General features: G+C 37.5%; 2 non-coding genes across 2 annotated transcripts; both read right to left on the bottom strand.

The window, feature by feature from the left end:
- Positions 1–50740: 50740 nt before the first annotated feature.
- Positions 50741–50847, bottom strand: LOC116145598. Its single transcript, XR_004130392.1, has one exon. It is a non-coding gene; the product is annotated as a small nucleolar RNA R71 (small nucleolar RNA).
- Positions 50848–64713: 13866 nt separating this feature from the next.
- On the bottom strand, positions 64714–64820 carry LOC116145603. Its single transcript, XR_004130397.1, has one exon. It is a non-coding gene; the product is annotated as a small nucleolar RNA R71 (small nucleolar RNA).
- Positions 64821–72089: the final 7269 nt, after the last annotated feature.

The raw sequence follows: 72089 nt of genomic DNA, 5'->3' as shown, positions 1-72089 counted from the left end.
GTAGCAGATCCTACTTGGTATATTGATTCAAGAGCAACTCACCATATCACCCCAAATTTACAAAATCTTTCCTTCAAAAATCAATACAATGGCTCAAAATCTCTTCAAGTGGGCAACGGTCAATGTCTTGGCATTTCTCACACAGGTTTGATCTTTTTCCTTCTTCTTGTATAAACAAGTCTTTACAACTTAAAAATATTCTCTATGTAGCTCAAGTAACAAAAAATCTTCTAAGTATTTCAAAGATTACACGTGACAACAATGTGGTTATTGAATTTTCTGTGGATGAATGTGTTATTAAGGACAAGACATCACAAGTGATTCTACTTAAAGGCTATGTGCATAATGGACTTTATCAGATTGACATTCCAGCTGGCTTCCACAATCAAAAGGCCGAGTCCTCTACAACAATATCTCCATAACTGCAGGTCTCTCAAGTGTTCCTTAATTCGGCAAACTCCTCCATCAAGTCAAATTGCAAATTTGAATAACTCATCTCATCATGGTACTTCATGTCTAGTTACTACTACAACAAATAATAAATCTTTGCATTCAGCTATTGATAAAGTGGGAGAGTTATGGCATAGAAGACTTGGTCATCCTCATTCTTCTGTACTTAAAACTCTTGTTACAAATTTGAATGTAAAAGATCATAGCTTAAATAGAATTGGTTTTTGTGAAGCATGTCAGTATGGGAAGCTTCATCAAGGTCATTTTTCTTCTTCCAACTCTCAAACAAATACACCCTTTGAGCTTGTTTTTGCAGATGTTTGGGGACCTGCCCTTGTTAGTTCAGCTACTGGTTATAGATATTATTTGTTCTTGGTTGATGACTACACTAGGTACTCCTGGATCTATCCAATGAAGCTCAAATCTGAAGTTAACAATATAATACAACAGTTCGTACAACTAGTTACTCAACAATTTGACAAAAAGATAAAGACTTTTCAATCGGATTAGGGTGGAGAGTTTCGTTCTTTAGCCATATATTTTGCTCAACAAGAGATTCATTTTAGGCACCCATGCCCTCACACACACCAACAAAATGGTAAAATAGAACGCAAGCATAGGCATGTGACTAAAACTAGATTAACATTGTTGGCCCAAGCTTCCATGCCACTTGAATATTGGTGGTTTGCATTTCACATGGCTGTGTATCTAATTAACAGGCTACTTACGGTTGTTCTACATAATCAAACTCCTTTTCAAAGGCTGCTACACAAGTGCCCGGACTACCAGGCTATTTAGATCTTTAGGTGCCAATGTTTTCCTTTCATCAGACCCTACCAAAAACATAAGTTTGCCTTCCATTCTGAGCAATGTGTTCTCTTGGGGTATAGCCCACATCATAAGGGATATTTGTGTCTTAATACTCATGGCAGGGTATGCACTATTCGGAGTGTAAAGTTTAATGAGGAAGTCTTCTTTTTCGCTCATGATTTTGCTCTTACACCTGTTCCCACCCAAACTATAAAATGTCCGCAGTTTTCTCAGTCTTGGAAAATTCCAGTTGACATTTCTTCTCTAAAACAGTCTATGCCAGATTCCTCTCGATTATCATCATCCTCCACTACACCTCTAGCTCTAAGTCCTGTTACCTCCACAACACCTATCGTCAATACCTCCTCACAACCTCCCTCATTTTAGCTAGAGGTTGATCTTCGGGGTTATCATCCTACAGCACCTTTATCCTCTTTTCCACCATCTCACTCTTCTACTCAAAATATCCATCCTATGATAACCAGGCAGAAAGAAAAAGCCTTCATCAGTTATGTTCATCTAGAAATTCATAAAGAACCTTCCTTTGTTACTGATGCGATTCAGCACCTTTTTTAGATCAAAGCCATGATAGTCGAGTTTGATGCACTACAAGCCAATCATACATGGACTTTAGTTTCATATATAGAAGATATGACCTTGGTTGGGAATAAATGGGTCTTTAAGGTCAAGTTAAATGTTGATGGAAGTCTTCAACGGTATAAAACGTAGCTTGTCGCAAAAGGTTTTCATCAGGTTCCTGGCATTGATTATTTTGAGACGTTTTCTCTTATTATTAAAGCTTCCACCATTAGAGTTATACTCTCTCTTGTTGTCTACAATGGATGGGAAGTGCAGCAAGTCGACGTTAACAACTCCTTCCTTAATGGTGACCTCACTGACTCTATGTATATGTCTCAACCAATGGGGTTTGTTGATTCTTCCAAACCATTCTACGTCTGCAAACTTCACAAAGCTTGTATGTGCTGAAGCAAGCACCTCGGGCGTGGTTTGACAAACTTAAGTCAGCATTGATTAGTCACGGTTTCACAAATTCTACATCAAACTCCAGCATGTTCTATTATCATCAGGATACCATAGTTGTCTACATACTTATTTATGTAGATGCCATCCTGTTAATTGGCAATAATTCCTCCCTTATTCAACATATTGTCACCTGTTTAGATGATACTTTTGGCCTCAAGATTCTTGGTCATGTACACTACTTCCTTGGCATTTCTGTCATTCATACCTCTTATGGTCTTCAGCTCAATCAAAAAAAAATATGCTAAAGAAGTTCTCCAGCGTTTTGGTATGCAACACTGCAACCCGTGTACTACCCCCATGGTGCTTGGTTCCAAGCTGCAATTTGATGATGGACCTTTCTTTGATGAGCCCTCTCTGTATCGTAGCCTTCTTGGGGCTCTCCAGTATCTTACAATGACCGGACCTGACATCTCTTTTGTCGTTAATAAGCTGAGCCAATTCCTTAAAGCCCCCATAACTAATCATTGGCAAGCCTGTAAGCATGTTCTTTGTTATCTTCAGGGCACTTTGAGTCATGGCCTCACCTTTCAAAAGAGTTTTACCTTGCACCTTGAAGGCTATGCGAATGCCGACTGGGCAAGTAATCTGTAACGCCCCGCTTGAGGTACGTTGTTATTGTTTCCTCTTTTGCCCTTAATCGAGTTGGTTTTGTTATTAATTGTTTGATTGAGTGTTGTGTTGATGTTTGCCTTGAAAATTGGTTGAAAACAGAAGAAGTTCAGTCTGCCGTGCTTCGCCGGGGCGAAGAAGAAGCTTCGCCGCGGCGAAGATGTGTTGAAACCAAGGGGAACTCCCTGGACAGTTTCGCCGCGGCGACAGAGGTTTCTTCGCCGCGGCGATGGGCCGAATAAAAGGTTGATTGAGTTTTAGATATTTTCTTCCTTAGGGACAATTTGACCTTTCTACCCCTAATTAGCAGGAAAAGTGGGGAGTTAATTGTAAGGATTTTTCATGGAGAATAGGTTGAGATGGGGGTGAGTTTGTAATGAATCAAAGGATATGGATGGAATTCCCAAAGTAGAACAAGGGCAAAATGGGAATGAGTGTGTTAATATTTCATTAAAAGGAATTAGAATCAAAGAAACCCCTCATTTTCTTCTTCTCAACGTGACTCTCCATTCTTCTCCTCTCAACTTCTCTTTTCTTTTGATCAAAGATTTCCAAGGGATTTTTGAAGGATTTTGGGGTAGAAAAGCAACCTAAGGCTTCCTAAGGTAAGGATTTCTTCTTAAGTTGTGTGATTTGGGAGTTTTAACCCATATTGAAGTTTGAGGGTTTTCATTCTTTTGGTTAAGATTTGAGGAGATATCAAGCTAAACAAGTGAAAGGAAGAATTTGTGAAGTCTCTCCTTAACAAGTAAGTAAAACCCAACCCAAGTTGAGATTTATGAATTTTCTTGATTAGGGTTTTGATAGAAATGATGTATGTATGTGATGTGCATGTAATATAGCATGTATGAAGGATTAAATAGAGATTTCTATGCTTTGTGATTGTTTATACCTTGCAAATTTGAGAAATGGGTTGTTGGTTTGGCAAGGTAGTTGAGATGGAATTTAAGGGGTATTATGTATTCCCTTTTTGGAAGTGTTTTCTATGGCAGGTTTTGTGGCTTTGTGAAGGGGTTTTTCCCCATTTTGGATGGTTAAGAAAAGTTTTAGAATCATGGCTATGATAGAGTTTTGTAGTGCACATGAGTTGTTTGATGAAATGCCTAATAGAGGTTTGAGTGTGAGAAATGAACCTTAATTCTTGCAACATTGCATGTTGGCATCTCATAAGTGCATTGGTGAAGATGAACCATCCATAGGCACTAGTTGTACATGGAAAAGTGATCTAAGAAAGTGTAAGGAAATGGTTTATGCAATTACCCTATGAGTAGAGAGCTTAGTGGGTAAAATTACTCTAAGAGTAGAGAGCATTGAAAAATGCTACAATAGAATGAATTAGAAGAGTAGTATAGTTGGGATGATGCTTTGTGATCATCACCCGACCGTTATGGGAATCGGATTGATGCTTGGTGATCATCATCCGAATAGCCCTTAGAGTGATGGGTCGATGCTTTGTGATCGTCACCCGATGAGTAGTAGAAATGGGTAGATGCTTTGTGACCGCTACCCGGTTAGTGATAGATAAGTAGGTTGATGCTTTGTGATCATCATCCAACACTTAGTAGAAACGGGTTGATGCTTTGTGACCATCACCCGATAGTGACTAGAGACGGGTAAATGCTTGGTGATCGTTACCCAAAATTCATGAGGAACGGGTAGGCGCTAGGTGATCTCCACCCGATAGTTAGAAATAACCGAGTTGGTGCTTTGTGATCCTCACTCGGTAGTCACTAAGAACGGGTTGGTACTGTGTGAATTCCACCCGATAGCCATAGAGAGTGAGATGGTGCTGTGTGAACGCCATCCGGCCGTACCTCCGGTAAGATGAGGCCATGATGTTATTAGAAACAGAAATAGAATCAGAGATAGCATAAGGAAAGAATTAAGAGTTATTCATACGGGGACAGACAGATAGAGAGTTTTACTTACTGAGCATTATTTTGTGCTCACCCCGTTATTTTCCTTTGTGGATGCAGGTTCTAGATGATGTAGCGGTCGGAGGGGCGTCGGCAAGCAATGAGGAATAGCTACACTGTTTTCCCTGTTTTGTCTTTTAAAATACATTTTTTGTAAACAGTACTCTTTATGTATAAAAGACACATGAGTTGTAATGAAAAGAAAACTTTGGGCCCAACTTTTCTATTGTTATTATGCATGCATTGTACAGTTTTCAGTAGATGTTACATAATCAGTCTGATAAAAAATCTACCAACGACTATTGTCTCTTTCTTGGGTCAAATTTAATCTAATGTAGCTCCAAAAAGCAACAGGTGGTAGCCCTCTCTTCCACTGAAGCTGAGTACTGTACCTTGGCTCAAGCTTCCATTGATGTGGCTTGGCTCCAAAATCTTTTTCATGAGCTTCATATTACCATCCCCGATGTTCCTGTTCTCTGGTGTGATAACACCAGTGCAGGTGCTCTTGCCGCCAATTAATCCTTTGTTCCATGCACGCACCAAAAATATTGAAATTGACATTCATTTTGTTCGGGAAATGGTTCAGTCAAAACATTTGATGGTTCAATATGTCGCCTCTAAGTTTCAGGTTGCTGATATCTTGACCAAGCCATTGTCTGGTTCTCGTTTTACCACTCTTCATGATGATTTGGACATTGTTGCTGCTTCCTCCCCATTTGAGCTTGATGGACGATCCTTAGCATGTCAAGTCTCAAATTCTAAGGATTCAACAGCAGAACTAAACAATTCTCAATAGTAGCAAGAGAATTAGTCTAGTCTATTTGAATCAACCCAATCTATCTCTGGAGTATCATTTTCTTTCACTTAAGTTCAGCTTGAGGGATGATGTTAACCAAAAAGGTCAAGCTTCACTTAAGCAAAAAGATCCAAACCGCAGAAACTAAATGCAGTGCAAGCTCAAAGCCAAATTGGAGCCAACTTTGTTCACGCCTTCATCATTTTCTAACGGCATGCAAGTGGGAAAACAACTTGCACTACAAGTTGCAAAAACAGACACAAGTTGGCATGCAAGTGGAAACGCAAGTTGCAAATCAAACGAACCAAAATTCTATATACATACTCAGTTAGTTAGTGATCAAACGGTGGAGAAGAATAGTCTACAGTATAAATTCTATAATTTTTCTGTTTACAATATGAGAAAAATGAAAATATAATAGTGCTCTGTTTTTCTTCTTCCTCTTCTCACATTTTTCTCGCCTTTTTCTCACTCTACTGTGTTGAAAATTTGACAGGTTGTATGTCTTGGCATGACAAAGGACTAATCTGTTTACTGTTGAAAGTCTCCGATATATGGTATGACATCTTCCTCTTCTTAGTTATCTTTTCATTCTTTTGAGAATAAATTCTACTAACTCATTTATGATAATGTCAGTCTCTTGCTCACGTCTTTTTACTTCTTTCAATCCAACTAGGTACTTCTTTTTTAATCCCCCATCTTTTTAAAAAGATATAAAACTCTTGGACTTCTTTTTTAATTCCATATCTTTTGAAAATGTTATATAACTCTTGGACTTCTTTCTATTCCCACGTATTTTTTAAATGTTATAGAACGCTTGGACTCTAGGTATTTGTTTATCATCTTTCACTGTTCATTTTCTTGTTAAATTTTGTCTTAAAATATTAATGCCAGTATGTTAGCAACAATTAAAAAAACAGATATAGTAACATATGCTCTCAATAAAATTTAACTTCTTATGCATTTAGATTTCCTTTTCTCCATTTCACAGTAAAAAAAAAAGGTTAATTTTGAAAATAAATGCAAAAGTTTTAGATGAATGACTGTAATAACATCAAAAACTTTTATCTCATAGTTGACTGTACAATCTTTAGTACTATATATTGTTACTCCTTTAGATTTTGGAGATTAATACATATTGTACTAGAATATAACTACGTTAGAGGTGGAAAAATGGTTCACGGGCTAGGCCGGGCCCGTTAGCAAGTGTAGGCCGGGTTAGGCTTGCCTCTTTTTCAAAAGGGCCAGCCTGGCGGTTTATTTTTTAATGTTTTTGTCTTTTGTGTTTTTTATTTAACTTTTCAAATGTCAATTCAATTAAATTAATTTTTTTTAGTTAACATTTCAAATATTAATTCAATTTTAATACAATTAAATTGTAATATAAGAAAAATTAGATTTATTCATTTATAAAACAAAATAAAATAAGAAATAAGAAATTACAACAATTATTTTCTCGTTAAAAACCTTACCAAGAAAAACCCAATTGGGACAAAAACTTGGTAAGAAAAAAAGAGTACAATAATTTACAGTTAATTTACAAATTACAAAGTTACAATTTACAAAACAACTAATTTAAGGATTGTCTAGGACTTCTCTCATATGTATCATCTAAATTACAAAATTGAAATGATTATATTAAAGTATCTTCGGCAACCTCGTATTGATCTTGATGGCGCGACCGTTCTCAATCTCGAAGACATGTGAAGACTTCAATCAATTTTGGTGAAAGTTTAGTCCTCAATTCATTTAAAATTCTTCCACTTTCACTAAATGTTTGTTCGGATGAGACGAAAGAGACAAGAATAGAGAAAACATCCAGGGCAAGTCTTGATAGTACCGGAAAAATATATTTTTGGGTTTTCCAATAATTTAAGACATCAAAGTTGGCTATTTCTTGTGGATCTATTGGTAGCAAATCAGGGGTTCCCAAATATTGGTGAAACTCATTACTCTGCAGCTACAAGGAGGAGATTATATTTATTGTTGATGCTTCTGGAGAGGAGGCTATGCTTCGGGTTCGGGTCTTCTTCCACCTAGCAATTGCACTCCAAAAGTCGAAGTCTGCACTTGTGTCTTCTACTGGTGCTTCCTCAGGTATTGCGCCTCTTCGCTGGTTCCCATACCTGCTTCCATATTGCAAATATACCTCTCTAAGACACTCTCTTATCTGTCCTAGTTGATTAGCATAGTCTTCTTCTCATAAATTTTCACTTAAAATGACTATAACTTGTTCTAAACCCGCTAATTTAAGTCTAGGATCAAATATGGTAGCTAAACAATAAAGAAAAGGAATATGTTTCCAATATTTTTCAAATTTAGATTCCATTGCTTCTATTGGTCCTACTAAAATTTCAATGTTTCTGTTTCGAGCAAATAAATTTGAAATTTCTACAATTGTATTTATTATCAATAGACTAGTAGAATAATACACACAGAAAGTTTTAAAGTGGCAACATAAAAGGTTTTAAGAAAAGAATGACATTTTTTAGCTATATGTCAATCACTCTCTACAAAAAAATGAGAATCCCTCTTATTTGCTACAAAATAACTAATTAAATTTGCATAAGGTAGACATGAATCAAGTATTAAATAAGTACTATTCCACTTAACTGGCATATCTAATGCAAAAGTTCTAGGAGACAAATTTGAAGTTCTACAAGCATCTTTAAATTCAGATTTTCTTCTATTACTACTAGTAATCCAAGCTAAACAATCCCTAATTCTATCAATATTATTTCTAATTCTTTTCATACCACTTTTTGCAATTAAATTAATAATGTGACATGCATAACGTTGGTGAAAAAACTTCAAATTGTCATAAAAGAAAAAAAAATTTAGTTTAAAAAAATCTACAGCTCTACTATTAGCACTTGCATTATCTAAAGTTATTACTTTGTTAACCAAATCATATTCTTCTAAAACTTCAACAATTTTAAATAAATTTGTTGACCACTATGATCTACATCCATTAATTTAAATCCTAATAAAGATTTATTTAATTTATATTCGTTATCAAAATAATAACTAGTCACACAAATATAATCTTGTTTAGCTCTACTACTCCAAATATCAGCTGTTAGAGCCACACTAACATGACAACTATGTATTTTATTTCTTAATTCTAATTTCATTTTGTTAAATAACTTTATTAAATCATTCCTAGTTGTAGTTTTAGAATAAGTTTTAAATTCTAGTAAAAATGAATTTTTAATAAATCTTTCAAAATATTTATCTTTAGCCATACTATTAGGTTGATCAGTTGCAGTAATATATAAAACTAATTGTTCCCTATATACATCAGAATTATAACGTCAAGTATTACCCGTACTAGTCATTTGAGTTTGATTAGTTTGTCTATATCCATGATGATTTATATGTTTATCTACATAACTTTTTAAAGTACTAGTACCATTACCTGTATCAACTTTAAAAATATATGTTCACAATACTTACATCTTGCTTTCTTCACTTGAACTCCATTTTCTATCTCGTAAAACTTTACGAAATGCATCGAAATGTCTGATGTGTGCTTGTCGTCGATTCCGGTAACTTCATTTGATGAACCCACTTCTACTACAAATGGAGTTGGATAAGGACAATGATTACGAGAACGACTTATATGAATTCATGCAACCTCCATTCATATATCACCCTACTTCAACCAATTCTAACTCAACCTAAACTAGGACTCAGTTGTAACACCCTAAAACAAATCCGGCCAACACTCCACAAGTACACACAACCCTCATGACAACTTAGAGCAACACTTTTTATCTATTCTCTATCAACAAAAACACAATCTACTTGCAAACACAACACAAAGGGGATCACAAACAAGGCAAGTCAAACCCGAAATTGAGATGAATGGTAACCAAAGGGAAAAATAACTTACAAGAAAGATGACCAAGGATCATTCAAGCCTAAAGGAACTCCACCAGCTTGAAAGATCAATCCTCCACCAAGTTTGGCCGAACTTGGGTAAAGGAACTCAAAGAGAAAACAATTCTCCAAGGCAAACATTATTCATGCAATATTCAATGTCTAACTTCATATGATGAAAGAGTGGCCTTTAAATAGGCTTTACAAAACATGGGAATTACCCTTCCAAATATTACAATAAAATCTTACACAAAAACATTAAGGGATAATTCTACACCATGCAATTTCAAAAGTGAAAACCATACTCATTTAATGTTATGGACAACCCTTCCTTAAATTAAGGATCTATGTCCATAATTACAATTTTCTTGATTTTCCTTCACTAATTGAACCAAATAGCATCCACAAATTGGGCTTGGACCAATTAAGCTTCTTCCCACTTGACCTCCATGACTTAGGCTACAAAAAAGGGCTTGTGCCATGTCTTGGACCCTTAACACCTCTTGGACAAGTTTGTGAGCTTCCTTGAGTGCTTGGGCCAAATGTTGTCTTCCTTGTAAGGCTTGGGGTTCTTGAATCTTCAATGAACACTCTTGTATGTTTAAAGAACACAATGGGCTTGGATTCTCATCATCCTCCTTGGGTTGAGAAGGATTTGTCCTCAAATCCGAATGTTCCCCATCTTCCAAGTATGGAGACAAGTCCCCAATGTTAAAAGTAGCCGAGACATTACCAAATTCAGAGGGTAAATCAACTTTATATGCATTATTCCTAACTCTTCTAAAGACTTCAAAGGGACCATCAGCTCTAGGTGCTAATTTGCTTTTCCTCTTGGAAGGAAACCTCTCCTTTCTCAAATGAACCCATAGAAGGTCACCTGGTTGGAAAATGGTAGGTTTTCTATGTTTGTTGGCTCTCTTCCTATAGGCCTCATTAGACCTAGCTATTTGGGCCCTAATTGATTAATTTAGCTTTTTCATGGACTTGGCCTTCTCCTTAGCATCAAGATTCAGTTGGATATCAAGGGGTAGGCACTAAGTTCTATGGGAGTGATTGGATTAAGGCTATAAAGAACTTCAAATGGAGAATGGTTAGTGGTAGCACTAGAGGACCGATTATAAGCAAATTCAGCATAGGCTAATTTGTTGTCCCAATCCCTCAAACTCTTACTCACCAAGGTCTTAAGAATGGTTCCTAGGTTTCTATTGGTGACTTCGGTTTGACCATCTATTTGGGGGTGATGGAAAGTGCTAAACAAAAGTTTGGTACCTAATCTACTCCATAAAGATCTCCAAAAATGGCTAAGAAATCTAGTATCCCTATCCTACACTATACTCTTTGGCACACCATGCAACCTCACAATTTCTTTGAAGAATAATTCAACCACATGTGATGCATCATTGGTTTTGTTACATGCAATAAAATGTGCCATCTTAGAGAATCTATCAACAATGACCATTATGGAATCTTTACCTGTTTGGGTTCTCGGCAATGCCACAATGAAGTCCATGCTCAAGTCTTCCCATGGTTGGTTAGGAATGGGCAATGTAGTGTACATCCCCGGCTTGAAATGACTTTTAGCTCTATGACTAACTCCACATCTTGCCATTATGGATTGGACATCCCTAATCATCTTCGGCCAAAAGAAATGATCCTTAAGAATCTCCAAGGTCTTGATAACCCCAAAATGACCTGCAAGTCCTCCTTCATGCACCTCTCTCATAAGCAATTCTCTAAAACTTCCTTGAGGCACACATAACATGTTGCCCTTGAACAAAAATCCCTCTTGAACCACATAATCTTCAAAACTACCCTTTGAACACTTAGCCATGATTTCGGCCATTTATTCATCTTGTTTGTAATGCTCCTTCATCATGCTAAAACCAAGTACTCTTGCATCCAAATTGGAAAGGATGGAGTACCTTTTTGACAATGCATCCACCAATACATTAGTGCTCCCTTTTTGTACTTGGACACAAATGAAAAGGATTGAAGGAATTCAACCCATTCGGCATGCCTTAAATTCAACTTATGTTGCCCATTAATAAACTTGAAAGCTTGGTGATCCGAATGTAGCACAAATTGTTTAGGCCTCAAATAATGACTCCAATGATCTAAGGCTCTAATAATTGCATAAAACTCCTTATATATCATAAGTGTTATATCTCCTCCTAGAATCATTGAGCTTTTCACTAAAATATGCTAATGGTCTTTTATCTTGAGTAAGGACTGCCCCAATTCCAACTCCACTAGCATCACACTCCACTTCAAACACTTTAGGGAAATTGGGTAGGGCTAGAATGGGTGCTTCACAAAGCTTCTTTTTAATCACCTCAAAAGCATCTTTTGCCTCCCTTGTCCACTCAAAGTTCCCCTTCTTTAAACATTCGGTGATGGGTAACATAAGGGTACTAAATTTGGTACAAATCTTCTATAAAATAAGGCTAAACCATGAAAACTCCTTACTTCACTAATGGTTTTAGGTTCGGGCCAACTTCTAATTACATCTACCTTTGATTGATCAACCATGATACCCTCCCCTGAAACTACATAGCCTAGGAAGATTACCCTCTCCATGAAAAACTCACACTTCCCCATCTTAGCATACAACTTTTGTTTTCTCAACACTTCAAACACTTGCCTAAGATGGTTTCTATGTTCATCCTCACTATGGCTATACACCAATATATCATCAAAATAAACAATAACAAATCTACCCAAAAAAGGTTTAAGTACCTCATTCATCAATCTCATAAAGGTACTTGGTGCATTGGAAAGGCCGAAAGGCATAACCATCAACTCAAAAAACCCTCTTTTGGTCTTGAAGGCTATCTTCTACTCATCCCCTTCTTTCATTCGGATTTGATGGTACCCACTCTGCAAATCGATCTTGGAGAAGATGCAAGAACCATGCAACTCATCAAGCATGTCATCAAGCCTGGGTATGGGGTACCCATACTTAATTGTAATGTTGTTGATGGCCTTCCTATCCACACACATCCGAAAACTCCCATCCTTTTTTGGCACCAATAAGGCTGGAAACTAACAAGGACTCATGCTCTCCCTCACATACCCTTGCCTAATCAGCTCATCCACTTGCCTTTGCAACTCCTTGGACTCCTCTGGATTGCATCTATAGGCAGGTTTGGTTGGTAATGGTGCTCCGGGTAGCAAATTAATGTGACGTTCTATTCCCCTTAAAGGTAGCAGCCTGGGTGGTAACTCATTGGGAAAAACATCCCAAAACTCTTGTAATAATGGTTGGACTAGGGGATGGGGTGCACTCTCATCACTTTCTTTTCTCTCGGCAATAATAAGGCTAGGATGGGTTTGTGTTTAGTGATGACCTTCTCTATTTGGTTGCCATTAAGGAATAGGTTCTTTTGTGAGGTTTCGCTTTGGGTGGTGTAGGTGTGGGAAGTGTGGTAAAGGGTTTAAGGTGATGGTTTTTTTGTTGAACCTAAAGGTGTAAGTGTTCTTCCTTCCATCATGGACAACTTCTCTATCATATTGCCAAGGCTTCCCTAGCAACAAATTACAAGCATCCATTGGGATTACATCACACACCACTTCATCCACATATCTCTTGCTATAGAAAAAGGAACTACAACTTGCTTGGTAACACTAATGGTGCTTCCATTACTCAACTATTGTAATTTGTATGGGTGGCTACGGTTTTGGGTAGGAAGCTTCAATTTCTCAACAAGGGTGGTGGAGGCTACATTAGTACAACTTCCACTATTCATAATAATCAAACATACCTTTCCTTTAATGGTGCAATGGGTTTGGAATAAGTTTTCCCTTTGTTCTTTGGTAGAGTCAACTTGTGCATGCAAAACCCTCTTCAAAATCAATGCGTCACCAACATCAGCTTCTTCAACAATCTCTTCACCACTCTCAGATTCTTCCCTTTCACTCTCTTCTTCTTGGATAGCTTCTTTAATCTCTTGGATCTCTTTGATTGACTTTACTCTCTTGTTGGGACAATTGGCTTGGAAGTGTCCATAACCATGACATTTAAAATATTTCTTGTCCTTCAAATCCCCTTGGGTGCCTCCTTGAGTCACAAAACGTGGTTTCTCCTTGGGTGCTTCATTCACTCTATCCTTGCCCTTGTCTTTGTTAGAGTTGACATAGGGTTTGGAATATGATGGGGATCCTTTATAGGTGTTGCTGCCCTTGAAATATGGCTTTGCGGTCGAAAGTTTCAAACTTTGGAGTTGCTTCTCAACCTTGTTGGCTAACTTGCACACATCTCCCAATGAATGGTAAAGTTGCAATTCCACCTTGTGAGCTATCTCTCTTTGTAAACCTCCCAAGAATCTAATGATGGTTTGTTCTTTTTCCTTTGGAATAACACTTCTCATCATAAATCCCTTAAACTCCCTTATATACTCCTCTACTTTCCTATCCCCTTGTTTAAGATTGTATAAACTCAAGTAGAGATCTTGCTTGTAATTATCGGGCAAGAATCTCTTTTTCAACATCCTCTTCACTAAATCCCATGACCTTACTCTAGTCTTCCCCTCTCTTTCTCTCTTCTTTCTAGTGTTTTCCCACCATAAGGAAGCATATCCCTTGAACTTCGGAATAACTATCTTACATTTCTTCTCATCCGAATACCCCTTGAACTCAAATACTCTTTCAATATCACTTAACCAATCAAGAAAATCATTAAGGTCTAGACTACCTTCAAATTCGGGCAAGTCTATTTTGATACCCCTATCATCATCAATTCTTCTCCTCCTAGGTACCTCAGATTCATCGAAGGAAGCACTACTACTTCTTAAGTTCTCCATATATAGTGGTGTTCTAATGATGATTCTTTCGCAGTAGTGTGGTCGACCTTCTCGTTGGGGTGGTTGTGGGGTTTCTTCAAGGGTGGATTTGGATTGGGATAGATTAGTAGTGTCCTTAGACACGTTAACCATCAAAGCCATCATGCTGGTCACGGTCTTCTTTACATCATCAAGTTCCTCTTGAATTTTTAGGTTGGCACACTCCAATGGTGGTGGGGGTGAAGTTGGGAAGGAAGTGGTCTTATTTGCCATGAGAATTGGGTGAGTTTTAGGTTTTGTGAACAGTAACTTTGGGTAAATAGTGTCACTTTGGAATAGTAGAATAATGTTATTTGAGGAGTGAAGGGTGAGAGGATGAAATTTGGGTAATTTGGTTTTGGGGAATAGTAATCTATGAATAGTAATCTATGAATAGTGTTTGGGAAAAGTGGCAATTAGGTTAATGAATGGTGTTTATGTAGATGGTTAGTGTTTAAGGTTTTTGGTTGAAATGGGATTGGTTTTAGTTGAATTTGGATGGAATTGGTTAGGTTTGGATGAGGTGTCAAGTTGGTGGTTAGGGTTGGTAATTGGAATAGTATTCAATGAAAGAGAAAAAAAACTTTGCACAAGAAATGACAATGGATGCCTTGACCGAACTACACAAACTCAACACTTCCATACAAATTTTTTTGATCAATCACAACTCCAATCATCACAAATTCAATCCATAACCATAGCTCTAATACCAATTTGATATGAATTCATGCAACCTCTATTCATATATCACCCTACTTCAACCAATTCTAGCTCAAGCTAAACTAGGACTCACTTGTAACGCCCTAAAACAAATCTGGCCAACACTCCATAAGTACACACAACCCTTATGACAACTTAGAGCAACACTTTTTATCTATTCTCTATCAACACAAACACAATCTACTTGCAAACACAACACAAAGGGGATCACAAACAAGACAAGTCAAACCTGGAATTGAGATGAATGGTAACCAAAGGGAAAAATAACTTACAAGAAAGATGACCAAGGATCATTCAAGCCTAAAGGAACTCCACCAGCTTGAAAGATCAACCCTTCACCAAGTTTGGCCGAACATAGGTAAAGGAACTCAAAGAGAAAACAATTCTCCAAGGCAAACATTATTCATGCAATATTCAGTGTCTAACTTCATATGATGAAAGAGTGGTCTTTAAATAGGCTTTACAAAACATAGGAATTACCCTAACAAATATTACATACATATTACAGCAAATTCTTACACAAAAACATTAAGGGATAATTCTCCACCATGCAATTTCAAAAGTGCAAACCATACCCATTTAATGCTATGGACAACCATTCCTTAAATTAAGGATCTATGTCCCTAATTACAATTTTCTTGATTTTCCTTCACCAATTGAACCAAATAGCATCCACAAATTGGGCTTGGACCAATTAAGCTTCTTCCCACTTGATCTCCATGGCTTGGGCTACAAAAAAGGGCTTGTGCCATGTCTTGGACCCTTAACATCTCTTGGACAAGTTTGTGAGCTTCCTTGAGTGCTTGGGCCAAATGTTGTCTTCCTTGTAAGGCTTGGGGTTCTTGAATCTTCAATGAACACTCTTGTGNGGCTACAAAAAAGGGCTTGTGCCATGTCTTGGACCCTTAACATCTCTTGGACAAGTTTGTGAGCTTCCTTGAGTGCTTGGGCCAAATGTTGTCTTCCTTGTAAGGCTTGGGGTTCTTGAATCTTCAATGAACACTCTTGTGTATTTAAAGAACACAATAGGCTTGGATTCTCATCAACGACCTCTAGAACCATTAGGAGTTGTAGCAGCATAGGGTGGAAGGGGGAAAATATTATGAGGTGCATCAAATTCTGAGAATGGGAAAGTAGGACTGTTTCAATCTACTACATTTGTGTTAGTAAATTTAGGGGGACCAAGATAATTTTCTTTATCATTGAAATTGATGGTGGGATTATGGAAATATGTATTCATTCTAATTATATATATAAAAAAAAAATGGATATAAAAGAATTAAAGAAGGAGAATTGAAATTTGGATATATGAATTGAAAATTGCAAAAAGTAATAAAAATTAAAATGAGATCAACTTAACAATTGAGATTTGAGAGATCTTTAGAGCAAGAACAATTGAAGAAGATGAGAGAATTTTGAATGTGAGGAAATATGAGAGTTTAGACGCTATTTCTAGAGAAAAATGGGAAAAGAAAATGACTAAAAAGACCCTTCCAACGGCTATAATTGAAGGGTAAAATTGGTTTTTTTTTAAAATATATTTTTTTATTTTTTTGTCGGCAACCCAACGGCCAACTCGCCGAGTTGCCCGTTGGCAGCCACAGGCCAACTCACTGAGCTCGACAAGGTTTTTAAAAAAAAAATCAACCTGGGTTCAGTCAGGCTGGGTTAGGGTTGACCTGCCTAACCCTGTCCATTTTTTCCACCTCTAAATTAAATAAAAAATAGATTACTTTACGTGAATCTCAAAAATAAAATGAAGAGGAACAATTCTATTGGCTTTCTCAAACATGGTAAGAGAATTTCAGAACTTTGGTTGGTTTCAATCACCGCAAGAACATTGAAAAATCACGAAAGTATCTAGAAAGACTGCTCAAATTTTTAGTCATCAACAACTCGCTGGTGTCCACTAAATTTGGGAGCTTTTAACGTCTGCACCAGTGTAAACTTGATATTTGTAAAGCCATTCACGCAATATACATAAATGGATTACAAAGGGCACTACTATTTTGAAGTGGCTTTCCACAAATAGTCGATCCATTGAACAAGAAGTAAAGCTGGCCCCTCAATTAAAATAGTATCCATAGTTTGCGTACTCAGTTAAACTTGTTAGCAGATGTAACCCATTAGAAAAAGTTATTTGACTCTAGATTATTATCAAATTAATAGTCTAGCTATCGCATTTAACACTGCCCTCACAGTTGTTGTGGGCTAGCTACATGCCTCAAATTTGTTTTAGTTTTCACTATTTTGCTCTATATCAAGTGGCCTGCGGCCTTGGAAATATACAGGAGAGGCAGAAATAGACATGAAAATCTGTATGCAGATCGGGAAAGACAAATCCCATATTCGATATGTATCTTAGAAGAAATCTAACTTTCTCTTAATACTCTGATATTTGGAAAATTGAAGGTCAATGCTTGAAAGTACTAGGAAAGAAATCCCCTCATCGTAGTTCTAATGTACCTAACTCAACATTCAGAATGACACTCTAGCAAGTTACTAACAAATAATTCCTTCGATTTCAAACACATTGAGTTATCAAACAGAAGCCGAACTCATTTAACCCCTCACTCTTCAATTCTCCCCCTTATATATAGTCATACAATATAGCTTACAATACTTAAACCTTTGTCTGCAAATTAATATACTGCCTACATTTTGTCTCCCAATATTTTTCATGGCTTCTCTGAGCAAAACTGCACCTGTCTTTGTTCTTGTGATCACTATCTTCTATATACCCTCTTTGGAAGGAAGAAAGGTGTTAAGCTTGGAGAAAATAAAGGTCCCTACCCTGGAGGACAATTTGGTTTTAAGTGCCTTGGCTAAGTTCACTACAACACCTCCTTGTGGAAAATTTGATAACAAATTGGCTACAAACGGGAGGTTGATTACAAAGGACATTTCTCAGGATGACGAAGGTGATCTGGATTCATCAGTTCCAAGTCCCGAAATTGGCAATTAGCCATAGTTTGCTTTCAATATAATTGCCTATATAGTTGTTTAATAAGTTTATCATCACTTAATGCTTAAGTGTGTGTTATTTGAAGTTGTTCCGTTGAAAATTTGTTAAGACTCCCTGCGTTATCAACCAGCAAACACACAAGCAATCCACAAAACAGAAAGTAATATACTCAATGAAGTCTCAACAAGATTATATTACTGGAAAATATAAGAATGACCAACAATGTTAAAACACCAAACTGATAGATCCCAGCAATTCGAGGAGCTGGGGACCTCCCTCAAACAATAGCCTAAAACTTGATAATATTCCAAAACAGACCCCCTCTATTTAAACTATCTTCTTAACCACCTATTCTCTACTAACAACTTTGATTCCCCCACTCACGTGACTGTAACAGACTCTCCAAACAACCAAGCACCTCACACCTTGCATTTACTGCCTCAAATGTCTCTTATGCCCTTTAGATTGATAAACATGATTAATGGGAGGTCTATCAATAAACCACACCCCACACCCCCACCCCCCATGAAGAGCCACCTTGTCCTCAAGGTGGAATTAGGGAAATTGCAGATTGATAACATCAAAAGCCTCCCACAATGCTTCAAAGGGAGCCAAATCCTTCCATTTTATAAGGACTTCCCGCGAGCCATCTAATAAAGTGCGGACGGCCAATACTGATGCTAGTTGAACAAGAAGTTCCATTTCCTCGGTGAGGAAAGAGGGCAAGGGTTGGATGGGCACCGGGGGGTGCAGACTGCGTTTAAGCTGAGAAATGTGAAATACGGGATGAATTTTTGCCGTAGTGGGTAGCTCTAACTTGTAAGCAACCTGCCCAATCTTTGCTAAGATGGGAAGGGCCATAAAATCTCGGGCTTAGTTTCTTATTCAGTTTCTTGGCTAAGGATTTGAAACGATACGACTGGAGCTTCAAATAGACCTAGTCCCCTGGTTGAAAACTATCATCCCGACGGCGCATGTCAACTGTGCCTTTCATCTGTTCTTGAGCAACAGCTAAGTTATGTTTCAATTCCCCAAAATTGCATTGCGTGCAACCATCTGCTGGTTCACTTCTTCCACAGCAAAAGGAGAATCAGTAAACCTGAGGAAAGTGGGTGGATCCCTTCCATATAGGGCTTTGAAATGAGTCATTTTTATGGAACTGTGATGGGTGGTATTGTACCAATATTCTTCCCAAGACAGCCACTTAAGCCACTATTTGGGCTGCGAACTACAGAAGCAGCGTAGGTAAGTTTCCAACGAGCGGTTGACAACCTCCGTCTGGCCATCAGTTTGAGGGTGGTATGCTGAATTGAACTTCAACGTAGTGCCAGCAGCCTCGAATAGCTCCTGCCAAAACTGACTAAGGAAGACCCTATCTCTATCGGAGACTATGGATTTGGGAAATCCATGGAGCTTCACAATAACAGAGATAAAAAGTATAGCAACATCTTTAGCACTGTAAGGATGGCACAGGGGAATGAAATGTCCGTATTTAGTAAGCCTATCCACCACCACCACTATAGTATCCTGTCCATTTGACTTTGGTAACCCGCCAATGAAATCCATGTTGATATCTTCAAAAACCTGGGTTGGAATCTGTAAGGGCTAAAGTAAACCTACTGGTTTGAGGGCAGAATACTTATTTAATTGGCAGACTGAGCATTGTTGGGCATACCTCTGCACATCTTTTTTAATTCCAGCCCAAAATACTATATATATTCATCAGTTTCTTGTATGTTCTGAAAAAACCTGAATGACGCCGTCCCGGGCTGCAGTGAAATTCGGCTAATAGTTTCGGAATGAATTTCGAATTTGTGGGTAATACCAATCTGTTTTTGTAGACGAGACAGCCATGGCGAAAACCATAATAGGGATGGCTGAAAGGGTAAAAAAGAAGGTCTTGTATGATTGCTTGGAGCTTGGGGTCTTATTGTGCCTTTGTAGCTAACTCATCAAATTCAGAAAATTGGACCACTGAAATGGCCTCCAAATTAGCACCCTCACCTCGTCGTGATAATGCATCAGCTACCTGGTTTGAGCTACCAGGTTGGTAATGGATTTCGAAAGAGAAGCCGAAGAGCTTAGAAATCCACTTTTGTTGTTTGGGTGTCTTGGCACGTTGATCTGTCAAGAACTGCAAGCTACGCTGGTCAGATTTAATGATAAATTTGCGGCCACTAAGGTGGTGGCTCCACTTGTGGACTGCAAACACAATAGCCATCAGCTCTCTTTCGTACGCAGATTTCTGTCGGGACTGGTGGGAGAAGGCTTGGCTAAGGAAAGCGATGGGACGCTGATTCTGGACCAGGACAGCACCAATCCCCTGTCCCGAAGCATCTGTGTGGACTTCAAAAGGCAGAGTGAAATCAGGGACTGCCAGAATCGGCACCTCAGTCATTGCTGCTTTAAGAGTTTCAAAAGCCTGCTGTGCTTGGTCCATCCATGCAAAAGAATCCTTTCTCAATAACTGTGTTAAGGGCTGCGCTATTAAACCATAATTCTGCACAAAGCGACGGTAGTAACCGGTTAAGCCCAAAAATAATCCTTTGATGGTCCGTGGGACGGGCCAAGATAGCATTGAATCAATCTTTTGTGGGTCAGCCTCCATCCCTTTTGTTGAGATTAAATGACCCAAATACTCCAATCTTTGACGGGCAAATAAGCACTTCTTGTAATTGATAACCAATTCGTGCTTGGTGAGAATCTGAAAGGTGTGTCGCATGTGCAGCAGATGGGTCTTCAAATCAGGGCTGTAAATCAGAATATCATCAAAGAATACAAGTATAAACTTCCACAATACTGATTTAAAAATAGTGTTCATTAAAGCTTGAAAAGTGGAAGGGGCATTGGTCAACCCGAAGGGCATGACCAGGAACTCATAGTGCCCTTCATGGGTTCGAAACGCTATTTTGGGCACGTCCTCTTCTTTAACCCGAATCTGGTGGTAACCTGATTTGAGGTCCAGTTTTGTAAAAATGGCTGCCCCTGATAGTTCGTCCAGCAGTTCATCAATTGAGGGAATTGGGAATTTGTCTGGAATAGTGATGTTATTCAGTGCCTGGTAATCGACACAGAATCGCCAACTGCCATCCTTCTTTTTTACCAATAGAACCGGACTCGCAAACGAACTTGTGCTGGGTTGTATAATTCCTGCCATCAGCATCTCACCTAACAACCTTTCAATTTCATTTTTCTGGGTAAAGGAGTATTTGTATGGGCAGAGGTTGGGAGGTTTGGTATTGGTTTCTAAAACTATGGCGTGGTTAGTGGGTCTCTTGGGTGGAAGTGTATTCGGCTGTTCAAACAGGTGGCTAAATCCATCAAAAACTGCCTCGGCTGCGGGGTCCATGGGTTCCTCTGTTGCCTCTTCCTTAACACCAATGGAGCATAACTCAACCACAAATCTAGCATCCTCTCTCTGCAAAGATTTCAGCATTGCCCTGAGTGATACCACTGTCTTGACTAACGATGGATCCCCTTGTAAAACCACCCTCTTCCCTTCACTGAAAAATTCCTTTGTCAGATTTCTCCAATTTGCACAAACATCCCCCAGTGTACTAAGCCAAGAAATTCCTAGCACTACATCTGCCCCTCCTAACTCAAAAGGAAAATAGTCCTGGCACAATTCAATACCTTGCATACACAATGGCACTCCTCTGCAAATTCCTTGTCCTCTAACTTTAAATCCGTTTCCCACCATCACCCCAAAGGATTTACCTCTCTCCACTGGAAGCTCTAATTTTTGCACCAATTCATGAGAAATGAAATTGTGGGAAGCCCCACTGTCAACCAAAACAATCACCTCTGTCCCTCCAATCACCCCTTTTAATTTTAGGGTTTTATTAGTGGTTACCCCTACTATTGAATGCATGGATAATGCCAATGGATTACCTTCGTCGGAAATTTTTGAGGTGGGTTCAGGACTGCCGTCGTCGTTTTCTGCCCCATTGTCATCGGTCACTAACAGTATCTGGATCAATTTGCTCCGACAGCGGTGATTTGGCCCATATTTCTCATCACAACGGAAATAGAGACCCTTTTCTCGTTTTTGTTGCAGCTCAGCGTCGGACATTGGTCAGAAATTATCCCCTTTGAAATTCTATGTCGTCGCGTCGTTGCTTAATCAGTTTTTGTCATGAAATTGATTTGGGGAAAATTGGGGATTTAGATCTGCGTTTCGCGATGGGTTATTCCACCAATTTGGGCGACTGGGTTCCGGGTTTGGGCCTGGGGTGACCTGAGTGTAATAATCCAATTTGTTCCCTTGGGCTTTAGTAAATCTGGCCCGATTTTTGTCTAAAACCCAATTTCGTTCCTCCACGCGATGGGTCTGATCCATCAAGGCAAACAGAGACGTGGGCTTCGTTAGGCGAATCTCAACTCTTATTTCCTCTTTTAATCCATTTGCAAAAACCCCCATCAGAATGTCTTCTCCTACCTCATGCAAGGGTGCTGCGTGAGCTTCAAAATTTTCCCTGCACTCTGTCACTGTACCCATCTGCTTCAAAGCTACCAAAGCTTCATAGGCTGAGCCTTTAAATGATGGTCTGAACCTCTCCACCACTGCAGTTTTGAAATCTGTCCACGAACCGATGGGTGCTCTAGACTCCACCCACTGATACCAGTTCATGGCATGACCTTCCATACACGCAACGGCTGTCGCCACCTTTTCTTCCTCCCCATATTGATTCAGCGAAAAATATCGGTCAGCTCTGAATGTCCATCCATAAGGATCTTCCCCGTTGAATATGGGTAGTTCCAACTTCTTCACCTTTGAGTTCTCTCCCTCCTTGTTCCTATCCACTCCCCTACTGTCACTATTGTTGGAAGCTTCACCGTTAGATTCTTTCCCCTTATCCCAGCTCAGATTTTCATCTTTCTCCTCCTTAAACTTCATCCACTTAAGAAGCTCTAGTAAGTAGCCCTTAATACTCCCTAGTTCTTCCTTTACAGTTCCTATTTCCTTCTCAACGTTCCCCATTTCCTTTTCCAAACCTTCCACTCTGTTCTCCATCTTCGATTTAACCATTACCCAACGAAGCTCTGATATCAATTTGTTAAGACTCCTTGCACTATCAACCAGCAAACACACAAGCAATCCACAAAACAGAAAGTAATATACTCAATGAAGTCTCAACAAGATTATATTACTGGAAAATATAAGAATGACCAACAATGTTAAAACACCAAACTGATAGATCCCAGCAATTCGAGGAGCTGGGTACCTCCCTCAAACAATAGCCTAAAACTTGATAATACTCCAGAACAGACCCCCTCTATTTAAACTATCTTCTTAACCACCTATTCTCTACTAACAACTTTGATTCCCCCACTCACGTGACTGTAACAGACTCTCCAAACAACCAAGCACCTCACACCTTGCATTTACTGCCTCAAATGTCTCTTATGCCCTTTAGATTGATAAACATGATTAATGGGAGGTCTATCAAAATTCAATTGAGCGTAGTAGCCAGTTTAAGTGCTATATATGTTGTCAGCAGTTATATATAGGTGCACCATTGATCAAGCATTCACAATGTTCTTGTATAGTTTCAACTTGTGTAATAATGCAAGCTAGTTGCTATATGAGCCTAGCTATTATTTTATTTTTGTGCCATTATGTTACATTTTAAACACCATTTGTGGCATGTATTTGTCTATTCTTTATACATTGGCAATTGACTTTGTCAAAAGCCCAATATGATGGCCTTCGTCTTTCTGTTATTACCCTTGTTTATACCTGTCACCCGGGCTATCTGAACAGTATACCATTTTCTTTCTTGTGTCCAAAGAAAGAGTACTTTGTGCTTGCTTTTGATGGAAAATCCATTTATCCAAAGACCCATTACACGTGTACACATAAACCAGAAGTCTGCTTGATCTTCCAGCATAATGACCAACAAATCTTACCAGATTAAAATGGTATCATCCAATGTTCATCAAAAAAAAGACCCAAATCCTCCTCAACCAAGCTGGTTAATCGAACAGGAGATTCAATGATGAAGTCTGTCCTTTCTTCTCTTCGTCTCAAATAATAATAGTATGCCCTGATGGCAGAAACTAGGAAAGCTGAAATAGGATTAAAAAAAAATAACCAATAAAAGCAGGGGAATTTATTTGTATCAGATGTCTTAGATGGCAGAGTTGAGCTTTTAAACCTTGATGACTGTTAACACATCATAATTTCATAATTGAAATTGAGTGGCGTGGACGTATTATTCTTCAGAGTGAAAAGTTCAGTTGGTAAAGAACAATTGCCAATTGCTCAGGCATCTGTACTGATAAAATGTGCGATATAACCGAAGTAAGTCACATTGTCAAGCTCTAAAGATAAGTGGAGCTGTATGTCTTGACATGACAAAAGGAGTAATCTGTTGACTGCTGAAAATATCCAGTATCTCCAGGACAACTGAATTGATTGTTAGAACAGTTCCCATATTGGTTAACTTTTTAGGCATTTGATTTTACTTTCCTTCCGTTAACAACGAGTATAATTGGTTAATTTTGATATAATACAATCAACAATAAGATTGTATTGGCTGACCAAATGAATGACTACAATACCATCAAAGACTTATCGCAGTTGACTATACGATCTCTGATACTAATGTTGCTAAAATCTTTTAAGATTCTGTATAGTAATATATTTTACTAGAATATTTCTAAAATAGATTACTTTATCTCTAGAATAAACTGAAAAGGAATGATCCTATTGATTTCAATCACTGCAAGAAATTTATACAATCATGAAAGTATCACAAAGACTATTCAAGTTTTCAGTCTTCAACAACTCGCTACTGGGTCAACTGAATTGGGGAACTTTTAACGCCTGCACCAGTGTAAAGCCTTACACGCAATTGACATAAATGCATTACCGAGAGCACCACTGCTTCAAGTGACTTTCCACAAATACTAGTTCCGTTGAACAAGTAAAGCCGGCAATCAGGTACAAGAGCAAAACTTATACAAATGGTCACCATAAATTGCGTAGTCACTTTCACTTTCTGCAGAAGAAAAAGTCTATTTGACCCTACCTGATTGGTTATGAGATTAATAGTTTATCGAATTTAACACTGCTCTCACTGTTGTAGGCTACATGCCTTAAATTTGTGTTAGTGTTCACTATTTTGCTCCACATCAAGTGGCATGCAGCCATGAAAATATGTAGAAGAGGACAAAAATCTGTAAGCAGAAACAGACATGAAAACCCCTCAGCTTAGTTCCCATATTCATTATCTATCTTAAATACATATCTGTGTTTTTAGTACTCTGATATTTGGAAGACTGAAGGTCAATGCATGGAAATACTAGGAACAAATTCCCTCACCTTAGTTCTAACGTACCAAACTCAACATTCAGAATGACACTCAAGCAAGTTATTAACAAATAATTTCTTCAATTTCATACGCATCGAGTTACTGTCAGTAGCAGAACTAATTTGACCCTTATGCTTCCTGTCCCTTTATATATAGTCAGAATAGCTTATTAGCAAGCATGAATCACCTCATTACTTTATTGTCTTCCCTGCATATTAGTATTGCTGCCTACATTTTGCTTCGAAATATCTTTCATGGCTTCTTTGGGCAAAACTGCACTTATCTTCGCTCTTGTGATTACTATCTTCTATATACACTCTTTGGAAGCTAGAAGGGTCTTGACCTTGGAGAAAATAAAGGTCCCTACCCTGGAGGACAATTTGGTTTCAAGTGCCTTTGAGAAGGGCACTAAAACACCTCCTGGTGGAAATTTTGATTATAAATTGGCTACAGACGAGAGGTTGATTAAAATGGACATGTCCCAGGATGACGAAATTCTGGATTCATCAGTTCCAAGTCCTGGAATTGGCCATAAGCCATGATTTCCTCTCAACTTCATTACCTATACAATATAATCTTTGAATAAGCTTATTCTTAATCTTCTATGTCAGTGTTATTTGATGTTGTTCTGTTGAAAAATGAAATCGAGTCCAGTCAGTGAGAGTGCTATGTTGTGAGCACATATATGTATGCGCATCATTGATATCTAGCATTCAAAATGCTCATGTACTTTCTAATAATGGAATAATATACGCTAGCTGCTATATGTGCCTAGCTATTATTTTATTTTCGGGCCATTATGTGACATTATTTTAAACACCATTTCTAGTATGTATTGTCTAGCATCAGAATGATCATTGAATCTATTTGATGGTGAAATGGTCAATAACTATATATTAAGAGATTCAATGATAAAAATCAAGTTTTCGTTAATATTCAAGGGCTGACTTGGGATGCATGTGTTAGTAGGATAATGAAAGGACTATTAGAATTAAGGAGTTTCAAGTTACCATTGCCGCTATAAAAGGACGTGTAACTTTAGAAGTATAATCACCTACATCGCTCAATATCAAATCTCCATTATCAGCAGTAAATTCAAGAATGGCATTCTGTGGACAATCTCCATTGGCAGACCAAAGAATAACTGGTGCAAGTTTCTAGCTAGTTCTATTCAGATTTGTATATATAATTTAGGGTAGAATGGTCTTTTCTTAGCTTGTATATAAACTCCTTTACTTTGTGTCGTCTTTAGAGGTGTTATTCTAGCAATATGAAATCCGTAGTCTCTTTTTCCTTCTTCTCCTTTGATTCTTGATTTCCATTGAATAAACTAACAAGTTCGACTGATGACCTTTGTTATGCTTAGACTTTTCTTTAATTTGCAAATTGTCTGTGAATGGCTTTCTGCAATGTGTGGATCCAGTGGGTTAAAGATACACCTCAACTCCAAATACTACCTGGAACTTGTCACTCAAACGTTTATAACTAATAGAAAAGTAAAATCCTGCAAGTTAGGTCCAAAACTAATAATGTGGAGCAGAATTTGTGATCCCATTGGCATTATTTACATAAATATCTCTGTTTATTCCATTACGTTTGTGCAATTATCTGTTAAAGGGGGCCGGGGTTACCGAAGAAATAAGCATATTAAGTCTCACGTTTAGACTCGGGACAAAGCTTTCAAAAACTAGGAAACAAAGTTCCACAGCTAGTCCAAATTTACCTAACCCAACAATCAGAGGGCATTTGATGGCACACGTCTAGTGATTGACAGTAACCAAACTAATTTGACCTTAGTGCCTCTCTTCCCGTATAAATACAAAGAGCACAATACAATATCATCTCATTACTTAAATATCTTCTCTTTTCAGCAATATTGCCTACAGATTTCCTCTCCCGAAATTTTACATGGCTTCCTTGAGCAAAACTGTTCTTACCTTTCTTCTTGTTGCAATATTCTATACATCTTCTTTGGAAAGCAGAAAGGTCCTGAGCATGGAGGAAATGAATGTTCCTTCTGATCTGGTGGAAAGTTTAGTTCCAAGTGCCCTGCAAAAGGGCTCTGCTACATTTTCTCCCAGTGGTGAAAGTTACAAAGTTGCTAGAAATGAAGGGCTAATTAACAGGCACATTGCCAGGGATGACCGAATTTTGAAGTCTGTTCCAAGTCCCGGAATCGGCAATTAGACAACCTTTCCTCCCAAAACAGATATCTATAAGTATAATTTGGGTTAATAAATCTATCTTCCTATAATTGGAAGCCCTATTCTATATTCTTCTAATTATGTCGTTGTGTCATGTATGCACAAATCAAACGGACCAATATTTATAATTACCTGTGTACTAATATTTGTGGTCTGGCATGTCATACTTATATATACTATCTCTCACCGATTTATATAATTGTTTAAGAAATTTATCAAAAAGTTTTCTAGTCATGCAACGGGTGCGTGAATGCTTGTCGAAGCAAAGGTTTTGCATCGAAGGATGAGCTGAAATCGGGGGACATTGTCTCCTCCGATTGTAACCCGACAAGCTTCTGGCACCAAAGTGCATGGTCAGAAAGGCTGGTCCCGATACACAATTCATCACCTGTTCTTGAGTCGGTTCTGAATCGATGTAGACCTTATTTCCATGGTGTATGTTGTAATTTTAAGTTCCCATGTATAAGCACCATGTATAATAACAAGATATGGCATATGCTAGCGGCTATTATATTCATAGTAATAGTTATACGAGTGTACAAATAACAAGATTCATTTATCTACTTCTGATCAACATATGTAAGATATAAGAGATGCTTGAGATTATTTATATAGTTGCACAATAACTATCCAAGTGTTTACTGGTATATCACATCCTGTAAAAAAATTTAAATCAATTATAATATCTAGTATCTACCTACTATACAACTATCATCTTGGTCCTGAAAGAATTGAAGGTATAACAGAATAAAAATAACTCGAACAAGACCTGGGGGTATCTTTACATTGACAAAATTTAGAAAACTAAAATCAGTCACAGGTTCCAAAGTTGTCAAACCCTACATAGCCTTCACCAACATTGAGGCAGAAGGCCTAGACACGACCCGCCTCGACCCTCCCTACCCCATAAGCTCCGGGCGCACCTATGAGACTCGGGCGGCCGACACGTACCGTGTGGGAATCTAAAAACCAGTACTCTAATCATAAAAACATTTGCTTGGACTCGTTTTGAAAGCATAAACACATAAGATTTTGAAAATCTGAAAGCTAACTTGTACGTTCATAAAATCCAAAAACGGATGGTATCAGATATTCATATCTTTTATAATCAACACAGGAGATAATCATAAGGATAAAACATAATTCGGTAGCGGTAACAAGCATGACATTTTTACACACATGATGAGTTGATGACGTAAGGGCCCAACCTCGAGAGGAATCACTCCTCAGCACGACTCTTCCTGTGAACCTGGGAAAAAGGGTCTAAAAAGGGTGAGCTGAAATACTCAGTGAGTGGGGGATTGGAGTGAGTTTGCACAACATTCTTCAACAATAGTCATGGCATGCAATAGTTTTTATGAAATCCTGAAAACAACATGATTCTATGAACATGATATGGTGGTAGCTAATCATCCTGTATGCATGTATAACTCGTTTTCTAAAGTTGTTCTAAGTATTATAATATGATCAATTAAACTGACAACAATTTCTGAATCCTAGCTCATCACCAAATATTGAAAACTCTTTTATGAGAACTTAAAGAATAGCTGTAAATGCTCATGGTTCTAAAGACAATGTTTTCTATGAATCATGCTACAAACATCAACTGTTTCATATAGCTAATGCAAACTATCCATCATATACTGAAAACTGAACTATTAACTGATACTGAAAACTGCAGGCTGGTATCTGAAAACTTTAAACCGATATCCTGTTTGGAAACAGTAAACTGATACTAAAGGTTCTCATGCATGTGATTCTGAAATAACAACTCTACTAGTCATGCTGTAAACATCCAAACCATCATTCAATGAACACTCATGATTCACAAGACAAAATCTGGTAACTAAATTTATAACTATTGTGATGATATAAAATTGATAACTGATTTTGGAATACTGTAAACTTTGTGCTGATGACTGAACTTTAAATTGGATACTGTAACTTTCACTGATACTGAAAACTATAAGCTGATATCTTATTTTAAAACTGTGGCTAATATTGAAGGCTCTCTTAACATTTTGAAAACTCATATTGAGACTATCGCTCATAACTGATACTCAGAACTGAATGTGATTTTGAACATTCTAAAACTGATTATGATATTAATAACAGAAAACCCTCACCGCAACTAGTACCCTGGGGGAAAAATCTGTCATACCTGGCGGACCACTCAACGCCCAGGCAGAGCCAATAAAATCTGTCATACCCGGCAAGATCTATCATCGCACGGGCAGAGCCACTGAAACTGTCATACCTGGCGGACCACTCAACGCCCAGGCAGAGCCAATAAAATCTGTCATACCTGGCGGACCACTCAACGTCCAGGCAGAGCCAATAAAATCTGTCATACCCGGCAAGATCTATCATCGCACGGGCAGAGCCACTGAAACTGTCTTACCTGGCGGACCACTCAACGCCCAGGCAGAGCCAATAAAATCTGTCATACCCGGCGAAATCCTGCATCGCTCAGGCAGAGCCAAAATCTGTATCTCTGGGGGATGGGTACTTCGTAGGGTGGTTTTAGCACCACAGCATACTCATGCATAGTCTCAAGTAACATGTAAGTCAATAGCATATTTCGTATGTGCTTATAAATCATACATATATGACATAATATTCAAAAGTCACATATAAGGGTGAAACTACAATTTTCTAAACATGTTTCAGAAACTGACGGTTTAACCCAGATTGAAAATTATTACTAACCTCACAAATCTGAGTCTTTTCTTTAACATTTTAACAGCCAAAATGCCTTAACTCCCAGCATTTTAAAACACCATGGAAATCAATTTTCTCAAAGACAGTCCAACTGGAAGCATACAAGTGTATTTAACCAACCAACTTTTAGTCCAACTACATAACTCAAGCACCTCTCAAAATGCAATCCAGCCGAGTGCATGCAACCCAAAATATCTAGCCACCATCTCAGTTTATTGAAACAGCCAAATGCATGCAAGTTTAATTAGCAAGCAATTCCCTTTAAAACTCAAAACAACCACTCTAGAATTTGTCCGAAAACATGCAAAGAAGAAATAAACCAAGCAAGCTTCACATTTTGCTCAAACCTCACCAAAATATATAAAAATGGCATACTAGAAAATATCATACAAGCATAGATCTGAAATTTTTAAGGAAAGTTTTTATTAAAACCACTCACCGTTTGAAGCTCGACCCTTAAGCCGAAAAATGACTGAAATCTTCTAATAATGCCCCCGCTTGCCTCCCTATGTACAAAATTCAATAAATCCTCCTTACATAAGTCCCCATAAGGTAACGCCTCAATATTAAAATCATTGGACACTTCACACACCAAAAGATTAACATAACTTCTGCTTTAACAAAACTGTCTCATAATCGAACATCGGTCGCTCTCAGATTTTTCTTAAAAATTCTATTTATCATTTTTAAGCCATAATTTTAACAGAGCGTTCTAGAGACACATAAGTTGTTCCCATAATTTTCTCAAGTCATTCCAGAATCAATAACTATTTAAAACACAATTTCCTTTCAACTCATTCAAATCTGTCCCCTGTTTCCAAAATTGAGGTACTGACTTGAAAAATTCATAACAATTCAGCCCTTAATCCAAACCTCATGAAACTCTCCAGAATTAAACTAGACACATATAGGATTCACCAGAATTTAAAATCACTCAATTTGGATAAGTATAAGTGCATTATTTCAGTTCTGAAAAATGCATGCTCTACAGAAAACATGAAATTCCAGAATTTCATAGCAGAATTCAAAATTCATTAAAAAATCCAATACTTCGAATTTTGGGGTGAAATCAATTTTTCAACCAATCTCTAATAAGTCTAAAACAAAATATCTGAAATTTAGCTTCATTTGCAAACCCGAAACATATATAAAATTTTTAGAAGTTCGGACTGTCAGAATTTCACAGCATAACTTTTTATAACCAAAAACATACTTTAATAACTTTTGGTTATTTAGGATCAACATATATGCTCTACCCATATAAAACCTATTACATTAAATCTCCAATTTCAGTCAACAACACAATTCAGCCACCATATCCAACATACTGCTTCCCATAATTTCTTTTCTATCACAAACATTGTGAATATGCATAAAAATGCACATATGCTTGTCAAAATTAATCAATATATGAAATCCATAATTTCCATACCCTTCATTCCAACCATTACTGCCACCAATTAATTTCCAAACAAACCAGCCCTACCAAAATTAGCTGGAATTCTCAATCATCAACCAAATCAAACTGGCGGAAACACAAATTCTGCTTTCCATTCAACAACCAAGGCCGGCTTAAGGGGTAGGCAGGTGAGGCGCCTGCCTAGGGCCCCAAAAAAATGGGGGCCCAAATTTTTTATAATTTTTTTTTTTTTGAATATCTTACAAAAATGAAAATAATTTATAATTTTTTATCTAAGCCAAGGGACCCCCAAAAAAAAAAAGCCAAAAAAACCCTAATTTATTATAAACTTTTTACATATATTTCCACTCAAAGTTTAACAAAATAGCAAGTTTGTACCTCTAGTTTTATATATTCTAGTTTATATCCCTAAATTAACACATTGAATCTCTTTTAACAATGGAAGACTAAAATAGTTATTTACATATCTCAAATTACTCACCCCCAATTCAATCCCAAAATTTGACATTCACATAAATCATCTTCAACCCTCTTCTGTCGCCAGTGGTTTAGAGTTGATTTCGATCATTTTGGTTACTGATCGATTTTCATTCAAAATGATCAAAATCATCATTTTATCATTTCCCAACTGGATAGCCCCTCGATTTGACTATTTTGATGAATCGTCGCAACCCAACTCCACCAAACAGATAGGCATTTCAGGTCTTTTTGGCATGTATCGACATGTTGGTTCTCCCGACACCACCATCTCCTCCCCTCAGCCCTATCACCAAAACCCCTATCATACCTTATCCGTTTACTCTGCCAAGCGCGGTCATCGATACCTTTTGGGCCGTGACACTTAAGCCTTTTCTTATCAATCTTGGCATTGGAACATCACCATTCCCATCGATCACTTACTCCAACATCTACTCTCCAAAGCCCACCACCAACCTAACATTGTTAGCCTGACAGATTGCTCTCCACCGCTCCTAGTGATTTTTCATCTCAAAAGAAAAAAAAAAAAAAAAAAAAAAAAATTTTTAATATATGCTCATATTATAGAGGGCCCCAAAAAACTCCTACTAGGGTCATAATGTTCTAGAGACGGCCCTGTCAAACAACATTGGTATAGGCATTATTATTTAACATGCATTCCACACTACTTCCAAATTTCATGATATATAACATCATTCACATGCACAAGGATAATTTACAGAAGATGAATATAGCCATACAAAAATGAAAATAATTCGAAGTAAGGCATTTAGCACAAACATAGAAATCATTTCACTACAAAAACATGAGTTTTATGCAAACTTCTACTATTCCCTCACGAACACATGCTCATGAAGGTTTTTGCAAAAAACAAGCATGAACGGTGTAGATAGAAGGAAATCAACATGACAAGGGAAAGTAAGGTATAGTCTTTTTTTTTTTGTTTGACAAGAAAAAAGTATGTAATCCACTCACTGATTCATAACAAACGAAGCTCCCTGAACTACTCTCCCAGTCATCTACTCTATCTCATCTACACTTTATACATAGGCAAGACGCACCCATTCCCCTTCTTCTTTGTTTTCATGTCTTTTCTTCCATCTGGGCGACGTAAAATCGAAGCCTCCATGTTTGTTTTAACATCTTCTTTCTTATTGCTCGGTATGCTCTCGCCTATTCTCACCTTGACGCTACGTCGCTATTTTCTCATTTTGGACAAAATGCAGCCCCTTTCTTTCTTTTTATAGTTTTAATCTTTCAAATTTATGCTTCTGCCCCTAGATTACAGGTAATCCCGCTAAACCCCTACCACATCAGCTTTTCTTTCAAATAAACCTCCAGATTTTGCCCCTTGTTACATGCAAACCCAGCAGCTTCCTTTTCTTGCCATTTCATCCCCAATAAAACTTTTAAAAACTAACAAAAATCCCCTTCCATAAAAATAAAATCACACAGAATACGCAATATGTATTAGGATTAAAAACGGGGTTTCACATTCTATACCAGTTTGTTTGCAAGAATGAAATAGCAATTTGGATCGTTTTACAGCCTCTTCTTTTTTGTTTTGCATATCTGCACTTTGTGTATCAACTAGATCAGAAAGTCGATCCTCTTCTGCCTTGACCTTTACAGTATCGATTAGATAATCACCACGCCGGCTAGAACTTTTCCTTCCGCAAATGATTTCCAGGATCACAACTCCAAAGCTATAAATATCAGTATGCACTGTGAGATTTGTGCCCCGAACCAACTCAGGAGCCATATATCCCGGAGTTCCCTTTGGTACAGTCCAAACATGGCTTCGATCCCTCTCAATCAATTTGGCTAGTCCAAAATCATAAATTTTGACATTCAAGTCCTCGTCTAGAAGGATGTTATGAGATTTAATGTCAAAGCGAATGATATTCAGTTTACAGAAGTCATGCAAATACTCCAGACCTTTGCCTATTTGAATGATGATTTTCTTTCTTGTTTCCCAAGTGAGAGTTTGTGCTTCAATTTGGTGGAAAATTCATTTATCCAAGGAGCCATTGCACATGTATTCATAAACCAAAATTTTGTTTGATTTTTCAGCACAATAAACCAATATGTCTTACCAGATTGAAATGGTGAATGTTGCATATTGTCTCAACCTCTGGTAGGAACTCTTTCATGCCTTGGCTAACATCAGAACCTGAGCGTTTCTGTAACCCTCGTAGCCTTCTTTTTAGGTTCTTTATGCTTGTGGTGTTAAGGGTTGGTACATATATATATGGATTACTATCAATTGTTGAAAAAGGGATGAAGAACTACAAGAATTTGACCAGCAGCCTACATGCCGTGGCATGCATTTTTGAATGTCGCAGCATAAGAGCCTCAGGTGAAAGGGGTTATATTGCAAGTTTTAAGAATTAAGTATGGGTCCTAATTGAAAATATTTAATAATTTGGATTGTATTAAAACAGATGAAAAATTTAGAGGTCATATAGAATGTTGATGTGATGGGGGTAATTTGAGAGTAGTGGGAAAGAAAGAGAGAAGGAAGAAGAAGAAAGAAAGGAGAAGAAAGAAGGTAGAAAAGGAAGAGAAAAAGGGGAAAGTGGAGGTGGAGTTCGGCCAAGAGAAAAACTGGGGCAAAACCATAAATTCTCACCTTGGGTTGCTTATACATGTAGATTTTTCCTCATTTTGCTTCTCAATTTCTTTAATTTGAAGTTTCTAAGCTTTTTCCTCAATTTTTTCTTCAATAGGACAAGAAGAAGAAATTCCTAGAGAAATTCCACACCAATTGGGTTGAGCATCAAATTAATGAGTGGGAAAAATCTAAAACTCTTATTTTAGCAAAGTTTATCTCAATTGCTTTCTAATTTTGTGAGAAATCAAATGAATTATACTTTGTGTTACTGTTCATTTTTGCCCTAATTGTTATTTGATATATTGAAGATGAGTTTTATTACAATTGATGGTTGAATTATGAAATCAATAATATTTTGCTTACAATGAGTCATACAAAGACAAAAATTGCACAAAATTTATGTAAAATGACTATTTTGTCCTTTGTTTTTTATCTGTTTATATGACTCAGCTGTAAGCATAGCATTGCTCTTATGAAATTGCATGAATAAAAATGGGTTTTGATTGTTTGGGAAAGTATTTGCATGAGAGATGGAAATTTTGGGTTGAAATTGTTAATTTTGAAACATATTTGCGAAGCTTATATTTTCACCCAAGTGTTTACATGAGATATTTCTAGTATATTATAGTTTAGTCTTTCTCCACAAAGAGCAATTAAGTTTAATATGTCACGCCCCCTCCTGAGTATCCCTATCCCACCGGATCTAGGCGCTCCAAGAGAATCAAGATCCCGAAAGGAAGGTGAAAAAAAAAAAAAAAAAAAAAACATTCATAGAAACAATTTCGTTTACAGACGAAAGTGAAAAGTAGTGCATTTGCATGTTTAAGATTTAGAAGGTGGAAATACACAAATAATTATTCTAAAAGAGAGAACTGAAATCCAGTTACAAAGAAACGTAATATCAGAGTCCACTAAAATTTGTAAAAGATGCAGATCATCATGCGTCTAGGCCAACCTAGAGTGTAGAGTATGCTCCACACGAACCCGATCTACAATCCTGGGGGAGCAAACATAAAACAGTGAGCTGGGAAGCCCAGTGAGCGGATAATATATTTTATACGAAAATAACTTTAACTTTGAAAACATGCATGAGTAATCCAGTTGTATGCCACACAACACTAATGCACTTACATGATAAGGCAACAAACAGTATATATTATTTTCGGATGCCATGAAATCACACACCACTATCATATAAAATAAATCAGTTATCACCGCCCTACTAGCACTTAGGGGCCTGGATCATAACTATTTGAACCAGTCCCTAAATCAGACATGAAGCTACACCACCCACAATCTACCCTCGGGGTGGCACCATCCGCAGTCTACCCTCGGGATGGTACGAACCTCACTGGACAACCATGCTCGACCCACGGTCCACCCTCGGGGCGTCATGATATGGTATCAAATATAATCTCGCCCACGGTCTACCCTTGGGGCGTCCAAAATACCACACCGGCCAATAACCGCCTGGTGTAATCCCGCCTGGAGCTCGTCAGGCGTTCGTCTTGTCCTAGTAGGATATCCCAATCATTCGGTAGGACGGACCATCTCAATGCGCGCATGAGGATAAATATCAAATACTAGCTTATGTCTGGAGGGGGAATGGGTACCGTTTCCAATCCGGGAGTAAAACATAATAATAATCATGCATCCATAATTTCATTCCAAATATGCATCATGCATGTCTTATGCATATATAAAGTATAATATGATATAAAATTCCAATAAAAGGCATGTAATCATGAATGCAATGCTCACCACGTCAAAATACAAAAGTATGTAAAATTCTATTTACACTCTATATTTATCATTAATTTTTTAAGGTCCCAAAACTTCTAAACATGACAATTAACCCACGACCTTCCAATTCATTCTACACCATTTGTTTCAAAACAAATAAAATACTCCCAAATGTAAACAAATAAAAGAGCCCAATAGCCAGTCAAATTAACCATTTCATTAATAAAAAGAAATATTCAGCAACCTTTTATTCCATGTGAACACCGTATACATACACATGCAACAAGCAACATTAAAAAAAAAAAAAAAATTCAAATTTTCAAAGCCCCAATCTGCTGCAAAATCATCCGAACTAACCAACCACCAACACATTTCAGTTATCTTAACAAGACAAGATTCAAATAAACAAGTATCACACCCAAAAACCAGTAGTTGGAAATAACTCAACCCGACATTTGCCAAGCACACCGCCAACTAATATAAATATATTAGCAGGGCATTATATATAGTTCCAATTTCCAGCAGCCATATTCAAAGTTAATCATGCATTTCAATTTTAAAACAAAACTAATTACACGCAAATTCCCATTCCGCAAACAATTAATTAGCTGACTTCCCACACATGCAATTTCATCTTACAATGCAATTAAACAAAATTATATCATTAATACACCTTTCCAGCAACCGAAATGCACATGCAGTATACCATTCAATTCATGTAAAAGCCATACCTAATTATAAGTAACATGCAACGCTTAAGTACCTCTTTTTAATAGCAATTTACCCAATATTTTCATAAACATAATTTCATACTCTCAATTCCAAACACATGCATGTCACGGAGATCTTCAATTTATTAGAAATTCAAAACTAAAGAACTAAAATAAAACCTCAATCAATCGGGTATGCACACACATATGATCATTCCAACCAACACATGATTTTAAATGCAAGGTTTATAATATTCCACTCACACTTTCTCCTTTGCTTTTAACTCAAGTGCTCGGTCCTCCTATCTTCTTCACCTATTTGATCCAAAATTGTTATAGGAATTAAGATCTAAACAAAGAGAAAATGAAAGATCGATTAAAAACGATAAAGGATTGAAAATGCATGCATAACACTTATTCCTTTACCCTAAAATTTGTCTGAAAATTCTTCTCCTAAAAGCACCTCTCGGCCCTCCTCTATTTTAACTCAAATGTTATTTTTTTCTCTTTTTCAATGTACATAGGAGAATGAATGTGAAATGAGAAAGAGAAAAAGAATAAAACGAGCTTCTCCTCTCTCACTTTTTTTTTTTTTTTTTGGTTTCTCTCGGCTAGCTCTTTCTCCACTCCACCATTCCTCATCTCAATTTAATAAAATTTCACAACCATCATTGGCAAAACAATGTGCCAAAACCGGGGGCTAATTCTCCAAAAGAATTTTACCTTTAATACATCTTACAATGGCTAATTATGCATGCATCCCTTAGTCTTTGATTCTTACATCTTGCACCCCAAAATCCTTTAAATAAAGTTATGTTTTATCATGATCTCACCCCTGGAAATTATGCATGTGCCCTTGCATGACACAATATTAAAAAGACCCCTCATCTTTAATCAATTTCACAATGCTGTTGAAAGATTTTCACACTTCCAATTTCACACAAGTGCTCTTGCAAAACTATTTAATAAACCCACCATGCCTTATTTCTTACTAAAACGTCTCCAAAAAGTTTCAATTCTTACATATTACCCCCTAGATTCACATAAATAAAATTAAATAAAACCCACAAAGAGAATACGGAGTATTACATAATATGTGTTAGTATGCAATTAAGTTTAATGTATTATAGCATAGCTATGTGGAATTGAATCAATTTCCTTCATCAAATCTGGTTGAACATTGGGTGATGTTGAGTTATGAAATTTTAAACCATAATCCACAAGTTTTATAAAGATCAGTATAGGATTTATGATTTAGAGATTGATGATTGAGGTTGATTAATTATTGTGATTATCACATGGTTGAAAAGTGTTATTATTTTATACTAGAGAAATCCATTTGCATGTTAGATTCTTGTATTTTGGTGTAAAAGGTTGAAGGAGAAAGGAAAGTTTTGTTTTTGGGCAGAAGCTTCTCTATTGCGGCGAAGATTTTTCTCTAACGTGGCAGAGGGAAATTGTCAGTTTTGGAGAGTTATTTTGGGGGTTAACTGAAAAGGTTGAAAGTTTTGGGACTGTTTAGATAAAGGTATTTTATGTTATTACAAGTGTTGCATCCATGTTTACATGTTGGCTTGGATTGAGAATTATATTATATTATTGTATATACTTGCATAAGCGCATGCATGTTTCATAATGTGTTTGGATATTTGGATGTAATGTATATGGATGTGCTTTATCTTTCAGATTGAGACCACACATCTATAGTACCCATCCCCCTCCAGACATTTGCTAGCATTTACATTTAGCCTCATGGGCGATGAGATGATTCGTCTTACCAAAGGATTATGGGTGTATTTGTTTAGTTATTCATACCCTATCCTACCCAAAATACATATTTGTTTCCCTATTCTGAAAATCCAATTCTATTCTATTCAACTATTTTTAAACCCCCTAGGTTTGTTAATTTAACTAAACAACCCTAACAAAAAAGTTTATAAATTGATAAAAACACCCCCATCCACCCACATTTGCCAGATTCTAGCCACCACCATCGGAAAGTGGCCAGAATCTGGTGTAATGGTGTACTACCGACTGGATATGGTAGGTAGTGCATCGATCTAGCCTTTTCCAGCCAGATCCACAATGGATCTAGCTAAAAAAAGCCAAATCTACGGCCAAAGATCTAGCAATTGACAGCCAGATCTTTGGCCATAATTGGTCGTCAACGATGGCCATATCTTTGGCCGTCGTTGATGACAAAATGTGGCTAGATCGCCATAGATCTGGCCTTCTCCAGTAGATCTAGCTGGTCGCGGGCCATTATGGTGACTTCCGACCACCTTTCGGTAGTGATGGCCGGCTACCGGCATTTAATGGGTGGGTAGGGGTGTTTTTGTTAATTTTTAATATTTTATTATAGGGGTGTTTAGCTAAATTAACAAACCTAGAGGGTGTTTTTGTTAATGTTTAAATCCTAACTCGTAATAACCACCTAACTAAACTTTTTCAAAAATCCTACCCAAAATAATAAAACAAACACAGCCTACGATATCCTATTGGCATGACAGATGCCTAACAAGCTCCAGGCGGGATTGCACCAGTTGGATATTGGCCTTGGTGGGATTATCAGATGGATATTGGCATGGGTTAGATTATCATGAGGATATTGGCCTGATTGAGTACAGGGTTCATGTGAAGCTTACACTACGCTCTAGATTAGCCCACTGATGCATTTTCTCTCGCATGATTTTGTAAAACTCTATAGCACTCTGATATTGTTTTCTGTATTTGGATTACCAAAACCTTTTTGTTCAGAACTTTCATTAAAAGTATTCAGTTGTATTACCTTTAATTTATGTTTTATAAAAGACTTTTATGAAATGTTTTCTAAAGTATTCACTCTCCTCTCAAAATCTTGAGTCCTTGGGAGCACCCAGATCTCATGAGATAGGGATACCCGAGAGGAGATGTGATAGTTTTGGTCAAGGTTTATGATTGGTAATTGAACTTGGAACCTACGACCAACTATAGCTTCTTAAATATTATCCACGACCATGAGGAATCCCCCCAAGAGACCAGTCCAGGTGACTCATCTCCCATCACGGCTTCAGTGCTATCATGGCCAAGAAGATATGTAGAGATGAAATTGTATTATATTTGTAAAACAAATTGTCATTAATTATGCAATCAGCAAACGTTGCTTTCAATTAAGTGTATCCAATGCATTTATGTTATGATGCTATACTCTTTTCTGAATAGGATTTTATGAACCATCTCTTATTTTGTCTTTTAAGAGAAAAAAGGATAACTATTTCTACTTGAATAATAACACTATAATATCTATAATCTGGAAGTGCTTGAGTCTAATTTATTAACCAATGTGCCCAAGTCAGCATTGGTTCTGACACACCATTTTTCCACCAATTTACTGAAAATGAATCCTATTTTATTTCTTGGAAACAATACATCAATCCTCGTTTTTGTACTATGTTACTATTAAATACTTTAACCAAACTAATTGCTTTGTATGTGTTATCTTATTTAGCATAAATGGTTTTTGGATCTTTCTTAAAAAATGGAAAGCTTCCATAAAAATGCCAATCAGTTTCAAAGAGTAAAACCCAGTATATGGTCACTTGAATGCCATGAGTTCCACTGCATTAAGTGTGATAATCTGATAAATAGGGATATAACCATTAGATTCCAATAGAATTATGGCTACCTAAATCGTCTGAGATTCTCCATAATCTGATTCCGGCATTCATACCAAAATGGAAACTGCAAGATAAGAATGATCCCTCCATTTACCATTTAAAGAATACATAAAAGTGTAAAAGTTGTTCTTTTGCAACTGTTGGTTCGTTGTATGTTTATCCTTTCTCTTACACAGAAACAATTACGCATATAATATGTTTGCTTCTGTATTATTAGCCTCATATTTAATTAGCTATCTTCAATGTAACGCCCCACTGAGGTACGTAATTGTTGTTTCTTCCTTTGCTCTTATTTGAGTTGGTTTTTGGTAATTGTTTGATTGAGTGCTTGCCCTGAATTTGGTGGAAATATAAGAAGTTTAGTTTTTCAGTCTTTGCCGGGGCGAGAAGAATCTTCGCCGCGCGAAGAGGTGTTGAACCACGGGAAGCTGCTGGACGTTTCACCGCGGCGACAAGTTTCCTCGCCGCGGGCGACAGGCCGACCAAAATGTTGTTAAGTTTTAGATATTTTCTTCCCTAAGGGCAATTTGACCATTCTACCCCTAATTAGCAGGAAAAGTGGGGATAAATTGTAAGGAAATTTCATGGAGAATATTTTGATTTGGGGGTGTGTTTGTAATGAATCAAAGGATATAGATAGAATTCCCAAAGAAGAGTAAGGGCAAAATGGGAATGCTTGTGTATAATTTCATTAAAAGGAATTAAGAATTAGAAAACCCTTCATTCTTCTTCTCAAACGCAACTCTCCTCCTTGTTCCCTCTCAACTTCTCTTTCTTTTGATCAAGGAGTTTTAAAAGGGTTTTTGAAGTGATTTGGGGTAGAAACAACCTAAGGCTTCCTAAGAGAAAAGTCAGCAAACCAAGTGAAAGGAAGAGTTGTGAATTCTCTTCATAACAAGGTAAGTAATCCCAACCCAAGTTGAGATTTTAGAATTTTCTTGTTAGGGTTTTGCTAGCAATGATGTATGTTGTGATATACATGTGATAGCCATGTTATTGAGGCTTAAATAGAGATTTCTAGTGCTTTGTGATTGTTTATACCTTTCAAATATAAGAAATGAGTTGTGGTTGGAAAGTAGTTTGAGATGGAATTGAAGGGGTATTGTGGAACCCTTTTTTGGAAGTGTCTTTCTTTGGCAGGTTTTGTGGCTATGTGAGGGGGTTTCTCCCCATTTTGGATGGTTAGAGAAAGATTTAGAATCATTGCTATAGTAGAGTTTTATGATGCACTTGAGTTGTTTGATGAAATGCCTAGTAGAGGTTTGAGTATGAGTAGTGAACCTTAATTCTTGCAACATTGCATGTTGGCATTTCATAAGTGCATTAGTGGAGATGAACCATCCATAAGCATTAATTGTGCATTGAGAAGTGACCTAAGAAAGAGTAGGAAACTTTGTGTATGCACTTACTCTATGAGTAGAGAACTTGGTGGATGCAACTACTCTAAGGGTAGAGAGAATGAGAAATGCTAGAATATAGTGAATTAGAAAAGTAGTAGAGATGGGTTGATGCTTTGTGATCATCACCCGACAGCTATGGGAGTCGGGTTGATGCTTTGTGATCACCACCCGAATAGCCCTTAGAGATGGGTCGATGTTTTGTGATCGTCACCCAATAAGTAGTAGAAACGGGTGGATGCTTTGTGATCCCCACCCGGTTAGTCATTAGAGAAAGGGGTGATGCTTTGTGATCATCATCCGACATTTATTAGAGGTGGGTTGATGCTTTGTGATCATCACCCGACAGTGATTAGAGACGGGTTAATGCTTGGTGATCGTTACCCAAAAGTCATGAGAAACGGGTAGGTGCTAGGTGGTCTCCACCCGATAGTTACGAAAACCGATTAGGTGCTTCGTGATCCCCACTCGGTTGTCACTAAGAATGGGTTGGTACTATGTGAATTCCACCCGATAGTCATGGAGAGTGAGATGGTACTGTGTGAACGCCATCCGGCCGTACCTCCGGTAAGATGAGGCCATGACGTTCAGTAGAAACAGAAATAGACACAGAAATAGTATAAGGAAAGAATTAAGTGTAATACATACGGGGACAGACAGATAGAGGGTTTTACTTACTGAGCATTATTTTGTGCTCACCCCGTTATTTTTCCTTTGTGGATGCAGGATCTAGATGTTGATGCAGTCGGAGGGGCGTCGACAAGTGAGGAGCAATAGCTACACTGTTTCCCCTGTTTTGTCTTTTACAAATGAATTTTTGTAAACAATACTCTTTGTGTATAAAAGACATATGACTTATAATGAAAAGAAAGTTTTTGGGCCCAATTTTCTATTGTTGTTATGCATGCATTGTACTATTTTTCAGCAGTTGTTACATTCAAGTTGGAAATCAAAGAAGGAAAAAGATAAAGAAAAAGACTCCAAAATGACTGAGTCTTATAATGCACTGATTATGTGGCGAAACCAACACTGGTCTTTACTCACCATTTTCCTCCAATTGACCGAAAAATCAATGAGTTTTATTTTAATTCTAGTTTTTTTTTTTTTTTTTTTTTTTTTGTTTTTTAAAAGTTCTCATTTTTGTTCTGTTTTACTAGCAAATACTAATCATTCATCACCTGCCACATAAACAATAGCAGTTTAACGTTCTAAGTTCCCCAAATGGCAGGCACTGAAAGAAGATCATGACTTTTATAGTTCTCAATTTGTTGGGCGGCAATCCCATTTAGGAAAGCCAGAAGAATAGATTTGCTCCAAAAGTTGTCACGGAGGACACTTCACCACGATCAGTGGTTACCTCAACAGGAGCAATCGTATCATCATTCTCATCATCATGTGAACACTATGCGTAATCTTCTGAATTAGAGAAAACCACATTAAAAGATTCAATGGTATGATATGTTCTTATGTTGAAAACTCTATATGCCCTACTATTTGATGAATACCTGAGGAAGATTCCCTCATCGCTCTTAGCATCAAACTTCCCTAGATGATCTTTACCATTCAAGACATATCACTTGCAACCAAAAACATGAAAATATGAGACATTTGGCTTCTTACTTTTCCACAACTTGTATGGAGTTTGAGATGTACCTTTCTTAGAAAATTCAGTTGGAGATGTAGCATGCAATGTTAAATGCCTCGGCCCAAAGTCTTGGAGGCAACTTCTTTGTATTTAAAATTACTCTTGCCATCTTCTGAAGGACTCTATTCTTTCTTTCCACAACACCATTTTGTTGTGGTGTCTTATGGACAGAAAATTCGTGCCAAATGCCCTGTATATCACAGAAGTTAGAAAAATCAGAATTTTCAAACTCCCTCTCATGATCACTTCTTATCCTCATCACCTTCTTAACACAGCAGTTTTGCTCAACCTACAACCTTTTCACAAGACACTTAAAAGCTTCAAATGCATCAGATTTTTCTCTTAAAAAATCAACCCATGAAAATCTAGAAAAATCATCAACATAAACATAGACATATCTCTTTCCACCTAAACTTTTAGTTTGCATTAGACCCATGAGATCCACATGAAGAAGTTTTAAAACACATGAGGAAGTCAAATGAGATATAGGTTTATGAAAGCTCTTAGTTTGCTTACCCACGAACTTTAACTTTGGGAAACACAAGCTTCAACAATCCTTTAACAGCATCTTTCTTGGAGAGCTTCACGAGATCCTTGAAGTTCATATGTCCAACTTTCTTGTGCCAAAGGTCAAGACAATTTGATTTGGTGCTCAAACAAGAAACATTGTGAGACAAAAGATAGGAAGTATTATTTGATCCCTTTCCCTCAAGCAAATAAGAACCATTAACATTCAAAACTTGACGCATATTCTTTGAGAATTGAACAACACAATCTTTGTCACAAATTTAACTAATGCTAATAAGATTTTCCTTTAGACCTTCAACATAAAACACATCATTTAGCATCGGGAAACTAGGAAAAACAATAAAAAAATTTCCAAGAATCTTACCCTTTTTCCCATCACCATAGGTAACATGGCCTTCTTCCACAAGTTCAAGATTAATTAACAAGGCTTTGTTACCTGTCATGTGTCTTGAACATCCACTGTCAAAGTACCACAAGTCATTTTGAAAAGAAAGCAATGAAGTATGGGCAACAAGACAGTTAGCACTAAGCTTAGGTTTCCAAATTTTGTGGTTTTTGAAAAAATTGTTCTTGTTTAATGACCCGAGAGATAGAAGTGGTGACCTTACTAAATTAAAATCATGATTTTCAATGCATCTTTTCAAATATGAAATGAGTTTAAAATAGTTTGGTCTGATATGACATTTCTTTTGGCAAAAATGACAGATATGAATGAATCTTTTTACCATCAAGGTCTAATCATGTGGGATAGCAACAATTTTCTAGACTGATTTAGTGGCTTTCACAAAGGTGGTCACTCCAGGTTTGGAGGTGCTAGCATTAGGAGAGAATCCTAACCTGTTTTATCACCAAAGATTTTCCCTTGTCCAAGAACTTCATTAACCTTGTATGAACCTACATTTAACTTTTCAACAATGGCCTTGGCCTCAGTTAGTTCATTTAAAGGTTAATTCAATAAAATTTCCTTATTGGACAAATCAGATAACAAGACTTTCATTTTATCATTCAAAAGTTTCTTATCTTCTAACAAGTAAGATTTTTCAGATTCAAGAGATTTAATTCTCTTGATGGCTTTTAACTAAGCCTCATACATCTTGTCATAAGCCTCTTATTGCTCTTTGTAGACATCACTAGAGTCATCCGAGGACACACTATCACTGTCATCTTGGTTAGCCACAAAGGCTGGGAATTGTTCATTCTCATGTTTGTTGTCACTCTCACTCAAGGTGGCAGCTATGGCTTTTCCCTTTTTCCTTAGAGTGTTCACACACTCAGACTGAATATGGCCATAGCCTTCACACTTAAAACATTTGATTACTTTACTTTTCTTTTCATTTTCTCTTGGAAATCTTTTCGAGAATCGTCCTTGACCAGATTGGTCAAAAAATCTTTTTACAAAGGGTTGTTTCCCCTTTTTAGCGATATTTGGCTTTCTCCTGTTCTTTTTCAGGAATTTTGGAAAGTGTTTTTTTTATTAGAGCAAGTTCATCATCTTCATTATCACTAGTATCACAAATAACCAAAGAATCAGAATTTACCTCATGCTTTAACGCAAGCCCTTTACCTCATTTCTTTTCCCATCGATTCAGACAAAGCTCAAAGGTTTGCAGAGATCCAATCATTTCATCAAGTTGCATTTCATCAAGGTTGCAACATTCTTCAATAAAGGTTGCTCTGGAGATAAATCTTTGAGGAAAGGAGCATAGCACCTTCCTAACAAGATCAGCATTAGAAAATATTTTACTTAAAACAAAACACTCATTAGTGATATTACATAATATGCCATGAAAATCTGTAATGGTTTCATCATCATGCATAACAGTATTTTCATAATCCATGATTAATCTTCTTACTCTGGTCTTTTTCACAATATTAGTTCCATGATTTGTAATTTGGAGTCTATCCCATGCATCTTTAGCCATTTCACTATTTGCAATGTTTTTCATTTGTCCTATACTACCAGCATTAAAAATTGCATGAAGAGCTTTCGAGTTAAAATTGCACTCTTCTAACTCTTCCTTTGTCCATTTATCAAGGGACTTTCCTTGACTCTCGCTAGCTTCATTAGTTTTAGGGTCTTGCCAACCAACCATACAAGCATGCTAAACCCTCTCATTAATAGGTTTTAAAAAGGCACGTATCATAAGCCTTCAAAAGGAATAGTTGGTTTCCTCCAACAAGGGTGGTCTAGTGGTAGACCCTCCTTCACCAAAAGAACTCATGATGAACAAACAGTCAGTGTAATCGTACAAGACTTCAGTGGTTACCTACAAAATTGTAAGACAAGAGGTGACAGTACACACACAAAGGTGGTCACAATAAAAAAATCCAACATGGGGTGATCACACAGCTCCAAGGTGATCACACAAGGTTTGTAGCAAGAGAACTGCAGAAAAACGTGAAAAATAACCAGAACAAAAACAGATCAAAAATGCGATAAAAAGACAATCAACAAACAAGGATCAACTAAAATAACTTTCCAGAACATGCTCTGATACCAATTGAAAGTTTTAATTCCTTTACCAAGTGAATTAAACCTAAGTGGAAATGGTTGCTAAGTTGATTTTAAGAGTTCTTTGAACATAAACATAAAGCAATAAAAATAAACCAAAGTAAAACAATACCAGATTTTTACATGGTTCGGCAAAATGCCTACATCCATGGGACCAAGTCCAGAATGAAGCTAATCCACTAGGTTTACTTTACAGTTCAATTACAAAGTAGAGATTAAGCCTCAGTTACAAGAACACCCCTGTTTTGCAATGCTTTAATCTATACCCTTTGGTTAGACAACGTACAATTATAGCTAGCTCCAAGACACCCAACCAACTGGTCAGCCTTGAGCTCCTTTCAAGGTACAGAAATGAAGATTCACTTCCGTTGAAGAAGCTCAACAAGTTTCGTACATCAGCTACGAACAAAATGTAGAGAGCAAAGACGCATTCTAGGTACTTGAATAAAGGTATTTTTAAGCTTTACCTAAGCATAGAAACTTGACAAAAAAAAAAACAAAACAAAACAAAAGAAAAATTCAGAGAATTTCAAAGTACTTTTCAGGGATAATATCAGGCTTGAAAAACAACTGCATTAGAGAAGAGTTTATATAAGAAAAAAAAGAGGCCAATGCAAGGGATAGTGGGTAACAATAACTTTATGGATTTCAATTTTATTAAAGTTATATTCTATTATCAAGATCTCACCTATCAAAGAGAATAAAACTTTCCAGCACATTAAATATCAATTTGACAAATGTTATAGATCACACAAATATCTCAAAATAGAATAAGGCAGCTCATTGAATTTTAGAAATACAACACGTGTTACCTAATAATATTTGCCAGATATATTGTGATAACTCTAACTCAAAGGTGCTCATGCGATATAGCAGATAAACAATATAAAAGAAGATGGTCACTTTAACACAAGGTGGTTATATTGGAAAATTTAAACAAAATGATTATGCTAAGATAAAGTGAGGTGTTCATATCATGATTGAGAGTTACCACTCTAGATTTATAAGTTGACAAAAAACTTACATGAACCTTGATGACTATTAACACATCATAATTTCATAATTGAAATTGAGTGGCAGGGAAGTATTATTCTTCAGAGTGAAAAGTTCAGTTGGTAAAGAAGAATTGCCAATTGCTCAAGCATCTGTATTGATAAAATGTGCGATATGACCGAAGTAAGTCACATTGTCAAGCTCTAAAGATTGGTGGAGCTGTATGTCCTGACATGACAAAAGGAGTAATATGCTAACTACTGAAAGTATTCAGTATCTCTAGGACAAATGAATTCATTTTTCGAACAGTTCCCATATTGGTTAACTTCTTATGCACTTGATTTTACTTTCCTTCCGTTAACAACAAGTATGATTGGTTAATTTTGAAATAATACAATCAACAATAAGATTGTATTGGCTGATCAAATGAATGACTACAATACCATCAAAGACTTATTGCAGTTGACTATACGATCTCTGATACTAATGTTGCTAAAATCTTTTAAGATTCTGTATATTAATATATATTTTACTAGAATATTTCTAAAATAGATTACTTTACCTCTAGAATAAACTGAAGAGGAATGATGATAGGAGCTTGAAAATACACATTTAGTTAGTGGTTTTTGGGGATTAATTGTGGGAAATTAGATTTAATTTGGTAAAGTTGCTTAATATTTTCATAATTGCCTTTTACGGGATCACGGGTGTTTTTGAGTGTTTTTCAGGTTACTAGTGCTTAAATGTCATGCTCGGATTAAGAATCATTTTGGTAATGTAATGATTGATTAGTGGAAACAAACGGATCAAGAATCGGAGTTGAATTGAAGAAGTTATGGAAGTTGAAGTAAAGAGAAGATTCTAGATTACGTTCTAGCTTGCGCATGCTCGGTATTTTGATAATATCTTGAGCTTTAGAACTCGGATTAAGACGATTCTTGAACCGTTGGAAATCTGATTCAAAGGGCTACATTTCATACGTTTATAACTTTTCCAAATTTCATCGTTATCAAGTTCAAGAATCAACAGCTTTGAAGAACAGTGGAATGATGCGGGAAAAGGGCAGCAGCTACTGTGCCGCGGCACAGTCACATAAGTCATTAGTTTGTTGTCCGTTTTTAGCCAGGAGAATAGGGTTAAGGGTTCCAAATCAAATAGAATTAAGGAAAAACAAACCCTAACCCTTGTGGGATATAAATAGAAGTCTTTTAGCATTATTTTGAGGATCTTTTGGTGAGAAGAAAGGGAGAAAAATCTGTAGAGAAGAGAAGTAACAGAAGTTCTGGAGCTTTGATTCACAATATAGAGAAGTTTTCCTTGTTCTTTTCTTGTAAACCCATGATGAATGTTGTAATAAATATGATTGTTTCTTTGATGTTTATTATGAACTAATTCTCTTTTCTAGGGCTAAGTTGTAGCCCAATTTATGAATATGTATTGACTTAAATTGTTGTTAATTCCTATTGAGCTTTTAATTCTAAGTTTTATTATTGTGCATAATGCTTTCAATTCTTAAGGGCCTGAGAGTTGATTGATATCATGGGTTGGGTTGAGATCGAGAGATGAAACCTAATTTGACTAAGGTAATAAAACCATAGATTGAGCGAACGTTAGAGATAGGTTACCGCGGTCTGTGAAGTTCTGGTAAATTCCATAGAACTTAATGATCTCTTAGCTTCTAAACCCGACTTAGAGATATCTTGGATTGTTGCTTAAGGGTTAATTTGCTAATTGTTCGAGAGAAAGTTAGTGGAATTTTAGGGAATTTGGCATTTAGAATATGCTTAATTAGGTTCGCAATAATTGTCAATGCATAGGATTAAATTGGTGTGAAATCTGTGCCCTAGGTTTAATTATATTGATCTTGACTTCAAAGTGTTTACAAATTATGCATTTGTTTAGTTTCTAGTTTATTACTTTTTCATTAAAGTCATTCTTAAAATTCTGTTTTATCAAATAGCAATAGAATAGACTAGTTTGGTACTTGGTAGGTAGTTCCCTTGGGATTCGACACTCGTTTACTCGAGTTTTATTACTTGCACGATTTTGTATACTTGCGAAAAGCCTGTCACGTTTTTGGCGCCGTTGTCGAGGAACTATTTTGTTTTACCAATATCAATACGAAATATTTGGTTGCTAATTTGATTTGTTTTATTTCTGTTTACTAATTAATTTTTATTTTTGTTTGTTTTGTTCGTGGTTTTTAGCTAGAATCTAGAGAGTTTACGTTCTAGAGGTCGTGGTCATCTTAATCCACTAGATTTTGAGATCGAGAGAACCGTGAAACAGTTGAGGAAAGAAAAGAGGCAAGCTAACTCTGAAAGATCAATGGCTAACACAGGAATTGTCAATCCTAATATGAAAATCAAGAGAATGAGAATGAAGATAATTTAGGAGGAAATGCAATGGGTGGTGCAGCAGTGGTTCAGAGAGCATTGAAAGACTACTCTAGTCCTACTATTGATGGGTGTTATTCAAGCATCAGGAGACCACCCATTCAAGCAAACAATTTTGAGATTAAGCCAGCAATTATCGGAATGATTCAGCCGTCGATCCAATTCGCTGGGCTCCCGAATTATGATCCCAACCTGCATATCGCAAATTTTTTTGAGTTGTGCAACACATTCAAGCATAATGGGGTATCCGAGGATGCAATCAAACTAAGGCTTTTCCCATTCTCTCTTCGGGATAAAGCTAAGGCCTGGTTGATTTCATTGCCATCTGGGAGCATCACGACGTGGAATGAGTTGGCTCAAGCGTTCCTCACTAAGTACTTTCCACCTGCCAAGTCGGCCAAACTGAGGAGTGAGATTACCAAATTTTACCAACAAGATTCAGAGTCATTGTATGAAGCATGGGAAAGGTTTAAAGATCTCTTACGGAGGTGCCCACACCATGGTATACCAATCTGGTCAGAAGTACAAATGTTCTACCAAGGGTTGCTACCAACCATTCAACCTATGATTGATGCTGCAAGTGGGGGAGCCCTGAACAATAAAACGCCAGAGGAAGCATACAATCTGATCGAGGTGATGGCAAACAATAACTATATGAGGAATCCAAAGAGAAATTCAACAAGGAGATCAGCTGGAGTGCACGAAGTTGACAGTTACACTACATTGGCTGCTCAACTTATGAACATCCAGAAGCAATTAGGTAATGTGTTGAAAATAAATACAATTGAATCTTCTTCTCTAACATGTGACCTTTGTGCAGGAAATCATGCATCGAACGATTGCCAAGAGGGAAACCCGTTTGCTCAGCTTGAACAAGCCAATTACGTCAACAATTTCCAAAGGGGGCAAGGGAATCCGTATTCCAATACGTATAATCCAGCATGGAGGAAACACTCGAACTTTTCATGGAGCAACAATAATGAGCAAAAGCAAGCTCCTGTTTTTCAACCTCAAGAGCAAAAATCTAATTTAGAGAATATGTTGACCAAGTTCATTGAAGAGATACGCAAGAGGTTTGAGAAGAGTGACGTCCTGGCTCAAAACCAATCAGCTTCTATTAGGAACCTTGAGACTCAAATTGGGTAGATTCACAACATATTAGCGGGAAGAACTCAAGGAGTTTTGCCGAGCAACACAGAGAAGAATCCCAGGGAACAAGCGCATGCAATCACCTTGAGGAGTGGTCGAAGTTTGGAAAATTCAGAGGGTGAAAAACAGAGGAAAGAACAAACCTAGCAGAATGAACAGAGGGACAATCGCCGCGGCGATGAAGATGGTAGCCACGAAGAGCGTGAAAATACAGAAAATTTCATCAGGAGAAAGGACGATAGCCGCGGCAATGAATCTGATGGCCGCAGCGACCGTGCATCCGAGCAGAAACCCTCGTTGAGCCAGGCAACTCTGCCATATCCACAACGGTTGAAGAATCAGAAGCTCGACAAGCAATTCGGTAAGTTTATTGACATGTTTAAAAGTTTACATATTAATATCCCTTTTGTTGATATGCTAGAACAGATGCCGAAGTATGCAAAATTTTTGAAGGAAATCCTCACGCACAAGAGGAAATTCGAGGAACACGAGAAAGTCATGCTGACGGTGGAATGTAGTGCACTGATTCAAAAGAAACTACCACCTAAACTACGAGATCCAAGGAGTTTTACTATCCCTTGTATTATTGGTAGTTGTTATTTTGATAAAGTGTTATTCGATTTAGGGGCTAGTATTAACTTAATGTCGTTTTCCATTTACAGGAAGGTTGGATTGGGAGAAGTGAAGCCAACCACCGTGTCTCTCCAATTAGCTGATAGATCGATCACATATCCTAGAGGGGTAGTCAAAGACGTCCTGATTAAGGTAGACAAACTGATTTTCCCAGTAGATTACATAGTGTTAGATATGGAGGAAGATAGGGAAATATCTTTAATTTTAGGACGACCTTTTCTGGCCACGGGTAGAACATTGATAGATGTCCACCAAGGAAAATTAATCTTAAGGGTAGAAGATGAGCAAGTAGAATTTGATGTTTTCAAGTCTATGAAGCATCCATCTAACTTAGATTCATGTTTTAAGATTGATGTTCTTGACACCATAGTGGAGCAGAATTTTGAAGAGAATTACCCAATTCTGCCTTTAGAGAATTGTTTGATGAATTCTAGAGACCAGGAGGATGAATTTGATGGTGAAGAGATACGAGAGTGTCCAAGATACTTAAATGCTTTACCACCCTTAGATCGTCCCGAAGCTAAATCGATCAGAGAAATTGGAGCCGTGGAGTCTCAGTCAACTTTACCAATCACAAAAGCGCCTACACTTGAGCTCAAGCAACTACCATCTCATTTAAGGTATGCATTTTTAGAAGCGAGTAAATTTTTTCTAGTCATTATTAATGCTTCTTTGAGTGTTGTAGAGGAAGAAAAGTTGCTGTGCATTTTGAGAAAGTACAAGAAGGCCATTGGATGGACAATTGCGGATATCAAAGGTATCAGTCCTTCAATCTGCATGCACAAGATCTTAATAGAGGAAAGTTTCAAGCCTACTGTCCAACCACAGAGAAGATTGAATCCATCAATGCAAGAAGTGGTCAAGAAGGAGGTGTTGAAACTTTTAGATGCAAGAATCATATATCCAATTTCGGATAGTGCATGGGTGAGTCCAGTCCAAGTAGTGCCAAAGAAGGGAGGAATGACAGTGGTCCGTAATGACAACAACGAGTTGATTCCAACACGAACGGTCACGGGATGGAAAGTATGTATCGACTATCGCAAACTGAACTCCGCGACTTGTAAGGACCATTTTCCATTGTCGTTCATTGATCAAATGTTGGAGAGGTTAGCTGGCCATGAGTTCTATTGTTTCGTAGACGGATATTCAGGCTACAATCAAATTGCCATAACGCCAGAAGATCAAGAGAAGACTACTTTCACATGCCCATATGGAACATTCGCCTATCGAAGAATGCCTTTTGGCTTGCGCAATGCTCCTACAACTTTTCAACGTTGCATGATCTCAATTTTTTCTGATATGGTTGAGAAGTCCATTGAAGTTTTCATGGACGATTTTTCTATTTTTCGAAATTCTTTTAATGATTGTTTAACTAACTTGTCTAATGTTTTGCAGAGATGTGTTGACACTAACTTGGTGCTAAATTGGGAAAAATGCCATTTCATGGTACGAGATGGGATTGTGTTAGGTCATCAGATATCAGCGAACGAAATTGAGGTGGATCGAGCAAAGATTGAAGTCATTGAGAAACTACCACCTCCAAATTCAGTGAAGGCTGTCAGAAGCTTCCTTGGGCATGCGGGCTTTTATAGGAGATTCATACATGATTTCTCTAAAATCTCTAAACCTCTTTGTGATTTATTAGCTAAGGATATTCCTTTTAATTTTAGTCAAGAGCGTTTAGATGCATTTAAGTGTTTAAAAGCAAAACTAATTTCTACTCATATTATTGTTGTGCCCGATTGGGAACTACCTTTTGAACTCATGTGTGATGCGAGTGATTATGCTTTAAGGGCTATTTTAGGACAGCGAAAAGGTAAGGTCTTGCATGTGATTTATTATGCCAGTAAGATTTTGACGGGACCGCAGCTGAATTATGCCACTACTGAGAAAGAATTTTTAGCAGTAGTATTTTCCATTGATAAGTTTCGTTCTTACTTGCTAGGTACCAAGGTTATTGTGTACACAAACCATGCTGCATTGAAGTACCTTCTCGCAAAACGGGACTCCAAGCCAAGATTATTGCGATGGGTATTGCTCCTACAGGAATTCGACTTGGAGATCAAGGACAAGAAAGGAACGGAAAATCAAGGGGCTGACCATTTATCCCGATTGGAGTCCAATGAAGAAGTTCAAGAGGAAGAGAAGCCAATCAATGAATACTTCCCAGATGAGCAATTGTTTGCAATTTAAGAAGGGTCGTGGTTTGCGGATATTGCCAATTATTTGGCGCAGAAGGTCATGCCCCCTAGAATGAACTCCCAGAGACGAAAGAAATTCTTTGCAGATTTAAAGTACTACTTTTGGGAGGATCTATTTTTGTATAAGCATTGCGCTGATCAGATGATAAGACAATGTGTGCCAGAGGAAGAGATGACGAATATACTTCGTCATTGTCATTCAATGGAAGTTGGTGGTCATTTCGGCTCGACAAAGACCGCCGCTAAAGTTCTTCAATCAGGATTTTTTTGGTCCTCTCTTTTTAAAGATGCTTTTCGTTTTGTTATGAGTTGTGATGAGTGTCAAGGGGTTGGGAATATATCTGGGAGGAATGCCATGCCCTTAAATAATATCCTAGAAGTCGAATTGTTTGATGTTTGGGGGATAGATTTTATGGGACCTTTTCCTTCTTCGTTTTCTAACCGTTTCATTTTGGTTGCTGTAGATTATGTGTCGAAGTGGGTGGAAGCTGCTGCGTTGCCAACAAACGATGCTCGTGTCGTTATCAAGTTCGTAAAGAAGAATATCTTTTCAAGGTTTGGCATGCCAAGAGCCATTATCAGTGATGGTGGTTCTCACTTTTGCAATCGTCAATTTGCAGCATTGTTAAGCAAGTATGGGGTTACACATCGAGTTGCAACCCCATATCACCCACAAACCAGTGGCCAAGTCGAAGTATCAAATAGGGAGTTGAAACGAATCCTGGAAAAGACAGTGAACACCTCTCGAAAGGATTGGGCAACTAAACTTGATGATGCACTATGGGCGTATAGGACGACATTCAAAACACCAATAGGAATGTCGCCCTATAGGATGGTTTACGAAAAAGCATGTCACTTGCCAGTAGTGTTAGAGCACCGGTCGTATTGGGCAATAAAGTTTCTGAATTTTGATCTACAAACCGCAGGAGCAAAACGTTTACTGTAACTCAATGAGATTGAAGAGTTTTGCAACAATGCATACGAGAATGCCCGGATTTACAAAGAAAAGACAAAGCAGTGGCATGACAAACACATTGTGAACAAGGAATTCAAGGAGGGCGACAAAGTGTTGTTGTTCAACTCTAGACTACGACTTTTCCCGGGAAAATTGCGCTCAAGATGGTCTGGCCCGTTCATCATTCATCACGTGTTTCCGCCTGGGGCGATAAAGCTTAACCACCCGACGAAGGGAACATTCAAAGTCAACGGGCAAAGATTGAAACCCTATATTAAGAATGGGAATGACGACAAGAGGGTTTCAATTCTTCTTCAGAATCCAAATTGATGACATAAAAAGGCGTCAAGCTAAGGACGTTAACTAAGCGCTTCGTGGGAGGCAACCTATGTTTTAAATTACTTTTCTTTTATTTTATTTTCTTTCATTTTCGTTTTCCATGCATTTATTTATTTTATTATTTATATATGTTTTTTGTTATTTATTTTTTTTTTATAGTTTTTTTTTGTTAATTTTAAAAAAAAAAAAAAAGAGAAAACACGTGTGTGCCGCGGCACAACTTAGGTAGGGGCTACTGTGCCACGGCACAATCGCGCGTTGCTGGGTTTTTAAACCCAGCAGTTCATACCCCCATTCACGCCATAAAACAAAGACAACCCTGCTGTTGCGTTTTTTTGCGTTTTTTTCACCACTTTTTCACTTCTTTCACCCCAAAAACTCATCCTTCTCCTAAATCCCATTCTCATTCTTAGTTTCTTCCTCTTTTGCAAGGATTTCAAGTGTAAATTCAAGCAAATTTTCTTGGTGGAGTTAGGGTTATGAAATTGGGGATTTTCAATTTCAAGAGAAATTGGTGGAATTGATGAGCAAGATAGTTTCTTTCCAACACAAGTAAGTATTTCTAAACTCTATATTCACGAATTTGGCTTCCTATAACTTGATTTGGCAAGATTGCTTAGTGATGTTGGGTGTAAATTCGTTGGTTGAGAAAATTTTAGGATAAGGGTGATGTGCAATTTTCGTGTGTGGATTTTCAATCATACATTGTCATTATTGGTGTTGTTGAGTTGAATTGGTGGTAACTTTGATTGGAAATATTTTGTTGATGGAAAAATTGGTGATTTTGGGTGCAAATTTGTGGTTGAGAAAATTCTAGGATAAGGATAAGGGTGCTATGCAATTTTCGTGTGTGGAGTTTCAATCATACATTGTCATACTTGGTGATGCTGAGTTGAATTGGTGGTATTTAAGGGAGATAAGTTCAAGCTTAGTTGAAGAATTAGGTGATTGTCTAATAGTGGATTGTGGCAGCTCATTGTGTTGAAAACAGAAAAAATATTTTTCATGGCTCCAAAGATAGCCCCCAAGCGAAAAGTGAGAGGTGGGCAGGGTAGTCGAGTGCATGATCCTAAGTTTGTGACTGGAAAAGCTAAGCGAAGGTTTGACGATGCTCAGCAAAAAGTGAGGGGTTTCATACAAGAAAGAGGCATGGATTTTGATGATGATGACGTAGAAGAAATAACTGACATAGTAAAGAAATTGGGTTGGAATAAATTCACTCAAACACCTCCGTCAGCTGTTGCTCCAATTGTAGAAGAATTCTATGCTAACTTACCCGACAGTTCCAATAGGAAGACGAGAGTTCGAGGAAAGGAGGTAAAATTTGATGCTGAGACAATTAACCAATACTATGAATTGCCACAAGTCGAAGAGGACGAATATGAGGAGTACTTGAAAAATGTCGATTATGACAAGGTAATTAGGAGATTGACAAAAGGACAAGCAAAGTGGGTCATGGTGGGTGACCGATATAAGAAATTTTCTGCAGGAAATCTTTGCAATGCTACTCGTGTGTGACAATATTTCATGAACACAAGATTGATGCCAACAACCCACAATAGTACTGTGGATCGAGTGAGGGGAATCTTGCTTTATTGTATCATGACAAAGAAATAGATGAATGTGGGTAACATAATTGTGTCTCAAATGTTATCTTGTGCCAACAATCTTAACACGAGCTACTTCTTCCCGCAACTCGTCACGACACTATGTCGTCAAGCGGGAGTTCCTCATACTTCGAGAGAAAAGGTGATTCAACCTAGCATTTGTTTGACTTATAAGTACATGAACAAACTCTCAATAGGACAGAAAAAGATAACTGGATCAGCGGGTGCTTCATCCTCAAAAGCTCCACAAGAGGACCAAGACGAGAGTTTGTATGATATGGTGGACACCATAGGTGATTATCAACGTCAACAAACCGAATGGATGAATGCTCAATTTCAAGTACTCTTTAACATGCAACGAGATCAAATGGAGCAAGCAGGGTGTGACACTTCAAGGTACAAATTGAGCGAGATGATTTATCGCCCGAGTGAGGCTGATGAAGAAGACGATGAGGAGGCGTCCGATGAAAGTATGGAGGAATAAGCAATGAGACGAGCTCTAGTTGGAAAAGGACAATTGATGTGTTGCATTCCATGTTATTTCCTTCGCTTTATGTACTTTTATTTTTGTGTTGTTTAAATTCTCATATGGCTTGTTTGTTTGATGTAGGTTTTATGTGGATTATCGTTTAAGGTTTTAAGTTGTGACAAATTTAGTGTGGTTTGGCATGTTAATCATTTGTATTCACCCATAAGTTTTGTTATGCACTCTAAATTGGCCAAGCATGGCAAATAGTTTGTTTTCTTTTTGGATTAGATTCCCGATGACTATTGGATACAACAAACAATATGCATGCCTTCACAAGATTATCTCCACATAAATGTTGCACGCGAACGGTAGTGTGGTTGTTTTCTCTACACATTGAGGACAATGATCATCTCTAACGTTGGGGGGAAGGAATATTTTCTTATGGTCAAATTGTTTTTGGTGCTTTGAATTATCTCTTTAAAAGCTTTTGGGTGAAATTGTTTTAGGTATAGTTCTCATACATAAGTCAGTGATAAGACTATGATAGTGAATTTGTAACATTGAGATTTTATTAACTTTTGCGTAATGTAAAGATGATAGTAGATGACAATTACATTTAGTTATGACTCTCTTGGCAATGGGTTTGATTGGTTGAATAATTCAGAAACTTAGAGACGTTTTATGTGTTTTTTTATGGGCAATAAATTTTTTGTGAAAATTAGGCATAAACTCTAGAACTCATTTGATAACCACTTGAGGTGAAATCCTAGAATCTGCATTACTTAGGATATGATTTAGGCAATTTTCTTTGGAACGATTGAGCCTTTCAAGCCAACCTATATTATTTTATCCCTAGTCAACCCTTTGAGCCTATATATACACTTGGTAAGCCTTATTTTTTTTTTTTTTTGTAAATCTACTATATCTCACCTTGACGATGAAGCCTAAAACACTTTCCGACCCATTTTATTGTGAGAGACTTAATTTATGGTGACCTTATAAGAAACTCATGAAAAGAAATGTGGTAGAAGAAAATGAATATATTTTTTGGACCACAACCTAAGTATGTGCAATGAGATAGGTTGGGGGTTGTGAAAAAAAAATGATGATAGTATAAGCAAGGTGGGGTAGACGAATTTTGTTTTGAGTTACTATTTTCCTTAAATATATATATTTGCAGAAAAATAGGAAGAAGTAACTGGGGAGAAGAACTTGAAATGAGGTACATTACATAAGGGTTTGTGCTAATGTTGGAAAGAAGAGTTCAATCAATGTGGAAGGGTAAAAGGTGAATGAGAAGGAAAGCAAGAAAGAGATTGTTCATGGTTATTTACTGTAAAATATTAAGTCTCTTACATTTTGTTAAAAATTCATTTCCGTTCTTTCATGAACCATTACCCTAGCCTAACATTACAACCATGAAAAAGACCTAATGATCCGAGGTAATGATTGGATTCTACATTAGTGGAGAGTGGTTTGAAAAGTGAGCTTATGGATTTGATTGCACATTTGTTTTATTTTCGTACGTTGCCTATGGAGGCTATGCATAAAATCATCTGGGTTTTTAGATAAATGGCTTGTGAATGATTATGAGAGAGTCAATAACAAAAGTGTAGTTGAAATTCACTTATTCTTTGCATTTGCATGTTGTTAATTATTTGATTTGTTCACATTGACACAATTTTTGAGACGATTATATGTATGAATCCTAAAATGTTTGTTTGAGTCTTTAGTTTTGAGTCTATGTGAGGTTAGGTTAGGATGTTTGTGGGTATCATCGCTGGAAACCCTCACGAGACTATAACTCGTCCAACTAGGGCCGCCTAGGGGTTTAAAGGCTTGTTGCATTGCTAAATGCAACCGTGGTAATCTACGGAAATGATTTAGGATAGTTTAGATATAGACTTTATTTTGTTTGTGTTTTCAAGCTAAAAGACTTGTTCTATCGCTTAGCTTGCTAGGGACTAGCAAGAAGCTGGTTGGGGGTTGTGATAAAAGCTTGAAAATACACATTTAGTTAGTGGTTTTTGGGGATTAATTGTGGGAAATCAGGCTTAATTTGGTAAAGTTGCTTAATATTTTCATAATTGCCTTTTACGGGATCACGAGTATTTTTGAGTATTTTTCAGGTTACTAGTGCTTAAATGTCATGCTCAGATGAAGAATCATGTTGGCAACGGAATGAGTGACAAGTGGAAACAAACGGATCAAGAATCGGAGTTGAATTGAAGAAGTTATGGAAGTTGAAGTAAAGAGAAGATTCTAGATTACGTTCCAGCCTGCGCATGTCTTGGTATTTTGATAATATCTTGAGCTGTAGAACTCGGATTAAGATTATTCTTAGACCGTTGGAAAGCTCGTTCAAAGGGCTACATTTCATATGTTTATAACTTTTCTAAATTTCATCGTTATCGAGTTCAAAAATCAACATCTTTGAAGAATAGTGGAATGATGCGGAAAAAGGGCAGCAGCTACTGTGCCGCGGCACAATGCCACGACACACTTTTTCCAGTAGCTACTGTGCCGTGGCACAGTCACGTAAGTCATTAGTTTGTTGTCTGTTTTTAGCCAGGAGAATAGGGTTAAGGGTTCCAAATAAAATAGAATTAAGGAAAAACAAACCCTAACCCTTGTAGGATATAAATAGAAGTCTTTTAGCATTATTTTGAGGATCTTTTGGTGAGAAGAAAGGGAGAAAAATCTGCAGAGAAGAGAAGTAGCAGAAGTTCTGGAGCTTTGATTCACAATATAGAGAAGTTTTCCTTGTTCTTTTCTTGTAAACATGAGATGGTGATGCTTACAGAAGAGTGTAGTGCGTTGCTATTGAAGAAATTACACAAAAGCCAGAGATCCAGGGAGTTTCACAGTTCCTTGCACAATAGGTAATGTTCATTTTGCTAAAGTGTTTATGTGACCTAGGAGCTAGTGTTAACCTCATGCCATTTTCAATTTATAAGAACTAGGCCTAGGGGAAGTAAAACCAACCACAGTCATTTCAATTAGCTGATAGGTCTATAAAATACCACAGGGAGTAGTAGAGGATGTCTAATAAAAGTAGAATAACTATTTTTCCCGGTAGATTTTATTGTATTAGATTGGAAGAGATCGAGAGGTACCTCTAATTTTAGGAAGCACTTTAGCTACGGGTAGAACGCGTGATAGAGTTGATAAAGGAAAACTAATCTTAAGGGTAGAGGATGAACAAGTTGAATTTAATGTTTTGATACTAAGAATGTCCACCTAAGTAGATACTTGCTTTGAGAATGCATCCTTGATGATAAAGTAGCTGAGGACCTTAGAAGAAAAATACCCTCGTTTACCCTAGAAAAATGTGTTGCCAATTTTAGGAGGTTGTAGGAGGAAATTGAGAATAAGAGGGAAAGAGAGCAATTGAAGCTTTATGTAGATGGTGGCATAAGGATAGAAGGGTTTGGATTTTCCTAGATGATCCAGATTGAAGGATTTGAAAGTTGAGCTTACGACTCTATAAAGTGCTTCTTAGAAGGCAACCCAAGCTCTTAATTTGTTGTTGAATTTATTTTAGATTTTTGTTAAGTGTTAAGTTGTGATAACTTTGATTGGTTGATATGTTAGTTGTTTATGTTTCACCCATTATTTTTGTTATGCAATCTAAATTGGCCAAGCATGCACATAGATTGTTTTCTTTGGATTAGATTCCCGATGATATTGGATACACAAAAAATATGCATGCCTTCACAAGATTATCTCCACATAAATGTTGCGACGAAGGTAGTGGTTGTTCTCTCTCACATTGAGGAAATGATCATCTGAACATTGGGGGTAAGGAATATTTTCTATGGTCAAATTGTTTTTGTGCTTTGAATTATCTCTTTAAAAGCTTTTGGTGAAATTGTTTTAGGTATGGTCTCATACATAAGTCAATGATAAGACAGATAGTGAATTTGTAACATTGAGATTATTAACTTTGCGAATGTAAGATGATAGTAGATGACAATTGCATTAGTTATGACTCTCTGGGAATGGGTTTGATTGGTTGAATAATTCAAAACTTAGAGACGTTTTATGTGTGTTTTTATGGCAATAATTTTTTTGTGAAAATTGGTAAACTCTAGAACCATTTGATAACCACTGAGGGAAATCCTAGAATCCGCATTGTTAGGATATGATTTAGGCAATTTTCTTGGAACGATTGAGCCTTTCAAGCCAACCTATATTATTTATCCCTAGTTAACCCTTTGAGCCTATATATACACTTGGTAAGCCTTATTTTTTGTTGTAAACTACTATATCTCACCTTGACGATAAAGCCTAAAACACTTTCCGACCATTTATTGTGAGAGACTTAATTTAGGGTGACCTTATAAGAAAAAAAAAAAAAAAAAAACTCATAAAAGAAGTGTGGTAGAAGAAAATGAATATATTTTTGGATCACAACCTAAGATATGCAAGGAGATAGGTTGTGGGTTGTGAAAAAAAAATGAATAAATGATGAAGTAGAAGTTGGGGTAGACGAATTTTTTTGAGTTACTATCTTCATTACAAAAAAAAAAAAAAAAAAAAAAAAAAAATTACATAGAGGGTTTGTGCTAATGTTGGAAGAGAGTTCAATCAATGTGAAAGGGTAGAGGGTGAATGAGAAGGGAAGCAAGAAAGAGATTGTTCATGGTCATTTACTGAAAATTGTAACGGCCACACGCCGCTACTGCGTGGGTGGCCACGGAGTCACACAGCTTACGTGGCAGGATATCTCTCCCCCCCTTAAGGAGATTTCTTGCGCTTCCCCATGGCTTGAACTCATTCCCCAAGGGGCTATAGGCAAATGAGCATCACCATGAGTACCATCAGGCCAGCTAGCCTGAGGTACTATGGTGATGCTCATTTGCTATAGCTGGCCTGATGGTACTCATGGTGGATGCTCATTTGCCTATAGCCCCTTGGGGAATGGGTAAGTCATGGGGAAGGCGAAAGAAATCTCCTTAAGGGGGGGAGAGATATCCTGCCACGTGTAGGGAGCTGTGTGAAATCGTGGCCGACCAGCAGCAGTAGCGGCTGTGGGCCGTTACATAAAAAGGCGCCTTTTTTTGCACGGCCCGGATCTGACCCCGAGCTGGGCTGGGCTCGACCACTCTGGGCTCACCCCAGCGGGACTCACTAGGACTATCCCCGGCCCTGGACCTGGGTTTCTTCGCCTTCCTACCACTCGTACAAGACCTCCAGGCTTTAGTCATTGGGAAGCCTGGTAATCACCATGCTCCCCAATTGACTATAGCCCTGGTCTTGGGCGGGTGGGGGGGGGAGGCGAATATTGTCATGGCTCGGATCTGACCCTCGAGCTGGGCTGGGCTCTGACCACTCTGGGCTCACCCCAGCGTGACTCACTAGGACTATCCCCGGCCCTGGACCACCGGGTTTCTTTCGCCTTCCCACACTCGTACCAAGACCTCCAGGCTTTAGTCAATTGGGAAGCAGGTGAGTACCATCAGGCTAGCTAGCCTGATGGTACTCACCATGCTTCCCAATTGACTAAAGCCTGGAGGTCTTGGGTACGAGTGGTGGGGAAGGCGAAAGAAACCCGGTGGTCCAGGGCCGGGGATAGTCCTAGTGAGTCACGTGGGGTGAGCCCAGAGTGGTCAAAGCCAGCCCAGCTCGGGGTCAGATCGGGCCGATGCCAAAACATATGATGGAGAATAAAATAAAATATCAAATTGGGAGTGTTTGGCAACGTGGGGCGTTTGGGTTGGAGCCCAAGCTTATTCCATATGCGATTAGGGCAACTTGATTCACTATAAAAGAAAAAGTGTGTTAATTAAATAAGGAAGAATTTTTCTTTAAAAAGAAAAACACACACACATCCCCTCTTAATACACTCCCACGGCAGAAACACTTTAGGCTCAAAAATCAATTCAATTGATCTGCTTTCTTCTTAATCTTGAAGCCAAAGAGGATCTAGCAAATCCCTCTTTGGTTCTTTTGAGATTGTCTTTGTGTGGACTACGTGGGTTCAATCCTACACTTAGATCGATAGCAAAACATTCGTTGACAAATTTGGAGGAGCCTCCAACGTGTGTTTGTTTTCTTTAAACTCAGATTTATTTCTTTGTAGATTTTATTTTAATATGAATTGTAAAATTATACCCTTGATCTTGGATCATGTAAACGATCTCTATATTATATTTGTTTTGTTTCTGCTGCGTATATGGGACCGTTTACTAACATATGCCCTAGGTCTAGTCATCTTGTTTTTACCCAAAGGTTTATTTTAATTGTTCTCTTTTCAGTTTTCTTTTTAAATTCAATTGTTTATTTAAATTAGGATTTCCTTGATAAAATTTAGATTGATCAAATAGTAATAGGATAGTTTAATTGGTAATTGATAATAGTAATTCCCTTGGGTTCGATATCCGTATTTTATACACTTTATTACTTGCACGATTTCGTACACTTGCGAAAATCAACAACAAGTTTTTGGCGCCGTTGTCAAGGAATTGCTTTTATATTATCAATATCAGTACAAGCTATTTATTTGCTAATTTGGTTTGTAATTTATTTTTATTTTCTATTTATTTGTTTTTTTTGTTTTTAGTGCTTTAATTTTTATTTCTGTATTTTTAGTGTTGGACCGTATAGAGGAGTTAGGTTCAATGGCAGATACAGGAGGAGAAGAAGTTCAAAGGGCACTTAAGGATTACTCAAGACCTACAATTAAGGGATGTGCTTCCAGTATTAGGAGACCACCGATTCAAGCAAATACCTTCGAGATAAAGCCAGACGTTATTCAGATGATAGAACATTCGATTCAATTTACAGGGCTGTCTAGTGATGATCCTAATTTGCATATCGCAAATTTTCTGGAGCTATATAATACATTCCGACATAATGGGTTATCTGATGATGCAATTAGGTTACGGCTTTTCCCATTCTCTCTTCGGGATAAAGCTAAGGCTTGGTTAATTTCTCTACCACCCAAAAGCATCAGTACTTGGAATGAGTTAGTTCAAGTGTTCCTTGCGAAGTATTTTCCACCGATCAAGTCTGCCAAGATGAGGAGTGACATCACAATTTTTTTCCAGCAAGATATGGAATTGCTTTATGAAGCTTGGGAGAGATATAAGGATCTCTTACAGAGGTGTCCTCACCATGGGTTACCAATATGGTAGCAATTACAAACATTTTACAATGGGTTGATGCCAAATATACAAGCCATGGTGGATGCTACAAGTGGGGGAGCCTTGAATAACAAAACACCGGAGGAAGCCTATAATCTAATTAAAGTGATGGCAAACAATAACTACATGAGGCCTTTAGAGAGAAATTCAACAAGGAAAGAAGCGAGAGTGTACAAAGTTGATGGCTACACCACGTTGGCTGCTCAACTTTCAAACATCCAAAAGCAATTAGGAGTTGCCCTAAAGGTAAATGCTATTGAAACTCGTTCTCTAACTTGTGAATTTTGTGCAGGGAATCATTTGTCAAGAGATTGTCAAGTAGGGAATCCATTTGCTCCACCTCAACAAGCAAATTATGTCAACAATTTTCAAGAAGAGCAATAGAATCCATACTCTAATACATATACTCCAGCATGGCGAAACCATCCAAATTTTTCTTGGAGTAACAACAATTATCCTAAGCCACCTCCTGTTTTTCAACCTCAAGAGCCAAAATATAATTTGGAGAATGTGTTGACCAAGTTCATTGAAGAGACAAGCAAAAGGTTTGAGAAGACTGACGTTCTAGTTCAAAATCAGTCAGCCTCTATTAGGAACCTTAAGACTCAAAGTGGGCAAATCCACAATATTTTAGCGGGAAGAGTTTAAGGGACATTGCCAAGCGATACAGAGAAGAATCCGAAAGAGAGAGTTAATGTTGTCATACTAAGAAGTGGTAAGGAGTTGAAGGAGGTAAGGAAGGAAGAAGAAACAAAAGAAAAACTCGAAGAAGAAAAAGAGGGCACAGGGGTAGAAATTGACAAAAATGCCCATGTTGCGATGAACAATGACACGACCCTCCCGTATCCTCACAGAGTGCAAAAACAGAGATTGGATAAGCAATTTGGTAAGTTTATGGACATGTTTAGAACTTCACACATTAACATTCCTTTTGTAGACATGTTGGAGCAAATGTCGAAGTACATGAAGTTTCTGAAGGAGATTATCACCAAAAAGAGGAGGTTTGAAGAACATGAGATGGTGATGCTTACAGAAGAGTGTAGTGCGTTGCTATTGAAGAAATTACCACAAAAGCTCAGAGATCCAGGGAGTTTCACAGTTCCTTGCACAATAGGTAATGTTCATTTTGCTAAAGTTTTATGTGACCTAGGAGCTAGTGTTAACCTCATGCCATTTTCAATTTATAAGAAACTAGGCCTAGGGGAAGTAAAACCAACCACAGTCCATCTTCAATTAGCTGATAGGTCTATAAAATACCACAGGGAGTAGTAGAGGATGTCTTAATAAAAGTAGATAAACTATTTTTCCCGGTAGATTTTATTGTATTAGATATGGAAGAAGATCGAGAGGTACCTCTAATTTTAGGAAGACCTTTTCTAGCTACGGGTAGAACGCTGATAGATGTTGATAAAGGAAAACTAATCTTAAGGGTAGAGGATGAACAAGTTGAATTTAATGTTTTTGATACTAAGAAATGTCCACCTAAGTTAGATACTTGCTTTGAGATTAGCATCCTTGATGATAAAGTAGCTGAGACCTTAGAAGAAAAATACCCTCGTTTACCCCTAGAAAAATGTGTTGCCAATTTTAGGAGTTTGTAGGAGGAAATTGAGAATAAGAGGGAAAGAGAGCAATTGAAGCTTTATGTAGATGGTGGCATTAAGGATAGAAGGGTTTGGATTTTCCTAGATGATCCAGATTGAAGGATTTGAAAAGTTGAGCTTACGACTCTAATAAAGTGCTTCTTAGAAGGCAACCCAAGCTCTTTAATTTTGTTTTGAATTTATTTTAGATTTTTGTTTAATGTGTTAAGTTGTGATAACTTTGATTTGGTTTGATATGTTAGTTGTTTATGTTTCACCCATTATTTTTGTTATGCAATCTAAATTGGCCAAGCATGCACATAGATTGTTTTCTTTTGGATTAGATTCCCGATGACTATTGGATACAACAAACAATATGCATGCCTTCACAAGATTATCTCCACATAAATGTTGCGCACGAAAGGTAGTGTGGTTGTTCTCTCTGCACATTGAGGACAATGATCATCTGTAACATTGGGGGTAAGGAATATTTTCTTATGGTCAAATTGTTTTTGTGCTTTGAATTATCTCTTTAAAAGCTTTTAGGTGAAATTGTTTTAGGTATGGTTCTCATACATAAGTCAATGATAAGACCATGATAGTGAATTTGTAACATTGAGATTTTATTAACTTTCGCGTAATGTGAAGATGATAGTAGATGACAATTGCATTTAGTTATGACTCTCTTGGGAATGGGTTTGATTGGTTGAATAATTCAAAAACTTAGAGACGTTTTATGTGTGTTTTTATGGGCAATAATTTTTTTTTTGTGAAAATTGTGCGTAAACTCTAGAACTCATTTGATAACCACTTGAGGCGAAATCCTAGAATCCGCATTGGTTAGGATATGATTTAGGCAATTTTCTTTGGAACGATTGAGCCTTTCAAGCCAACCTATATTATTTTATCCCTAGTTAACCCTTTGAGCCTATATATACACTTGGTAAGCCTTATTTTTTGTTGTTGTAAGCTAATATATCTCACCTTGACGATAAAGCTAAAACACTTTCCGACCCATCTTATTGTGAGAGACTAATTTAGGGTGACCTTATAAGAAAAAAAAAAAAAAAAAAAAACTCATAAAAGAAGTGTGGTAGAAGAAAATGAATATATTTTTTGGATCACAACCTAAGTATATGCAAGGAGATAGGTGTGGGTTGTGAAAAAAAAATGAATAAATGATGATAGTAGAAGCTTGGGGTAGACGAATTTTTTTTGAGTTACTACTTCTTACAAAAAAAAAAAAAAAAAAAAAAAAAAATTACATGAGGGTTTGTGCTAATGTTGGAAGGAAGAGTTCAATCAATGTGAAAGGGTAGAGGGTGAATGAGAAGGGAAGCAAGAAAGAGATTGTTCATGGTCATTTACTGAAAAATTGTAACGGCCCACAGCCGCTACTGCTGCTGGGTCCGGCCACGGAGTTCACACAGCTCCCTACACGTGGCAGGATATCTCTCCCCCCCTTAAGGAGATTTCTTTCGCCTTCCCCATGGCTTGAACTCATTCCCCAAGGGGCTATAGGCAAATGAGCATCACCATGAGTACCATCAGGCCAGCTAGCCTGATGGTACTCATGGTGATGCTCATTTGCCTATAGCTGGCCTGATGGTACTCATGGTGATGCTCATTTGCCTATAGCCCCTTGGGGAATGGGTTCAAGTCATGGGGAAGGCGAAAGAAATCTCCTTAAGGGGGGGAGAGATATCCTGCCACGTGTAGGGAGCTGTGTGAACTCCGTGGCCGGACCCAGCAGCAGTAGCGGCTGTGGGCCGTTACATAAAAAGGCGCCTTTTTATTGTCACGGCCCGGATCTGACCCCCGAGCTGGGCTGGGCTCTGACCACTCTGGGCTCACCCCAGCGTGACTCACTAGGACTATCCCCGGCCCTGACCACGGGTTTCTTTCGCCTTCCCTACCACTCGTACCCAAGACCTCCAGGCTTTAGTCAATTGGGAAGCCTGATGGTACTCACCATGCTCCCCAATTGACTATAGCCCTTGGTCTTGGGTTCGAGTGGTGGGGGAGCGAATATTGTCACGGCCCGGATCTGACCCCCGAGCTGGGCTGGGCTCTGACCACTCTGGGCTCACCCCAGCGTGACTCACTAGGACTATCCCCGGCCCTGGACCACCGGGTTTCTTTCGCCTTCCCCACCACTCGTACCCAAGACCTCCAGGCTTTAGTCAATTGGGAAGCATGGTGAGTACCATCAGGCTAGCTAGCCTGATGGTACTCACCATGCTTCCCAATTGACTAAAGCCTGGAGGTCTTGGGTACGAGTGGTGGGGAAGGCGAAAGAAACCCGGTGGTCCAGGGCCGGGGATAGTCCTAGTGAGTCACGCTGGGGTGAGCCCAGAGTGGTCAGAGCCCAGCCCAGCTCGGGGGTCAGATCCGGGCCGTGACAAAAATATTAAGTCTCTTACATTTTATTAAAAATTTCTTTCCGTTCTTTCATAAACCATTACCCTAGCCTAACGTTACAACCATGAAAAAGACCTAATGATCCGAGGTAGTGATTGGATTCTACATTAGTGGAGAGTGGTTTAGAAAGTGAGCCTATGGAGTTTAATTGCACATTTGTTTTATTTTCATACTTTGCCTATGGAAGCTGTTTTATTTTCATACTTTGCCTATGGAAGCTACGCATAAAATCAACTAGGTTTTTGGATGAATGGCTTGTGAATGATTATGAGAGAGTCAATAACAAAAGTGTACTTGAAATTCACTTATTCTTTGCATTTGCGTGTTGTTAATTATTTGATTTGTTCACATTGGCACAATTTTTGAGACGATTATATTTATGAATCCTAAAATATTTGTTTGAGTCTAGGTGAGGTTAGGTTAGGATGTTTGTGGGTATTATCGCTGGAAACCTTCACGAGAATATAACTCATCCAACTAGGGCTGCCTAGGGGTTTAAAGGCTTGTTGCATATGCTAAATGCAACCGTGGCAATCTATGGAAGTGATTTAAGATAGTTTAGATATAGACTTTATTTTGTTTGTGTTTTCAAGCTAAAGGACTTGTTCTATCACTTAGCTTGCTAAGGACTAGCAAGAAGCTGGTTGGGTTTGTGATAAGATCTTGAAAATACACATTTAGCTAGTGGTTTTTGGGGGATTAATTGTGGGAAATTAGGCTTAATTTGGTAAAATTGCTTAATATTTTCATAATTGCCTTTTACGGGATCACGAGTGTTTTTTAGTGTTTTTCAGGCCACTAGTGCTTAAATGTTATGCTCAGATGAAGAATCATGTTGGCAACGAAATGAGTGACGAGTGGAAACAAACGGATGAAGAATCGGAGTTGAATTGAAGAAGTTATGGAAGTTGAAGTAAAGAGAAGATTCTAGATTACGTTCCAGCTTGCGCATGCCTCGGTATTTTGAGAATATCTTAAGCTGTAGAACTCGGATTAAGACGATTCTTGTATTGTTGGAAATCTTTTCAAAGGTCTACATTTCGTATGTTTATAACTTTTCCAAATTCTATCGTTATCGAGTTCAAAAATCAACATCTTTGAAGAATAGTGGAATGATGCGGGAAAAGGGTAGCAACTACTGTGCCGTGGCACACTTTTTCCAGTAGCTACTGTGCCGCAGCACAGTGCCGTGGCACAGTCACGGAAGTCACTAACTTGTTATCCGTTTTTAGCCAGGAGAATAGGGTTAAGGGTTTTAAATCAAATAGAATTAAGGAAAAACAAACCCTAACCCTTGTGGGATATAAACAGAAGTCTTTTAGCATTATTTGAGGGATTCTTGGGGTGAGAAGAAAGGGAGAAAAATTTGCAAAGAAGAGAAGAGAAGTAACAGAATTTCTGGAGCTTTGATTCACAATATAGAGAAGTTTTCCTTGTTCTTTTCTTGTAAACTCATGATGAGTGTTTTAATAAATATGATTATTTCTTTCATGTTTATTATGAACTAATTTTATTCTCTAGGGCTAAGATGTAGCCCAATCTCTTAATTATGTATTGATCTTTGATTGTTAATTTTTATTAAGAATTCTTCCTAAGTTTTACTATTATTCCTAATGCTTTTGATTCTTAAGGGCCCAAGAATTGAATGAACTAATGGACTAGGTTGAGATCGAGAGATGATACTTAGTTGGTCTACGGTAGTAAAACCATAGGTTGAGCGAACGCTAGAGATAGGTTACCGCGACTTGTGAGGTTTTGGTAAACTCCATAGAGCGTAATGATCTCCAATTGCTTAAATCTGATTAGAGATAATTCGGGTTAGTAATTAGGGGTTAATTTGATAATTGTTTGAGAGAAAGTTATTGGAAATTTAGGGAGTTCGACCTGTAGGAAGAGCTTAATAAAATTAGCAAAAGAGATCGATATATACGAATAAGAGTTGGTGTGAAGTCTATACCCTAGGTCTAGTCATCTTGTTTTTACCCAAAGGTTTATTTTAATTGTTCTCTTTTTAGTTTTCTTTTTAAATTCAATTGTTTATTTAAATTAGGTTTTCCTTGATAAAATTTAGATTGATCAAATAGTAATAGGATAGTTTAATTGGTAATTGATAATAGTAATTCCCTTGGGTTTGATATCCGTATTTTATACACTTTATTACTTGCACGATTTCATACACTTGTGAAAATCAACAACAGCTGTCAATACGGTAGTGATTGGTTGCATCAAGGAGTATATCAAGACTATGGTGGATCGACAAAGGATTCATCACTCTCAGGTATAGAGGAAGTTATCTCACGGCGCAATTTAATAAATGGCAATGACACAGAAACTGTGGCCATAGTGGGATTGAGTTGTTGCTCTATCCAGTTTATAATTCTGGTAATTGGTCCAGTAACTAAATACATACATATCGAGAGTAACTGAGGTTGACACTATTTCTATGCCTCGGTCTTGTTGAGATAACGGATGATGAAAGGATTTGATTGTACGGTAACCATATTGTTGACAGGTAGCTGCTTCGCTGAATCCAAATCTATCGGGTGGCCATGATGCCTTGCTAGGGGCCAATCTTGGTCTGTGTGTAGTGAGACGATTAATTGGTGTTAATCGCGATACTACACACTGCCGCTATGATAAGGAGCCTACGGGTCACACACATAGAAGATAATTTAAGAACCAGTTTATAAGAAGGGTGTTTTCGTCTTTTTAGGCAAAATGGTATTTTGGTAATCTCACAGTGCAATTAAATTTGCTGAGGTTGTAGCCTTTATTTAATTTGATATTAAAATTAAATAAGTGAGATTACGTTTAAATATGTGTTCGCATATATTTAAATAAATTATGATTATTGTTAAATGTTAATATTATATATATATATATATATATATGTATATATATATTAATTTAATTTAATTGAGATAATGATAATTAAAATTAAAAAAAAAATCTAAATGGGGCTGTTTGGATACAAGGGGTGTTTGGGTTGGAGCCCAAGCCTATTCCATGATGGAATAGGGCAAAGTGTGCACTATATTAGTGAAACACTTTGTGAATTAATTAATTCAATTCATTCAATCATTAACATAAAATATTCCAGCCTCTTTCTCTTCTTCCCATGCCAGATTGCCTTTTTGCTTGAATCAAATCTCTTTTGATTTCATCTTGGTTCTTAAGGCTAAAGAGGATCTAGCAAGTCCCTCTTTAGTTCCTTGGGGTTGTCTTCTTATGGACTACATTGGT

The sequence above is a fragment of the Pistacia vera genome, unplaced genomic scaffold (assembly GCF_008641045.1).
Source record: "Pistacia vera cultivar Batoury unplaced genomic scaffold, PisVer_v2 Contig462, whole genome shotgun sequence".
Taxonomy (NCBI): domain Eukaryota; kingdom Viridiplantae; phylum Streptophyta; class Magnoliopsida; order Sapindales; family Anacardiaceae; genus Pistacia; species Pistacia vera.
The sequence above is the reverse complement of the archived record's forward strand: the minus strand, read 5'-3'. Positions and strand labels throughout refer to the sequence as shown.